The sequence below is a fragment of the Asterias rubens genome, chromosome 6, assembly GCF_902459465.1.
Source record: "Asterias rubens chromosome 6, eAstRub1.3, whole genome shotgun sequence".
NCBI lineage: Eukaryota > Metazoa > Echinodermata > Asteroidea > Forcipulatida > Asteriidae > Asterias > Asterias rubens.
Window position 1 is genome coordinate 15,433,805 of NC_047067.1, and position 60,876 is coordinate 15,494,680.

Consider the following 60,876-nt stretch of genomic DNA (forward strand, 5'->3'; position numbering starts at 1 on the left):
TGAATTATTTGAAGGGAACCTGTTTTGCAGCCATTTTCTGATGAAGTAAACTCAATGCAACCAAACCTAGGCTGGTTTGTTCGTGCTCCATGGTTTGTTCAAGGAGATTTTCAAACTTGTCAAGACGGATAAATATCAAACTTAGACAACAAACAAGAATTATTATATGGATTTAGAAAGTGCACATTGTAAAACACAACAATGTGCTACGGTAATATATTAATTGATGCTCAAGGTAAACTTTGCAAAAACTCAAAACAATTATAAGAAACTAGACACAGTATGCTTGTGTGAAGAGCAGTGTCTGTAGTTCTATTTTGAACATTTCCAGAGAAACAATATTTCGGGTTGAATCGGTTTAGTTTATTCCAGAGAAAAGATCCATGTGTGAGAAGGCCCAGCCACCATAATGTACTGGATGGTGAGGAGCCAGAATGAAGCAAGTAGTTGCCCTTCATTTATCTTGAGCAAGTCCTGGATGTAATAACCCTAAGACATGTTCCTATAATAATTCACCGCATAAGGAAAATCTAAAGGTCTAGTGGATAACAAGTGCTGTATGTTTGGGTTTGGGAATTGATAGAAAACTCTAAATCTAATCAAATCGAATGCAGTCAAATCGCCTGCCATAAAAAATATCATGAAGAAAGCTGATACAGTTTGTATTTCAACTTCTTGTTTGGACAGGAAGTGGGGTCAAATTAGGTCATCGCTTTGCATAAAAATATTGCATGGATCAAACATTTACAAGTGATGCAAAGATTTAAATTATAACAGCTTTGGTTCTCAAGATGTGAATTTTTGAAATGATAAACTCCTAGTGCAAATTTACCACTAATAACTTCATCATGACTATTTGCTACTTGCTCATCTATCTTTTAGGCATTCAGATTTACGTTTGTGCAACTTTTAAATGATTTTCAAATTGTGTGTTTTGTGTAGCAGAATTATTTTTTGGGGGGCACCAGGAGGGTCATCATTGACAGACACTGCTCACTAGAAATATTCAACATTATTAAAAATGTAAATTTCACTGGAACAAACAAATGATGTCTTCAGCCTCCTGTGAACACCTAAAAAGTCTTTACCATGCTTTCCAGTAGCCTCAAGTATTTTCTTGGGAAAAATTAGTGTAGAAATGTTGATAATCTGATACAAATCCAAAAATGTCAGATGATGGATCCGGCCAAAGCCCTGTCAGCCAAAATTACATGGAAGACCATGAAGTTTAAATACAGCCCTTCCGATCAGCTTTACATGTCTTGTAACTCTCTCTCTGTCTTTCTCTCGACAGAAATATAAAAAGTACGGAGTGCAAGAGGCGTGATCATACTAATGGATTCACGTCACATTGTAGGGTCCGTCACGTTACATCACCACCTCTGCGACACCATCGACACACCACCAGGGAACATGCTTCAAAATTACAACCAGGGAAAAAGTGTTTGATTTCTTGAGTTCAAGACGACAGGAGAAGCAAGATGGCAAGTAAAGTCAAGAGAGTGGCGTCGTTCCACGTGGCGCGGATATGTGAGGTGAGAATTGATGGACCTGATTTATGTTAATTACAAAATGTCACCGAGTGGCATCTTGCTTTTGATTGGCTGAACCCTTATCACAACATTAACTTTGTTCTGCATATTTTCAGACAATATGTCACAGCAAGATTGCATACCATAATAAGCTACGAATAATTTATTTTTTAATCGTGATAAAATGGCTGAATGATGCTGTAAACCAAGATGGAATGCTAAAAACAGTTATTTCTGGACAATGGACACTATTGGTAATTGTCAAAGACCAGTCTTCTCACTTGGTGTATCTCAATGCATAAAAATAACAAACCTGTGAAAATTTGAGCTTGATTGGACGTTGGAGTTGCGAGATAACTATGGAAGAAAAAAACACCCTCGTCACACGAAGTTTTGTGCTTTCAGATGCTTGATTTCGAGACCTCAAATTCTAAATTTGGTGTCTCGAAATCAAATTCGTGGATAATTACCTCTTTCTTGAAAACTACGTCACTTCAGAGGGAGCCATTTCTCACAATGTTTTATACTATCAACCTCTCCCCATTACTCGTTAGCAAATGAGGTTTTATGCCAATAATCATTTTGAGTAATTACGAATAGTGTCCACTGCCTTTAATGTAAATATACAGAAACAATGTGATTATGGGTAATTGTTACAAATGCTGTAACATATCATTTTTACAGGGTTTTTTTTCTACAAATTTTCTCAGACGGTCATTAAAACAGCTACTTCATCATGCACTGTGCATTGTCATTTCCCTCTTTTTTCCTAAAGCAGAGTCATAGGCTATGGTCTTTATTTATCACAGTACATCTTGGTTCTTAATGCCCGCAACTAATGGTCATAAAAATGAATATTTTATGTCAGCCAGCATCAGTAAGCACGGTGGTGAACTTTTTTTGAGTGATTGCTGAAGTGCAGAGCATGAAGTAAGTGCGGAATGTGTCAAAAAGGTACTTTAATTTTTGGCAAACTGCACATGAGGTTCATACTTGAAGAGGTGTTTTTGCCGCGGTGAATTTTGCAAGATGTGGCAGATCACTGTTGGTTCAGCCTGGCTGGCCATTAAGGATACAAAGCAGTGCATAAGATTGATGCATGTGTATATGATCGATTGAAATTGAAGAAGGTTTGCTGTAGCACTGAGTAACAGCATCCCATCATAGGAGTTCTGAAACCCCTATGTCTTAACAACCATATGATCTGAAGGAAAACAACTGTGATGTGCTAGGGTTAAGATTAGGAAAATACTCTAGGGGGTGTAAGAACATAGGGGTGTTGAAACATAGGGGTGTCGAAACATAGGGGTGTCGAAACATAGGGGTGTCGAAACATGGGGATGTTGGAACATAGAGATGTCAGAACTATTTGGAACATAGAGATGTCTGAACTAGTTGAAACATTTATAGGGATGTTGAAACATAGGGGTGTTGGAACATAGGGATGTAGGAACTAGTCGGAACATAATGGTGTCAGAACATAGGGGTGTTGAAACATAGGGATGTTGGAACATAGGGATGTTGAAACATAGGGATGTTGAAACATAGGGATGTTGGAACATATGGATGTGGGAACTAGTCGGAACATAATGGTGTCAGAACATAGGGGTGTCGAAACATAGGGGTGTCGAAACATGGGGATGTTGGAACATAGAGATGTCGGAACTATTTGGAACATAGAGATGTCTGAACTAGTTGAAACATTTATAGGGATGTTGAAACATAGGGGTGTTGAAACATAGGGGTGTCGAAACATAAGGATGTCGAAACATGGGGATGTTGGAACATAGAGATGTGGGAACTAGTCGGAACATAATGGTGTCAGAACATCATGGCGAGCATATCATCATGGCGAGCAATATACTCGTCTTCAGAAGAAAAAAAGCATTGAGGTGTAATAACTAGGGTAGTTTGAGAGAACAACTACATCCACTATGACCTTTTGGACCACTGATTGGCAGACTGTCTGGATGGGTGTTTTGCTGCCAGTAGAAGGTTGAAAAGTTCAAAACCAACTGGGAATGATTCTGAGTTACCTGTTGACATGGAGGCTTGATCAAAACGTGAGTGCCCTGAGCATGACGTCAAGATGGGTTTCATCACAATTTACCTATTTTAGTTAATCAGTTCTCCAGTATGTCACATGAGGACTTTACTAAAGGGTGTCACCATGTCTTTCTAAATCAACCATGGAGTTAGTTTTTGTAGACGTGTGGGCGTTTTAACTTTGCCTCCCGGTCTAGCAGGGTCTTGTCTGCGTACATGAAGTCCCTGTTGGATAACTATGCTAAGGTTAAACATTTTTGGTATTTACACTTTTTTAAATGACCTTATGAAATGTTGCAGTGTATATGAGTCATACAACATGAGGTATTTATCTAATTCAAAACTTTGACAAATTAAAAGTATTTTTACATTAAAGGCACTGCCGTCGATTTCACAAAACTCTTCCTAACTTAAGACTAATCTTAGGACATAGGACGAGTCCCAACCCTGCACTGTAGCATGCAGACCTTAAGATTAATCCTACTCGTCCTAACTCGAGATAAGACGAGTCCTAACTCTTTGTGAAATCGACGGCTGGACACCTTTGGTAATTGTCAAAGACCAGTATTCTCACTTGGTGTATCCCAGCAATATGCATACAATTAACAAATCTGTGACATTTTTGACTCAATTGGTCATCAAAGTTGCAAGAGAATAATAGAAGAAAAACCACCCTTGATGCACAAACTTGTATGCTTTCAGTTGCATAATACAAGGCTTCAGGCCTGAAGTCTAATAAATATTTTAGTGAGAAATTACAAATCTCAAAAACAACATACTGTTACTTCAGAGGGAGCCGTTTTTCTATTTCTCATAATAACCAGCTCTCCATTGCTTATTACTGCTAGCTGCTTGTTTATGCTAACACCTATTCTGAGTAATTTCATTACCAATAGTGTCTAGTGCCTTTAAACAGAGCCCAGAGGTGGGGACGGTTAGCAAAACATGATCATCAGAATCTTGCAGGACAAATGTTAACTGTTTTTTACACTATACCTATCGCTGTTTTTTGTTTAAAACTACTAACAGCGGTGACTGCTAATGCAATAATCTACCAGCCACTGTGTGTAGTTTCCAAGTGGGTAGTATCGAAAATCACATTATGACCAATTGAAAAAGGGAATCTCTGTAGAAACTGTGGGGGTTGGTGGTGGGGGGGGGGCATGGCATTCACATGCTGCTCATTTTCATTTAAGATTTCAAACAAGGTATTTATCGATTTGAGGTCAATATTTGAGCTTCAAATAATTGATTGCCACTATGCGGTCTGGCGGGTTGCGCAGGGCATGGGGCATACTTTGCTTCATGGTCAGATCTTGTTGGTACAATTTAACTGCCCATTGGTCTTTGCAGCCAGTTGATTTACACATGTTTTTTTCCAGGGCAACATCCCCCTTTTGGTTAGATCCGAAGTCCACATGACAAAATACTACACTTGACTTTTGTTTGAGCAGTCCTCATGTTAACTAGTTTTCTTGTGCTCAGGAAAACTAATCATGTCCAGTGCTGTCTTTTGTTATTGTTCCATGCCATTAGCTGGAGTGTAATCCACTCTTAATGAAGCTCGTCACTCTTTAAATATTAGTCCATGTCTGCGTATTACACAAGGATGTTGGGTTAACTTGGCAAATAAAGTCACGGTGTGTCAGGGCTGAAAGTTAAAACCTATTGAGAGATGTAGTAATCCACCTCAAATCCTCCTTGAGTATCTTCCTTTAATCCAGCTTGATCTGCACACTGGATCAGTGGCACAATTTATTTAGATTCTTGTTTTTATTAGGGTTTATGGGTTATGCCTCATTTCACAATTTTTGTCAATTAAAAAATGTGTGTTTACTGTCCTACAAGAAGTGTGTTATGATAGCAACCCATGTAAACATTCTGGATTTGGACATTGAAAACATTGTAGGATCAAACTCAGCAACCTGTTTAAAGGCACTGGACACCTTTGGTAATTGTCAAAGACAAGTATTCTCACTTGGTGTTTCCCCACATGACATCAAATAAAAAAATTGTGTAAATTTGAACTCAATTGGTCATCGAAGTTGCAAGAGATTAATGAAAGAAAAACAGCCTTGTTGCACAAAAATTTGTATTTTTTTCCAGGTGTCTAATAAAAGGCATCAGGCATAAAATCTTTTATTATTTGGGTGAGAAATAACCTCTTTCTAAAAAAAACTATGATACTTCAGAGGTAGCCGTTTACGACAATGTTTTATTCAACAGCCCTCCAATTGCTTGTTACCAAGTAAGGTTTTACACTGACAATTATTTTGAGTAACTACCACTAGTATCCAGTGCCTTTAACCAGTACCATTAACAGGTACCATTTTCTCTGTATATGCTTGCATGCTCCAGGGCATTTTATAAACATGGTGTTATTATGATTATGATTATTATTTCATCGGTAATAAGTCTTGTCTCTGTTTGATGTCATAGAATGAGACCGGAGCACAGCCAAATATTGCCCCTGAATAATTAAGTTTTGTTAAAGGAATAGTAATCCATATCTGGCATATTATATCCCCAATTTAAATTGTCTTATATATTCCTATAGAAAGCTTTGTGTGTATATGCACGTAAACTCTTCACTTGTATGGATTTACGTAAACTCTTCACTTGTATAGATTTATGGGAAAAATGCCCTTTGAATCGGAGCTGCAAATCTAAGTAACTCAAAAGCAGCTCAATGATGGAAGAGCATCGACTGACTTAAATGGAATGTTTACCATTCTAAGAAACTTTGTGTTTGGAAGGTTTTGATGTGGCCTCACTGGCTTGTGTGAGACAGATCAGACCATCAACACATTTCAGTTATTTTCAGCACATCCACACAATGTCATCTATATTTTTGTGCGCAGTTTGTGTTGGGTAAAATGGTATTTGAAGAATCGTGTAATTGGATAGGCCTAAGAAACAACAATTATCCTCATGACTTGGGAAACTGTCTAATTACTGTAATGTTTAGGGAAAGTGCATGAGAAACAAAATATGTGTGACCTTCAGATTAGAAAATAGAAAAAATAAGCTTTCCAATCGACTGCAAATCTGTTTTAACAATTTACCTGCTTATGTGTGTTATGTTGTCATTTAGGCATTGAGCGAGTACACTCAGTGCTATATTTAGGGTAAAAATGTCAGGTCATTTACATTTGCAAAACCAGGGATATGCTATCCTCTCATAACACTGAAAAAACGTCAACATGGCAAATGGTATCTTATTAGTGTAGTAGGTTAATGACCTGTCATAAAGTTGGCTGGACTGTATTTATAACAGAAATCCCATCACACCATACAGATTATACCAAACTAATCTAAATTTTATGAGAATAATTTCATTATTGGTGTTTGTGTGTTAACTCCGGCTTATAATCGCATTAGCTGTAAATTGACACCTCTTAATTAAATGAACATGTGTATAAATTGATTCTCCTATTTGTGGTTTATCCCTGTTTGTAAATGTCATTCAACACTTTTCATTCAACATTCACTGTGAGATTAATGCGTAACCAAATGTTCTTTGTTTCTCTCACACAAAGTTGAAGAAATCAATATTTTGCTTCAACAAAATTGATGTTAATTTGAATAAGGGAATCAATGTGTGGTGAAGAGGTTTTCAACTAGTGGTTTAATCCCAACAAGGCCTGGTTCTTAATAATTTACTAAGACGAAGTGAAGGCTCTTCAGGATTGGTGTCGCAGGATCACATTTCTTGGAACATACTACCAGCAGGCTGCCCAACTCTGAAGTTTGTTTAGCCTCAACAGTTGTTTCTTTGGTAGAGCAGAAAGATGAGCAACTTCCTATTTTTAGAAGATATCCCCCCTCTTCTGCCTCTAGCTACTGGGCAATCTCGGTGCTCTAGTTGGTAAGACACCTCTCAAGAATTGCGAAGCTTGTGGCTTTGAATGCCACCTATTATAAATGCCTGTAATTTATTTCCAAAGAACTCGGGTTAGTACTGAGTATACTACACATTGGTGTAGGGTTAAACCAAAATTCAAATATTCTTTATCTATTTAATATCCCTTTTTTTCTAACATAAATTTGTGTCAACATTTCGTTTAAAATGAAAATGCTGATGCCTCTAACAAGGATGGGTTGTTGTGACATCCAGAGATTTTTCTGATTGTCTACTTTAATAGGGTCGGATGAGGTAGGCCTATTAGGGTTGATGATGTCCGACAATCTCTAATGATCCGAAGAGGATATTATTTATTGTGAGTTGATGGCTGAGTGGTCTTGATTGTCAAACTCAGGTTCTGATGGCTGAGTCATCACAGTGATGGTTTGAATCTTGATCAATGTGTCCCCAAGCAAGACTATGAAATAATGGTTTGTCATTACCTGGGAGCAGGCCCATAACCAGGGTTTTTTCTTTTTTTCTTGGGGGGGGGTGAATGTGGATTTTTTCTAAGGGGGTGGGGGCAGATTGTATTTTTAAATTTGTTGTGGGTTTCGTTTGGGGCCTGATTTTTTTCATTTAAAAACAAATGTGGGCGGTTTTTGGGGACTTTTTGGTTGAGAAGGGCGGACTTTTTTTTTTTCCGAGGGTGGGTGGGGGGGGGGGTAGTTTTTGGTTTGTTTGTATTTTGGGATGACTTTTCCTCAGTTAAGTTTCTTTTTAAGTGAAACATACCAGAGACAAAGACAGATACCGGAAGTCTACTTTGCAATGAAAGTCCACATTTATCAGACCAAGACTGTGACTTCAACACTCAGGACTAATTTTCTTCATTAATGTTTTGAGGGAAAACAATTAATTTATTGCCCTGGATGATCATTATATAGCAGGTGTTATATATATCTCACTCTGATAGTTTTGATTACCCTGACTTTATCAATTAATTTGGTACTGCGACAAAAGATAGGTTAAAGTCACTTGGAAATATAATTTTTATTTTGTCAAACATAAGAGTATATGTTTAGTAACAATAAAACAATTTATTTAAGAAGAAGTTGTTTTCTTGCATTTTTCCGGCAATGCCAAACAAGTGTATTGCTGCTGGATGCAGCAAAACAACTAAAAATCAGGTCAGGCTGCATGGCTGGTCAGACTCACAAGAGCAATAGTGCCTAGAGGTCCGGTCCGATGCCTTTTTTAGCACTTTGCAGCATTTTCTCTTCAAATATCCTGCCTCGATTGACGTCACGAACAGCGCCCTCTCAGGTCAGGGCCTACTCTTAAATTTGTAAATAAGATAAGAACTAAATTTGTTGAACCTTAGTTAACTGTTTATTCACATTCCACTCATCAAAACACATATCGTCGTGTGCCCGGCAAAAGGGCGTAAGGCCTTACGCCCTTTTGCCGGGAACATAAAGTAGTTCGTCCCAGTAACAAAAGGACGTAAGCAACAAAATGGCTCCTGACATGAAAAATATGTCATTTTTGTTTGTTCTTTTGCTAGAATTACCCTGAAGACATGTTTCCCCATTCCCCATGCAGAAATTAACCTTTCTAGAATGACTTTTGCATGGCAACAAATTTACCAAACTTTCCCGCTCATAATTCTTGAAACACAAATTTTAACATAAATTGCTTACGTCCTTCTGCCGGGAACTTTCCCTTACGTCCTTTTGCCGGGCACACGACGATATATTAGTGACAAAAGTTTATTTTGACAAAATACCACTTCCAGGTGACTTTATAAAGGACATCTCTCATGTGGCTGTCTGAGATAAGTAGAATTTCAACAATTCAAGACCACAATTGTTGCGACTCTCAAGTGGTCAAAAGCCTGTGACTGGTCTTTTAACTTGAATTCTAGCAGTGCTCTGAATATTCATGTACCCATCATGTACCCAAAATGAGGGCACTATCCCTGGGGACATAGCTCACTGGATCTTTCTATGAGCTATGAGACATAGCTCTCTGGATCTTTCTATCCCACTTTATCAAACTAAATACAATACCAAGAAAGACTTATGAATTCTTTGCCTAGGCGGGGGGTCAGTTATACTGGAACTCTTGATCAACACTTTTTTGTGAATGAAACTTTAATTTGTGACTAATTTCTTGTTCACTCGGGACAGCATGTTTTAAGAAGTCTGGATGCATCTTAACAAACTTCCTCTTTTAGGGAGGTAGGGGACGGTAGATGAGGCCATATGAATGTCAAGAACCCGCTGGGAAAATAGGCACTGCTGTTTAGGCTCCGGTCCAATCAGGCGAAAGGATAAATGTTGAGTCATAAAAAACAAAGAAAGCTTCATAATACAAATGGATCAACAGTAAGGAGGAATATTCAGTTGGTTGCTGAGACTCGGAGTGAAATACTAGCATCTTTTTGATGAGCTTTTAATGTTTGATTGTTTTATGTAGTTCAATAACGTTGATTGTTTGTAGGGCTTTAATGGAGCGTGTCTTCTGGCCTTCACCAGTCTTTGGTCAATATTTACCCTAGATCGGTGGCCAGGGCCTGCCTTGGGGCCAGACTGAGTAGGCCTTACTTCGGTCTGTAGTAAGTGTTTGCCGTGGTGATACACACATCTGCCAGATGGCTCTGATATGAATCTGTGCGCTGATCATTGAAGAGAAACTGTAGATCCTCTGGTACTGGATGGATTGACAGTGTGTACATAGCAAGTGAGACCTGCTACGGATATACGTCTGTGCTGATACTGCACGCAAGTGCAATATTGTTTAGTACACTCTTTGCGTGCCATGGGTTTTGAGCAAGCTTGCTGAGTGACTGTTGGAAAGTGTGTGGGTTTGTGTGATGCTTGAATCATGATGCAGAGTGTAGATGGAGAGTTGTTAACACAGGGCAAGCAGGAGCCAGTACATACTATCAGTAATGCCGTGCATCAGGATGAAGTGTACACAGCGTCGACCAGAAAAATGCAACAGGTGGAATTTATGGTAGGGAGTTTTTTTGTTATAAGCCTTTTTAATTAATTTGTGCTATTTCGGGGGGAGTGGATCATGGAATGAGGGCAGTCTGGTATTATTTAATACAGTGCAGCTCATAAATAGTCGTAAAGATGTCAAATGAACTATTGTGAGAACAAGTTTAAACTTGCATTAGGCCTATGTTTTTTGTTATTAAAGTAAAATAAAAAATAATACAGAAGAGAAATCGATATGAAATACTCAAAATGAAATTGGGTTGAGAACATTTCTCATGTTTCTGTTGGACCTAAATAAACTAGGACTTATTTTACTAGTATTTCCCTTGGGCCTTAAGTCATGGCAAACAACCATCTGGCGTAGAATAGAATTAATTAAAATATGACAGCAGTGTACAAAATTAGTCCATGGGATGTTTTTAGATATCAATCTCAAAAGGTATGGATTACTTATATTACTAGCCATAGCATCCTCAAAAACATTTCAGTCATTTGGAGAATTTGTGTTTTGTTCTCCATGTTTTTGTTCTTTTGTGATGTTGCATTTCAGAAAAGATTGCTGTCATCCAAATGACTAGAACAAAATTATCATTCAATCAAGACAAATTGTAATCCCAAAAAATCTTTTCAATCGCACAAATAAATCTAATGTCAAATATTTCTGACTTTTTAAGTAAGTGAACTCACTGCTACCCTACTTAACCAAGAGCCCAATGATGAGTGCTATATAAGAAACCACTATGTTTTGTATTATTTATCTCTTTTAATGTGTAATATTATCGGAAACTAGTTTCCCAGTCAGACATATTTTAACCTCGGAAAAACTGCATTAATTGTTTCGTGGTAGTTATTAAAAAAAAGTTTTCAAAACTGATTCATGAAAACTACAAAAATAGCATGTAAGAGTATTCTCAGAGCTTAACTGCAAAAGTAGAAATCATGGTGAAATAATTAATTTGTGGTAACACTTTATGTGTATCTTGATTCTTTTTGCTAGGTAGATTATGTTCTTTTGAGAATTCGCTTTATATTCTACTACCATGGAGTAGATGAGGATTGACCTATATGTGAACCGTAAAATAGAGGGGTGGGATTTGACTGAGCTTGTTTTTAATCAGTAGCCAACACAATAAAAAGAAGAAGAAAAAATAAGGTAAACAATTCTGTTCGTTTTTCCTACTAAAGTCCTATCATGATAATGTAGAGGCCAATTGGGTCATTATCTTATTTTTTAAACGCACTGTACACTATTACTAAAAATAGTTGTTAGCATAACAGCTTGTATCGAACAATGAAGAGATGTGGATGGTATAAAACAGTGAGAACTGGCTCCATCTTTGAAATAATGTGTGTTTTTAGGCATTTGAAAGCACACACATTTTTGCAACAAGGGGTGGTTTTTTCTTTCATTTAATTTTCTTTTAACTTTGATGACCAGTTAAGCCCAAATTTTAACAGGTTCGTTATTTTAATGCATTTGTTGAGATACACCTAGTAAGAATACTGGTCTTTGACACTTACCAAGGGTGTCCAAGGCCTTTAAACACTGGCTGGGCACATAGTATTATATTTTCTGAGAAGTCACCATGATGAAGTGAAGAGTCATCCCCTGTTCAAATAGAGCTGAACGGGGAAATTAGCAATTACAACACTAAATTAATAATAGTTCAAGGAAACACTTGATGAAAAAGGATAATATAAAACATAACTTGAGGGGAATCCACAAGTCGCTTGTACCTCAAAACATTTACTGGACCAGAATCAAAATGAGAAAAAAACATCTTACAAATATAACTACAAACTGTTTTTATTTGATCAAGCACTGCATAGGAGAATATTTATCTCAATTGGCTTTTAAATGTTTAAATACTCAACAAAATTAAAAGATATTTATTAGAATTACACTAATCATTGGATATTATTTTTTGTTTTAAAGATATTCCACAGTGAAGTGATAAGTTTAGAACTTGAGGTCTCGAAATCAACCATCTAAACGCACACAACTTCGTGTGACAAGGGTGTTTTCTTCTTTCATTATTATCTCGCAACTTTGATGACCGATTGAGCTAAAATTTTCTCAGGTTTGTTATTTTATGCATATGTTGAGATACACCACTTGTGAAGGCTAGTCTTTGACAATTACCAATAGTGTCCACTGCCTTTAATAAGAAAAATACAAATCAAAATTGTATTTTCCTCGATAAGAGACTATTAGAGACTACAGATAAACAAGATACATACATGTTAGGTAATAAATTGATAACATTTGGACTTTGTATTTAAAAACAAGACCAAAGGGTAAGCATAGCCTATGGTTTTGAAAGTTGACTTCAGTAGCCACAGAACTCAAACAAATTGATCAAGTGATGATCCACAGATTGCATTGAGGCCTTGGAATGGTGAAAGCAGCCTGTTAAAAAAAATTAATATGTGTCTTCTACAAAATATGGCATTAATTTAAATTTCAATCCTGTTTTTGGACAAAATGATTACATCAGACAAAGCTGTTAGACTTTCCACATGGACTATGAACTGCAGAGTGCAGACATCATGGATTAACCTTATATATGACAACAACTTTAAGATAACAGTTTGGTTAAAGGTTAGTTACATAGCGGTACTCGACTTGGATGCTATCAACTTGGATGCTGTTGTAAAAAGAATTCCAGTAGGCGACAGCTTACAGATGGTTGTGAATTCTGCTGTTCGTCATTCTAATTAGGTCGGATTTATGACGATATGGGTGAGCTGTGATGTCAAACTTTAATTAATTACTGCAGCGCTGTGGTTCCGCAGGATTATTACACACATTTTGAATTTGCATCTTTGCAAGCGCATCTATCAATCACCATGTGCATATAGTGGTGCCAGTTGAAGTTGGGCGAGTGCTTCAATTTCTGTGTCATTGGATTGTCATTGTCTCTATGGAAGTATATGTTTACCGACAAACAATTCCCGTTCACAGAAGACTGTGTTCTTGGTGTTGATAAGGAATCGACAAGCTGACAAGACTGCCTATATCAACCCATTGGTGTTTTTTAAAGTGAGGCTTGCATTTAGATTCTGGTGGAACTGCTTTTACCATTATCTCTGACAGAGAAAGAGTCCTTTCACTTCAGGTGTTTGCATTCGTGAAATCCTGGATCGCTGAACATTGAGTCAACATTGTAGCTGTACTGAAACAAAGCCTTTTAAGAAGTTGTGTCCAGTGGTTACAAATTGCCAAAAAAAATAAGACAAGAAGAAGTGAATCCATTTCATTGAGGTGATTTGAATAGGTTGAGCATCGGATAATTTGGAAGTAAAACCATGACTACTAAAATTGCTTGGTGGAACTTTTGAAGCTCTTCCAGTCTACGTAGATTTCTGGAATACCTTATCTTACTTACCCTGCTTAGGGGACATAGAAGGAATGTGAAAGAAAAGCTTGTGTAAGGACAAACCTTATAACGGATGGTAACCATCTAACATTGTCAAGTGTCTGGACTATTGATGATCATGGATCTGCATGTTTCATATTCCATCTAGTGGTTGCTTATCATGAGCACCAGAAACTCTGTCCAGTTTGTGGTAAGGAATAAACAAAGGCTTGTAGGTCCTATACTCCTCAATAAATTTGTAATATCTCAGTACAAATTTTCAACTCTTTTTTTCAAAATTGATTCAAGACTTGATAGCAGTTGTAGCAAATGCTGCATTTTGGCAATTTAATTTAGTAAATTTGATTTAAAAAATCTTTAAAGACTCTCTCTCTCACTCAATTCATGCACATGTATTTCCACTTCACTGCTTATGTTTCACTTAGTTACCTGTTCATGTTTGTTGTGTTGTCATTTAGCCTTCAAGAAAGACTCTGCTAGGGTCAAAACGTCAGGCCATTAACTATTTTTGCATAAATTTATACGGTATACTTTATTTTACTTTATTATGCATTTCTTTATTATGCATTTCTAAGGTCAGCACCACGCACATAGAATAGCCTTATTATACACGTACATACACCAAAGTAAAACATATTTTGTGATGTTAATTTTTAATTTTGAGTGACCGCAAGCTTCTGTGGTTAATGTCAAAGCTGTATTTTATTGTGTATATGATGGTAATAACCTTCAATTGCTGTTATGACTGCTTAGACTCTGGCCCAAGGTCTTACTGTACATGGAGTTGTGTGTCATTGAATAATAGAAATTAGTTTTTAAAAATATTTTGATGATCTGTTTCCAAAATAGCCACAATGGTTGCTTTGACACCCACCAGTTCTATTCAGAGCTGGCCAAAACTCTGGGTGTGATATTTCCCAGAACTGCAAACCCTTTTTTTTTTTTTTTAAATTGTCAAATCATTTATTACCAAGGCTCACTGAATGTAGAAAATAATACAAGCACCAAACATCCTATTTATGATTAAATATGCAAATAAAATTTGCATATCTGAAAATTGTTCAGAGTTCAACTTTCATCAAATCTTTGCTAAGAACATATTTTTCAGTAGCATGTTTTAGATTCGGAAATTATAGGCATTCAGTCAATACATATCCACATGTTAGAAATAAAAGTGAGCTCATTCAAAAAGTGTTTTCTCAAAAACCCAATATTGCCCCATCATGTAAAGATCCAAGTGTTCCTCAAAATTAAAAGGCACTGGACACCTTTGGTATGTCAAAGACCAGTATTCTCGCTTGATGTATCCCAGCATTTGCATCAAACAGTGCTGGCATCAAAATAACAAACCTGTGAAAATTTGGACTCAATGTGTATTCAAAGTTGCAAGAGGATAATGAAAGAAAAAAACACCCTTGTCGCACAAATTTGAGTGCATTCAGATGCACAATAACAAGCTTCAGGCCTGAAGTCTTTAAATATTTGAGTGAAAAATGTATGCCATATTTAAATGTCCATCCTCTTTTGGTCAAACCAGCCCCTTCCATCCAACCCCCCCCCCCCCATTGCCACCTTATTTCATTGTTAACTATTGCTTTTCCTGTATTGACTTCAGCCTCTCTGTTTCATGTATTTCCATTTAGCTGCATCTGTTGAACACTTACACACCTGTTTGTGTGTGTTGGGTTGTCAATTAGCATCCAAAAAAGACTCTGATATAGGATCCAAACATCAGGCCTTTAATTCTTTTGTGGTTGAAATTTTGAAAACTTGTTACACCTTCCCTTTAACTATTGATTTAGGAAAAGTGTGACTCATTGACTGTCACCGCCCTGCCGCCCTGGCTGCTCTGGTGCTACATACTACCATAGAGCTAGGAACGCTCCCCGCCCCCCCCCCCCCCAGCCAGACCGGGGACTAGGTGTGAATTAAAGTCTATGTTTAAAGAGTATATACTCAAATAGGAAATCGGTAAAGTTGAAACAATGACATACAATTAGTCAAATAGTTATCCTTTTAGTATTATTATTACAGCACACTACCACTGCCTGTAGTTCTGGCTCCAAAGTTGCATTTGAGTTTATTTCTTCAAAAACTCACTCATTTCATCGTAAGAAGTAATTCCATAAAACAAAAACTGATCATACAAAAATGGAAATTTTTGTAGACATATCATCGTTTTCATAATTCTTCAAAAAAAAAAATAATATATTTCGCGAATCAGTGATTTTACACATTTCTGATGTTATATATGTTTATATATGTTTGTAATTGACATAAAAGTTTCAAGTGATAAAAGGTTACAGTTTTGTATAACTCATAGCACAAGGCAGTTTTACCAAATTTTGCCTTTTCACGGAACAGCCACATTTTGATTCGCCTTTTTTTTACATCCAAGTACGTAATACTTACAGATGATGACAAACAATGAATACTCTGAGTATACGTGTTAGATACGTCCTAGATAATTATAAGTTTTTACGTACAGGAACCCTTGTTTACGCATTGGTTTGTACGCGACAGCTGCACACAGACCTGGGTTGCACAGTTTTCATAAAGAGACACTTGTGTTTAACTGTTAATTACTCAATAACTTAAATTGCTATGTCTATTTTAAAAACAAATTTGCATGATTTAGGATCTCCACTTTCATGTTTGGTAAAATATCAACTATAAAAGGGCAAACAGTGTCCATAACAATGATTTAAAAAATAGTTTTAACTTTAAACCCTGTTTTCTCCAAACATAAAGGTTTGTATGCAGAGGCTAAATTGCCTCTTCAAGAAAACGGTCAAAATAGTTATGTAGACGCAGGATGAGGATGAGTTTTTTTCTTACATAAATCCTCTAAGGAAAACTACGGTAACTCAAGTGGTAATCCCTGGAGCAAATTTGTATATCAAATAGTCTTGGCTTACAGAGGAATTATGTCACACTGAAACAGAATTGTCAGTTTGTGGTTGGTTTGATCTAGCTTTCCTTGGAAAATATTTGGGCAATATGACGATCACAAGTATTTTGTTATACTAATTGCAATGGGTGAATGGCCTGATGTTTTGACCCTAGCAGAGTTGTTCTCGTTCAAGAAAGACTACTATTTTGTGCAGAATGACGATCACATATACTTGTTTTTTTGCCGGAGAATTTTCTATGGACACTAATTGCAATGAGTTAATGGCCTGAATGACTCTGCTTCTAGGATAAACATGTCAGGCCAGTACCTCTTTTTTGTATTTATAAAATAGGTCCTTTTAGTTGGTTAACCAAGCAGTTTGCAACAGCTTATTCCATTTTCTCACTAGTTGCAAAGAATTATAACAATATTCTTTTTAATTTGGATTATTCCCTTTTTTTTGGGTGCAATTTCTAATAAGTGCAAAATGTTTGTGTTTAGATAACTGCTGCTTTCTTTAAAACGTATTTTTGCATTTGCATATATAGTATAGATTAAATTATGGTAATGTTATTTCTAGTATTTTATTATTAGACCTTCAAAATGTATTCAATTTCAGAGTAATTAATTTCATGCATCGGTGCCTGTTAGCAATATGTAATTATTCTAACAGCTCTCGTTGTTCAGTGTTACAATTTAGAAATACTAGGGGCTCAATAGATTGTCCGAAACAAGACCACAAGTCCAGTGACCCGTGGTCTGTATCAGCTGTGTAAGAAATCAAGAGATTATCTGATTTATGGGATTTGAAATCTAATCACTCACAGAAATGCGCTAGATTCTTGGTCTTGGAGAGACTGTTTTTTTTGTGTGTTTTTTTTTCATTTTATTTTCAGGTGGTAGTTTAAAATGAGGATTGTGGGTTTAATCATAGTTTGTGACTTAATATACTTATAAAAACGTGCACATCCATTAGTTTTTGAAAGTGTTTCTTCAATAGTTAACTTCTTTATCAATTGAAGCCAAATAAATATTTAAAGTGCTGGATTTGAAGTTGAGGTTTTTGGTGACAGTGAGGTTTAACAGGAAGACAAATCTAAGGCCAGTTTCTGTTGAATTTACGCTTGTATAAAATTAATCTACTGCCGGGGTGATAGTTGTTTTGACAAAATGATAATAATAGTACATCCTTTGAAAGGCACACTTTCCTGTAAACCTATCAAAGGTGCCGTTCTAGTAGAAGTTAAGTACAAACATCATCATATTTGTTTGGAAAGCAAGCATGAACAAGGACCACAGCCCTACCCACAGACTGCATGTTGCAAAAAACAGTAATCAGCATTCAATGATTTGCCCAAGGGAAATTTTGGAAATGCACCAACCATGCTCTTTGCGCCAACTGATCAATAACTCTTGATCACAACAGACTGCTGAATGAATTTGCTATGTACATTAACCGCATAACATCATTCAGTTGTATATCTACTGCAAAGTTACATGGACTTCTATATCTAGAACGACAAATCTACTTTTTTTTTCGAGTGTTGGTGTAAGCGAGATATGATAAAAAAGTAGATTTCTGATTCTATTACTAATACACTCATGCATAAGTATGTGGTTTCATGTCATCACAATCACATCCGTCATAGCTGGTTTGTTGTTGGCTTTATTCCATTTGCCTGGGTCTTAATAGGGGACGATCCAAAGGGTACAGTCTGCCAACAGCTGGAATAGAACTCTACTGAACCTCACAGCCTATAGGTTAATATGATCAAGGCGCTTTACCTCATTATTATCTCTGTTCAATAGGTTCACTTACCCTGGGAAGTCCCAATAATCCCTTAGGTATACGATCAGTGTATTGACCCCTTGCATGCACGTCACACGCGGTGACTGTGGCACGCCCACCATTTTGGTGATGTAAATGCCGTTTCGCCTAAAATACGCACTTCACTGAAAAACGCACAGTGACAAACGCGCATCTAAGATTATTCTAAAGATGACGTTTGGGCCCAATTTCATGGCTCTGCTAACCGCCGAATTCTGAGCTTACGATCACGATTCCGATCACTGAATTTCTGCGCTAGCCTTGTAACCTAGAGTGTCTAGTAACGTGGAGTACGCATGCGCAAAAGCCAAAATTTGCCGCTAACCTGTAAACTATGCTTGCCGTTTGCACTTAATTCCCTGCTTCCGTAAATGCCGATTCTGTGCTTACAGTAAGCAGAGCCTTGAAATTGGGCCCAGATCAATTGGGTCAATATGTACATTTTTTTAATTTTCAATTCTTACCTTCATATGTCATACTACTATTTTTAGTCACACGGCAAGTGTAAACTATCTTTTTAAACCCTCTTTCATATAGGCTACCCAGAGGTCAGAAATGCTTTTATAAACTTTGTTTTAGTACATTCTAACTGATTTGATCTCTGCCTATAATGGCAGTTACAGATTAAATGGTTTCTGACTGCCTTTCCAAAAAAAGGTACCGATAAATTAGGGAGACCGTTAACATTATGGCTATGTAGCTCAGTTGGTTTGGCGCCTGCACATTAAGCCCCCCCCCCCTCAATTTCCTTTGGAGTTTTAAAGGTTTTAAAAAGTGTATACCCGGTAGCTCTTTCATTGTTGTGTAGAACATGTACTGAATAGATTGTATTATTTTGTTATTAATAAATTGCAGTACAATACTTGTGGTACTTTGTGACTTATTGATTAAATGGTTCTTCCAGGAACTTTTTTTCAATTACCTAAAAAAAGTGTCAATGGCTTAACCTTGATATCCAGTCTGGCCACCATCACTTTTTGCACATTTACTACAATTCGTTTAGTTGGTAAGCAGTTTTCAACAGCTTTTGTTTTAAATATCTTAAAGCTACTACTATGCCTGTTTTTTCAATCTTTAAACTCTTCTTATCTGATTATCATATTTCTTGCAAATTGTTTTGTTTCACTCAGGACCCTGTCATCCTGATTGGTGATAAGTTACCTCCGAAGCCCAAGGTAGACCATGATGAGATTGAGAAATTACTAGGGGAGGTTCCCCAAAGGCAGCAGTTTGTGCAGCAGCTGTATGGCCAAGTTGAGTTTGATGCAGAGGCTACCAGCCGGTATAATCGACGATTCAGTGAAAATGACTTCCATAGTAAGTTGCCTTCCATTTTCATGTATATAAAGGGAAGGTACACCTTTGGTAATCACTCTTCAAATTTATGGCAATACAAACTTACCTGGTTAGATGTACAGTACAGCTTTCAAAAGTATCAATCATTTTGGTTTGATTACTTCAAAGTAATGAAGGATTTGAAATAATAGTACACGGTAACCAAAAGATTAAAATCTTTTGGTTACCGTGTACCTCTATTCTGTTCCATTCTGATTAAAGGAACAAACAGCTGCTACTTTCTTGTTGTAAAAGAGAGAAGAAGAAAAAAAAAAACTTGTTTTGTCCGCCATACCACTCTTGCAAAGAACCAGTCAACAATATGTTTGATGTTGATGATTTCGTTGGGCAACAGGGAAACTGTTATGACCCAAACCAGAGTGAAAGTCAATCTATGTCACTCTTTTTTTAGTGAAATTTGAACAAACTTCACTCTAAATGGAGTAGTAGCCGACTGTTGGTTTTTGACCATGTTGGTCAGCATGTTTTGCATGCTGGCGATGGAGAGGGAAAGAGGGAAAGTGACACCACTCGGACAAGAGAGTGAAATGTTCACTCTGTTACATTAAGAGAGAATCAACTGGTACAGAATATGAAAACTGCCTTTTGAATCTTGATGATGTGAATCATTGATACTTGTTGTTTTGTAACCGTATCTGTTTATTTGCTTCCCAGCTTTTAATGTAACCTGAGTTGAAATGTAGCTTATGAATGTGGGGTTCTTTTCATACACTAAAGTAAGTGGGACTTCCATTAGTTTTAATGGAGATTGATACATGTACCATCAAATTGTACTTGATCTATGTTTCATGGTAACTTTCCAATGTTTTGCCTCAAGAACCAATGATGTAGCAGGTTTTGAAACAATACTACTACTACACTAATAATCATTTACATAGCATTTTCTTACACAGAAAAGCTACCACAATGCTGTACAACAATAATATTAAAGCAGTCAACAAATGAAACATAATAAAAAGGATGAGAATCAAATACAATAAACGTAATAAGTTTGGAAAAGGTGATTCTTAATTATAAAACAAGAAATTTGCTCATAATGCTTAACCATTATAAATGATATCAACAAATTGGAATTTGGGTTTTTGCAGCTGTTTGCTTCTCCTGCCTCCACCAACAGAAAAAGAAGAAGAAGGTTCTTGCTGAATTAATTTAACTGTCTTTGGTCATGACAGACCAAAAACAAAGTGTCTTTAATAGGTTAATCGGCTTTGTCTGAATAACTTGACAATTATCAGTTATCAACTGGGCTTTATTTGTTGATAAGAACAACTCAATCCATTTCTTTGAATTTAGTAATGTGTAGACTAAACTTATCTTTGTCAATATTTATTTTGATTCACAGCAGCTTTACATTCAGGTTTGATAAATGTCTCCTAAACCTAAACCAAGGACAACATGAAAATAATATTTCTGTCATGCAGCCTGTCAGTTTGAGTTATTAATTTTCAAAACTCAATGGTTCTTAGTAAAAGCCACTAACAAGTTGCTTGTATTTTTCATCAAACTTCTTGAATACAGTCCAATAAACCTGGTATTTGAAACTTGAAATTTGAAACTTGAAACTGTGGCCATAAGCCGCAATATTTGTGTATACAGGAATCATACATCTTTACCCCTTTGAATGTCAGCCAGAAATGCCATCAAAAGTTTCTGAATAAATATTGTTTTAACCCTGGATGAAAAACATGAAATAATGCCATGAGTAAACATTTTATGTTTACTCACTCTAAAACCAGTTAGAATTGCCAGCATATGTTTCCTCTAGAAGTTTCTTTCCCTAACTGCCATCAAAATAGGTCATCTTTCATATGCGTTGTGTAGTCACGTCTGATCTCACACAGACTTCGTGGAAAGTCAATTAACAGTATGTAAAAACCAAGTGTATAAATTTGTCTTATGTGTGCCACAAAGACTGGTGTAATTCTATATAACCCCCTAGTGCATTCTCCTATTGTGGCGATGTTACTCACTGCTAGGAGCACTGTCATTCAAGACCATACTCAGCGTCGTCTGTCTAATGGCCCATTTAGCACAGCAGTTATATTTTCTTGATCAACACCCTGCAGAAGACCAATCTTCCTCCTATGTTGACCATTTGTGGTCCCAACATTTCTATCTGGGCAAATGGAATTGCAGTTCTCTGATGTAAACTGAATGTCTATTTGCCTGAAGGGAATATTAATGGCAAGAAAACAATGAGGCCTACATGAATGATGACATTTCTATCACTCAGTGATAAGAGTTTTGTCCCTGATGCATATTGGAGGCCATTATCATTGAGTTTGCTTACCAGTATCAGGTAACTAGACAATTCAAAATGCTTTTAAATGTGATATGGCCAGCCCGAATCCCTTTTAGAATATGCCTGAAAAAAAAAAAAAAAAAAAAAAACGTTGTTATTTACTTGATTATTGTTTTGGACTTTGAACAGAGCAACTTTTTGTGATTATAACAAGTCGTTAAGAGCCCTCCAGCATCAGCGAGTGTGAAATATAAAAAGATAAGTCTGGTGTTATCCATTTAGTTTCCTTGGTTCCTTGACTGATGATGACACACTTTCATCACTGCCAAGGCTAATAGGACTCATTTTGTCAATTATCTAGCCATAAATCAATCTTATTCATAATCGTTTTAGTAGATGCATAAACTGCCCGGCTAAACTTTATTGTGTAAATGATTTCAGGTCACAGGACGTCTCCCTCCAAAGGTCATCGAACCCATTACAGTAACTCCCTCTACTGCGAACCCCATCTGGATACAGGGTCACCATGGCGACGAGCAATCACCATCCATGGAGTCCCCAAAAATTCTAAGAGGTACGGGTCAGGCAGACACGCCAAGGAAAATGGCGGGAAAAATGGAAGCGCCACCGTCTTAAAAAAGTGTCGGACTGCTGAGGGAACTCTGATTGAGGAAAACAGGGTTGTGGATTCTAAAACGCCGTCCAGTGAAGCAATAAGTAGAACTAGTGAGAAGGAAAAGTTGGATGCAGGGAATACATCGGAGGACAACAACAAGGATGGAGATGACGATGATGGAAGTGGTAAGGAGAGTATGCTGGAATTGAGAATTAAGGAGGATGATGAGACAAGCCAACATGAGGAACTTGAGACAGATGAGCAAAAAGCCGAGAAAATCAAGGTGAGTCGAGAAGAAAGTCAGACTAGGACTATGTGGTGATTACTACAATAGCTCGTGTTGAGTTCAGTTTATGTTTAGCCTGAATGTGAGACTTTTCATACCCTAAGATACCCAAAAGTCAATCACATGCTGTGGTCAATATGAGCACTTTCATCAAGGGAGAATTAGCCATACTGTAGGCAAACTTGCTTCTCATTTATTGCAAAAAGGCCTCACAAGCAATTCACATTCTTTTTGAATATATATATGTGTTACTCATGCATTTCTACGATAAATTTTACCTAGGTAATATTAAAGGCTTGTGTCTTACAGGTAGCATTCACGACAATTATGGCATCTGGTTGGCTATCGCACAAAAGTCATGGCGCCCTCTGTTGCCCTCAGTCACATTTAAGAAATGACACAGTTAACTCATTGTTTCTCATTGCCAAACATTTCAGCAGTACGTTTCTGTGTGTACTTGTTTCCTGACGTGTTAAGCCTACATCCACACTCAAGACATAATAAATTACCTCCCTAAGACAATTTGTTGTCTTAGTGAGTGTTTGTCATTCCTCCCCATTTAGTTTCACACTTTCCAATGTCAAACAAAATCTCTGGAGAACTCATAAATATTAAACATATTAATTGCAAATAAGCATCAACAGCTTTTCATCCGAGTTAAATATTTACCTTTGCATAGGTTCTCAGATGACAAATTCTCTCAATAACTTTAAATATGTAGGCCAAGGAACAAGCAAAGAAAGCGCAAACAATTCCTTATAGCTCAGTGATACGATAACAATACAATCAGAATACTTTAAAGGCACTGGACACCTGTCGTAATTGTCAAAGACCAGTATTCTCACATCCTTACATGCATTAAAAAGAAAAGAATCTGTGAAAATTTAATTGTTCATTGAAGTTGCAAGAGAATAATGAAATAAAATACAACCTTTTCCCCCAAATTTGTGGGCTTTCAGATGCCCAATAAAAGGCTTCAGGCCTGAAGTCTTTTTATGGGTGCGTTCGATAAGCTTCCCAGGGTCGACCCCACGGTGCTCACTCGGGTTAGCCCCTGTCAAGAGCTAATCGAACGATCACACTCGCCCTCTCGTGGTGACAGCATGCACCTCAGGTCACCCCCAAGTGACCCACTCCACGAGCAAGGCACTGGGGGCTGACCCGGGTGAGCCCCGTCAAAGCTATTCAAACGTACCGGGGCAGACTGGGGTCGAACCAGGGAAGCTAAACTAAAGCACCCAATATTTCAGGGATAAATTACCTCTTTTTCAAAACCTACATTACTTCAGAGGGAGCCATTTCTCACAATGTGTTCATATGATCAACAGCTCTCCATTCCTCATTACCAATTAAGTTTGTCTGCTAACAATTATTTTGAGTAATTACGAATAGTGCCCAGTGCCTTTAATGCTTTTGAATCAAGAACATCCATCAAGTGTGGCTTTAATTGGAATGGCTTCTACATTTAAAGGAACACGTTGCCTTGGATCGGTCGAGTTGGTCTTTGAAAAGCGTTTGTATTATTTGTTATAAAATGAATATGATTAGAAAGATATTTTAAAAGTAGAATAAAATGATCCACACAAGTATCACTCGAAATTGCGTGGTTTTCCTTTTACCTCGTGGACAAACACGATTTGTCATTTATGGGAGTCACATTTTTGACTCCCATAAATGGCCGACCGTGTTTGTTTGCAAAGTAAAAGGAAAACCACGCAATTTCGAGGCAAATGTGTGTGGATCATTGTATTCTACTTTTAAAACACTCTTCTAACCATATGCATTTTATAACAAAACGGTTACAAACACTTTTGAAAGACCAACTCGACCGATCCAAGGCAACATGTTCCTTTAATGAAATTTAATCTTGTCTGCTTGTCTAATGACAATATTCTCGTGGGAGATACAAAATGTGCATTGATTTGACACTTCGGTTCTTGAACCTTTGATATTGCCAAAGGCAGAACGGGGACTGTAAGAAGAAGATTATCCGACCACTTACACATATCTTATAAAATATCTTCAAGTCGAAGATTTGCATTTCTGGGAAATACTGTGTCTACTTCACTCTACTTACCGGTAGAGTCAAATTACTAATTTGCATATTCCCTATGCCGCCAGGCAATATTGCTAAGACTTTACACACAATAGCGCCCTCCACCGTCCTACCTTCAATGCCCCATGACATGCTTGCCACGAAGTCGTCCTCTTTTCTCTTAGCCACAGTTGGGTGAGGACGTAAATAATTCTGTGTCCAACAGTTTACCGTTTTTAAAATGAAATAAAAACACCTTACCTTTGCTGAGATTTGAGATAAAGACTGAGATTGAAGATAGTAGAGTTGTTGTTTAGTTGAAGTGTTTTAGATAAAGATCGTTATAACTGAGTAGTTCAAGGAAATGGAAATTGGTGAGGGCTCCGGCTGTCGGAACTGGGGGTACGTCCATTCCCCCGGGACAGTCGGAGCCCTCGGAGGGCTGCGCCGGTGACACTCCGTCGCTGGGCTCGCCCTTCAACCGGCCCCCGCAGCCTCAGTCGGCTGCGTCGGCTGGGGGACCCACTGACCAAGGAGGGAGCCTTCCCGCTCCCCCTCTTCGATCAGCATACGTGGGTCCACCCAATCTAAGGTCAAGCGCCCCGGCAAGTCCAAGAAAACTAGTGCCGGGGCGGCGACCAAGAGAGGTAGGGCTAAAGGTAACTCCGTTCCGGAGCGCACCGCGCCCTCTCAAGCCTCGGGGTCACTGCAGCCGGAGGGATTCCCCCCTCCACACGGCTCAGTGAACCCGGCCCTCGTCGACCACGTGGGTTCCCCCCACGACGGTCAATGATGGGCCTTTGCGAGGCCACCCTACCCGATCGCACCCGCCCACGCCATAGGGGGTGGTGCGCTTGCGATGGGTAGAAGGATTGGTGGCGTGGAGTCGGGTAGCTGGGAGTCCCCTGGCACACCCCGCTCACAGGGCCCGCCCTCCTCTTCGGGTTTTACCCGTTACTCGGGCGTCCCGGTCGCCCAGATTTCCTCCGAGAGGGCCTCAGATTCGACCCGGGACCGATATTTGCACAAGAGACAGAATACCAAGAGAGACCGTCACGCCCGTCATTCACTGTCAAGCGATCTGACAAGTCTATGTCTGGCTCCCAGAAAGGCAAGCCATTCAGCCGGCCCCCGTAGCCTCAGTCGGCCGCGCCGGCTGGCGGACCTCCCAAGGAGGGGAGACTTCCGTTCCACTTCTCTGGTCAGCAGTGTGCGTGGGTCTACCCATGGAGAAAGATTAATTCCTAATTATTCCTCCATGGTCTACCCAATCGAAGGTTAAACGCCCAAGCAAGACAAAGAAAGCTGGTGCTGGGGCGGTAACTAGAAGAAGTAGGGCTAAGGGTGGCTCCAATCCGGAGCGCACCGTGCACTCTCTCGACCCGGCCTCGGGGTTGCTGCAGCCGGAGGGCATCCCCCTCTCCACACGGCTCGGCTTACCCGGCCCCCGCTGACCACGTGGGTTCCCCCATGAGGGTTGTTGACGGGCTTTTGCAGGGCCGCCTTACCCGATTAACACCCGCCCACGCCATGGGCTGTGGGGCGCTTGCAATGTAATGGGTTGAAGGATTGTTTACATGGAACAGGGAAGCTGGGAGTCCCCCGGCAAACCCCGCTCACTGGGCCCTCCCTCGTCTTCGGGTTTACCCGTTGTTCGGGCGCCTCGTTCACCCAGGTGAAATAATTATTAAAGCCATTTGAGTCCAAATTGTCACAGATTTTATGGATATGTTGGGATATACCAAGTGAGTTACTAGTCTTTGACAATTACCAAAGTTGTCCAGTCCCATTAAGTCAAGTAACATTTGAACACTATTTTCTTTTCAGAGATTATCGCCTGTGTTTACCCATGATGCAAGTTATCGACATAGAAAAAGGTTGGTTCATCTCATATTTGCAGATTCAACAATATACCGATATTTGACGTACTTGAGCACATTGTCGCAGAATGATTGTTATAACACGTTGAAATCTAGATTATTTCATTTCATGAGGCAAAGCTGAGAAAAATGAAATAAGCCAGATTTAGCTGAGAGAAGTAACTGTCAAATATTTCCCACAAAAACACGTTTACCAAATATGTCTTTACTTTTTACCAAATCTGCTAACTTGGACATTTCTATACCGAACACCATGGTTTGGTGTTTTTTCAACAAAAACTTGTGTCTAGTTTTTCTAGATGTTTTTCGCAGAGCAGGAGAAACTTGCCACATTGATAACAAAGTTGCAATTTTTAAAATATTGTGAATTGAGCATGTCCCCACACAAAAATATTGCTTAGGCGATCCTACTCTATCATCCTGCACCGTCAAATCTTTTAAATTGTCACCCCAAAAGTGTGCATGAAAAAGCAATGTGAAAGGGAGTTGTATGGGCTGTTTGTTTCACAATATGGCAAGGAATCTCAAAACAAACAAAAAAATACTCCACCTGCATTTTTCTTAGACTCATTGACAGCCCTTAAATTAACTGTCTACAGGACAGCATTGATTTTGGTTTTACCTGTATACACCGATGTGCGTTAGCAGCTGTATACTGAGTACTTTTCCAATCTCTGTGAACAAAATCACAGGCGCATTAGTCGGGTGGCATTTGAACCCAAGACCACAAGCATTGAGTTAAAGGTTTGATTCTGTTTCTTGGGTCATCCTGAAGGTCTTCCAGCCGCCGGCATAAACCTCCAAGAATTCATAGTCTCCAACTCAACACTGAAAACCATGATGGTGAAGGTTTTCCCGACAACGGCCCCGGCTCACCCCAGCATCTAACGGAGATCACCGATCTAGAGGAGGCATCCAGGCTGGACCAGCATGCCCTACAGCGCATTGCAAGTGAGTGTATACGTGTTAAGATCTCAAAACCAAGTATAGAGTTTTCATTGGTTGATGATGACTATGATGATGAGGGTGGCGTTGACCAATCAAATATCAAGGGGAGCTTCCCTAAGGAAAAATGCGGGCCTCGCTTGAGCTTTCAGTTGGGTGAGGGTGTGACAAATCCCGATGAGAGAAAAGGTTCTGAAGGTCGTTTGAAGTTGCCAGGAAAAGAGAAAGATGTCCAGACTGGGGAGGCGCACCAGAAAAATTGGTTACGGCACCACATGGATGGTAAAGATGAAAAACATCTCCTGTGCTTGCCTTTTGGGAATGCAATAGTAGTCCTAATATAGACATGCCATGACATCCTGCTTGCTTCCATACAGTTCACTGTAATCAAAATGAGGTTGAAGGGAAATGTAGCCTGGTCCCTTTTTAAGAAGTTAGTATTAGTATTGTCAGTATGCAAAGTAGATACAGGGTACTAACGACAAGTGACAGATTTTATGTATCATGTGACATGCTCTTTAACCAATCTAAATGTAGAACCTTTGTGCTTAAGGGGTGTTTAAATACATTTGTTAGCAACACCCTTTAGTCTCAGTCAGAGGTTTTTCATCTGTTGTTGATTGGTACAGTGCCCTATTCATCTTGAACACAGACGCCCTTCATTTATGTTTTCCTGGGGCCGTGCCTGCATTTTATATCATATCTTTCCCTGGGTTTGAGTACAACCCCTTAAACAATCCTAATCACAATCACTGTGTTTATTGCTTGCAGTGTGAACTTATAACTAGTGTGTTAACAACATTTACATAAGTCTACATGATTTCAATTATCTTTCTTTGATTTGTTTGATTATTATTGTCTATTTCTTGTTTCATTTCTATTTGTACCTGGGGTGTATTTTTGGTGCTGGGAGGGGGGGGGGACATGTAAAACACTTTAACTTTGCCTTCAGTCCACAGTATATAGTCTATTAACAAACTAATGTGGTTTAAACAAAGTTGAGTTTGTTTGTGGTAAGTGGTATTCTTTCCCCCTTTTCTACGTTGCTATTCTTTGGGTGTAGTAAAAATCAATTTGAAAAGGTATGTCTTTATTGAATTCAAAATGATGAACGTCACCAAAATATGTTTAGGAAAGGGTGAGGTAAAGTGTATTAGGTGTTGGAGATGAATCAAATTAGCAATGATAACATCTCCATTGTTTGTTTTTAAGTTTTGAAAAGTTTTGTTTAAACTTCTGATTGTGGCTTCAAGTCTACTTGATTAATTCCTGTTGTTGGCATCTAACTGGTCCCCAGTAAGTCAACCATCTCTCTGTATATTGTAGTTGCTGCATTGTCATATCTGGAGGCATCCAGATGCTGTCTCATTTCACAGACTTAAAAAGAATTTTTTTTTCGTAAGCTATCCCCTTACAAATAGGTTGTTCTGAAGTACCAGTATTTCAAATCCCTTTTAATTGTTGTCAAGATTATGTTAATTTAAAACTGCGAAGGAATTAACGTAGTCTTTCACTCCAGTTGCTGTCAAATCAAGGACAAATGATTTAAATACCAAATTCAAATCTAAACCCAACTTTGCAGTCTTTTATGGCTAGTGTAGATGGTTGCTGAAAATGCAAAGCATACATGCTGCCCCAGCTTGCTTTAAACAATAAACCACCTTGTGTCACTAATTTGCTAACAAGTTTAAAATCTGCTAACAATTTGCCAAATTGAAAAATGGCTCATGCATTTACTTTCAGCCAAGAGAAGGTAGCTCAGCTGATTTTGTCAAGGTTTTATTTGTGAACATCAAGGCATTCTTTAAATCTGACTTAAAGATAACAACAACAGCTTTAAGATCATGTCACACGCGGCAATTTACAGGCAACCAGTTCCAGGCAATCTCCAAAAAGAGAAACCATTCACATTTGAATGTTCACATATTATTCTTGGAGATCATAAGACATGGTCTGAAAAATGGAATTTTTTACACTTCAGCGAGGGTTTTGTACTATAACACTGCCAATTCCTGGCTTGAGGTGAGACTATATTATATGATAATCCTCCACTATGGAACATGCACACAGCAGGGTTATTAGTAATGTAGTCTCCTATTTAAGACAGGAATTGGCAATTATAGTACAAAACGTTTCACTGTGGTTTCACTGTAGCATGCACTGCTGCTGGTTGCCTCCCATGTTGCCTGTAAAAGTTGCCTCGTGTGACAAGGCCCTCAGATTGCATGCAATCATGCCTAATTTGTTTTGCCATAATGCCATCATCAGCATCTTCATATCCTTGCATGTTCTCCTTCATTTCATTGCTCATGTAGAAGAGGCTGACTTTCATCATATACTAGGAAGTCCCATGGTCGGCAAGAAACATCCTCAACTGGAGAGCAAAAGTAGTCTGTCAGGTGAGATAGAATCCCTGATCATTTGCTCACTACTAATTTCTAAACGGAAGGTAAAAAATTGGTTGAGCGTAGTCAATATTCTGCACTCTCTCGAAATCGCTGTTCTGTTGTTGCCATCAACTTCAGAACCGTGAAAGCAGTTGTTCTTCTTCTTTTAAAGGGTCTGTATACGTTTGGTAATGACTCTGAAAATAAATGGCAATCAAAATTTACTAGGTAAGAACATGAAGACAAATTATATAGAGAAGTAGGCTAGACTTTGATAGTATAACGCATTTTGAGAAACTTTTCACTTTGAAGTACTGCGGTTATGAAAAAGGTATCACTTTTTATGCCCAAAACTTTGAATATGAGAAGTGTTATTGAGAGTAACTTTTCTCAGATTGTGTGTTCCAATTGAAGATTATTCCTCCTGTATGCATCGGGAAAATGATCCAGATTTTTGTACATTATCAAAAACTCGCTACCACCTTTTGAAATGTAATTCTAACAGATTAGTTTTATGGTAGGCCTATATTTGCAGCTATATAGGATGGAAACAAACAGTGGGTTGTAATTACCAATCGAATACAATCCCTTATAATACTAAAAACAAGACAGAACTGTAACGTATATATCTGTTGCACAATGTATCCTGTGGAAACTGGAGCAGAGGGATGGATGCTTGTCAACTCAAACCTGTGTTATATCTTCCTGTATATTAGTCCAACCCTGTACACATGCACCACTTCAAGATGTGAGAGAGTAAAGTGTGCCTTGGATCAAAATGTTGAGTGTAAAGGAGCAAAAAAGAAGACTACGTCAACAAATATTTAAGATCTCAAATCAAATGATGATCCAAAACTTGTCACGGTTTTACAATTTAAGATGCTATTATAGCAATTAAAGGCAGGGTGTACTTTTGGTAGTTACTCCACAAGTTAATGACATACATGAAAGCTTACAGCCTAAAGAGCACTGGAGAGCTGTTGTAAAACGTTGTTACAAACGACCCCTGTGAAGTAATGTTGTTTTAGAGAAAGTGGTAATTTTTCACTCGAGAATTTGAATCCGAGAAAGCCTTTAGGCACAAAGCTTTTTCTATAATGTGAAGCGCTTTAGGTCGCCCTCCATGTTTGAAAACCGCTTTATAAAAACGGGTGATTATTATTATTATTATTTTTTTGTGCATCTGAAAGCACACAATTATTATGCAACAAGAGAGTGTTTTTTTGGAAATATTTTCTTTAAACTTTGATGATCAATTAAGAAAATTTGTCACAGATTTGTTACTTTGTTTAAGGGCACTGGTCTTTGACAATTACCACAAGTATACCCTGACGTTGTATGATGAAGAAGTAGGTTACCTCAGATAAGTCACTGAGTGGACACTCAGTTTGACCTTATCATTCTGAAATAGACAATGCCCTGGGCACTGCCCTGGGTATGCCCTCTGCACCATTGCCACCAGCACAGTTCTTGTAATTGTCAGGTCAATTGCTCTCTAATATAATCAACTGTCATCAGTTTATCTGAAAAAACAAATCATATTTTCTTTTAAAAAGGTGACCTGCTTTTCACTGCCCACCCCCCCCCCCCAAACTAAAAAGGGGAGGGGGTAATTAGCAACAACAACCAAAACAAATTAAACATCATGTTACATGATAGACTTTTAACTTGCAAATGTTTTGTGTGATGCAAAACCCAATTGTGCAGAGCAAATCTGTGTGCTTCTACTTTGAATTTGGTACCTGTGGTACAGGGTGTGGATGTATAATTTCTTGCATGTGCATGTTTGCTTTTAATATTCTTGCTATGTTCGTCATCTGCATGCAACAACTTCATTAAGGCATTCCTTTGAGGACATCGGCACCAGCTTTGTTGAAGATAATGGCAGTCAGTTTGGCTCAGTGTTGTCCCTGCCTTTCACCTCTGCGGACCCCGGTTAAAGCGCATTGCACAGGAGCCTTGCATGTGGATTGGGGTTTCAGTCCTTACCCAACTGCATTGGTTTCTGGACAAAGGTTTTTCTCCAATGTCCAAAACTGAAGTTTTTCAATATCTTATTTACAAAAAAATGTGTATGACATTTCCATTATGATGCTTTAGTGGCTGTATATTGTTCAGATTCAGATTTAGATGGCTAGCTCTCCCCACCCCAAAACAAAGTCGATAACATTATACATACTAAAATTTGAGATCTAAGGCATATGTCATATATTCCTTGGGATGTCATTAAGAGGTGTCAAAGACCATCATTCTCAAAGACCTTGTGAAATATTGATCCTGCTGTTTGGAAACTTCCTCTGAGCAATTAATCTTGTATGTAAATAATACATAACCTCGCTTCACGTGTCATAGATGAATTTTTCTGGGTTGATTATTGCTACACATTTGAATACCAGTGACATGGTAATACATCAACTGAGCTGTAAATATTCAACTCAATTTTGTTCTGACCTCAAAGTTTAACTCCTGAGGTATTGACCGCTGCTAGTTCAAATAGAGACCCTTTTCCCAGAAAGTTATACTTCACCTTGTTAAATAAGTGCAAGAATTCTATATTGAGAATTTCAAGTTGTAAACGGTTAGATTAAGAGCTCACACCGCAGTAGTGAAGTCCCCTCGTTCCACTAAGCTATAGTCCTGGCCTATTTCAAACCTTCCGCCAAGGTAGTAGTTAATAAGGGCGACAGTTTTTCCAGAACTGAGAAGTCTCCTGAATTCAGGAAATCTGCTATGCAGTAGTAGAATATAAAGCAAGACTATAGTTCTCAAAAAAAAAAAATCACAAATCTGCCTGGCAAGTAGTGAATACTTGCAAGGTAGACATGTCGTTACCACAAACCAAATAATAATTTTTTAAAATGCTCTTGCTCAGCATGTATTGCAAATAATAGAATGTCCCACTCTATTCTCGAACTGCTCGAAAAAAAAAAAACCTGCCAGATTGAGTTTATCACAGAGGACCCAAGCTGATAAATAGATCTTCCAATTAATGCCAAATCTTAATGCAATCACTTTGTACAGCAGTATCTCAGAATCAGTTCAACTCCATGTAGCTAATGATCCTAGGGGACCAGCTGTGTCTTGGGGCAGGGAGTTCCTTGTCTCACATTGCCCACTCACCAAAGACGTAGCTGATAAAAGAGCTACAAAGTTTGTATCCAAGAAGATTCAATCCGCAAAATATGTTTTTGTCATTTTGCTCTGCGGCAAATTGGCTGGAATCTGTTACACACATCTGTCTGTGTGTTGTTATGGATGCTGGTTTGGTTAGAGATTAAGGTGGTTGATTTGTTGGATTCTCTTCTATTGATGTATGGTATATGCCTACCAACAATGATTGGTTATTGTTGCTGGGTGTGTAGCTTGTATTGCTATGTCAATTGAGCTTTTACAAATTGAGGGCAATATCAAGAAGAAAATTATTTATGATAATTAAGTCCTACTACTGGAATGAGAAAGAGCTGAGAATAACATAGGCATTTATTATATGGGCCAGTTATATGCAGAATGAAGGCATTCTGGTGGTTTAGGGGAAGCATTTATTATATGGGCCAGTTATATGCAGAATGAAGGCATTCTGGTGGTGTAGGGGAAGCATTTATTATATGGGCCAGTTATATGCAGAATGAAGGCATTCTGGTGGTTTAGGGGAAGCATTTGAAATGAAGTGGCCTGTTAAACACAAAACACAAAACTTACTAAAGAATTTGTTTATTTTGATGTTCATAAACAACTCTAGAAGGAGATAATAAGAGTCATACAAATAACTCAAATTTAAATTGCACCTCTATACATACAAATGATAAAAAAGCATAATTTTAAAATGCACAGAATGGGATGAAAAGATAAGACTGGTCACAATGGCAGTGCCCGGACCACAGTATGGGAATACTTCTGTCCCGCCAATTCCAACAGAGAACTAAAAGTTACTTATTTATCCCTGCTGGCATCGGTGATGTTTTGATCTTTCCAAGAGACAGACACCTCTAACCCTATAGTAGATCTATGTAATGAGTCTAAAATAAGTGACAAAGCAGCCCTAGAAGACAAGCAAACATAAGACACATTAGAACAAAACCTGCAAAAACACTAAACACAAGCTCTTTAATTATAAAAACAGCTGATAGCTTGAAAATATTTACAAATACTTGGATGCCTTTTACTTCCAATTCACGTTGAAAACAATCATGAATTTGTTCATTTGTTTCCTGGCTGCATTTCTGAAATCGATAGTACATCAATTGTGGACTGATTTGGAGGAGCAAGAGAGAGACAGTGAAAATGATATCACATTCAATTCCAACATGTTGAGCAAATCACACTTTACGATATCGCTGTCAGGCCATAACTGTAATTGAAACATTTCACAATTTGGTTTTATTGGAGCGTGTGACTAATTCTGCTGACTCCACCTTATTAATGATAGTTGAGCTTGGAACATCAATGACCTGGTGTTACAAACACAAGTCATTATATAGCTTGTAGATCAAGTTCTGGGTTATGACATGAATCCTTACTCACTGTGAATAAAGAAGTATGTGATTTAATTTACCGGTAGAAGTTTCTTCTTCATTAGTTTTTGAGGGAAAATGAAAGTAAAATCAGAGCAATGTTTTTTTTGGTTGTTTTTTTTGGAGGGGGGGGGATTGTATTACTCATTTCTCAGAAACTACAGCACCTCAGCAAGTAATAATTTCAAGGAAGCTTTCTACTAGCATTATCTTTAAACTGTGTAAGTTTAATGTAAATATGTGGACCCTTATGTTTTGTGTCGTAATATCAAATCCACTTTCACATTCAAGAAGAGAAATATTTGATCATTCTCTTCAAATGTGTTGATTATTCTAAGCAGACAAGTTCAGCCACTCTGCCCATCTCTGATCTACCAATGCTATGCATAGATTAAATTTAACATTCAGCTCCACAATGAATAAACATATATACGTGTCTAGAGTTATAACCCCAAGAGACCAAGGCTTCGGCATTCCACTGAGGTGGGAAGCTGTTGGAATACTGAACAGGTTGTATTAACCCGACCCATTCCATCCCGGTGGAAACATTCGAGCTTAAACCTCAACAAACTAAAGTGATATTAGTCTCAAGTTGTTTCTCTCAGATGCACACAATAATTGTCTAACTTTTACAATTTTGACATGTCCCACATACATTCACTATAACTATATTTCACTGAACCATCTCGTTTTGAGTTTCATTAAATCAATGTTTAATAAATTGTCAAAGACCACTATTTTCACTTTGTGTATCCCAACATGTGCATACAATAACAAACCTCACCTGTGAAAATTTGGACTCAATTGGTCATCAAAATTGCAAGAGAATAATGCAAGAAAAAACACACTTGTTGCACAAATTTAAGTGCTTTTAAATGCCTAATGAAAGGCTTTAGGTCTGAAGTCTTTTAATACTTGAGTTAGAAATTACCCCTTTTTCAAAAACTGTGTAACTTCAGAGGGAGTCGTTACTCTTAATGTTTTATATACTATCAACAGCTCTCCATTGCTCGTTACCAAGACAATTTGATGCTAACAATTATTTTGAGTAATAACCTCAATCTCTCAAATCAGTTGATATAGTCCTTAAAGTCCTGGAAAGAATTATAAAAGGTTTTACATCAGGCAAAATGACATTTCTATTGATAAGTTGTATTTGGACCTATATTTGCATGTACTCATCACACTTTAACAATCAAATTATCAATAAAGCTCACTGCAATACTTTCTTGCTGCTTGCTGACTGCTTGCATAACAGCACTGCACTATTGCATGCCTGCCCGACTCTCACACAGCCAACCATCAACCTATACTGTTTTCCACCCTATACTGATAGGAGAACATGATTTAACTGATTTTGATTCAGTACCCATCTCCAGACCCAAACCCAAGAGAAAAGTTAACTTTCTTTTTGAAAGTAGCAGTGGCCACAGCTCATCGGATGGTGAAGGTTAATTATTTGCTCTCTATACATTTCTCTTGCTTCTTACACTCTGCGAACGACTTCTTATTGCATCCATTTTTGAAATCACTGGAAATCTGTTGTTTGATACTTTGATAAAATTTAGTTAGATATTTATCATGATGAAGCAGTGAGAGGATTGACTTTCTGTGCCATTTTCAAATACAAAACAGCCTAAGGATTAGAGCTTCACTATTGCTACATACAACTTGCATTTCAAATGCAAATGCAAATAACACACCATTTTGCATACTTTGGTAGTTGTTAGAACTGATGTTGCTAGAAATTCTGCACTTTATATTTTGTTTTTAACTTCATAGTTTATTGTGGAAGCTTAACAATTTTACACTTTTGAATTTAATTGCAGTTAGAAGTAGGTAATTATGCTTGAACATATAATTTAAATCTTTTTTAGTACGACACACAATGGAAACATTTTTTTTGTACACAGTGAATGTGCTGGCGCCAGAAAGTAAGTACAAACTTTTGACAGTTTTTGTTGTGAATTGTTATGTTATGACTGTTTTATTGTTAACTTATGGATTTGGACTGCGGTTATAAGGACTGCGTAATTAATCCTAGTTATTGGGTTGTTTGATTGAAAGGTCATCGCTATGACGACGTGGGTATCAGTCGACGGAAATCTAAGATCTTAAAGACACCGTCACCATCCTCGAGGACGTTAAGTTACCCCAGTGCACGCAGCCATAAGCCTCATGAGGTAGTATACCAGCTATATTGATTCATCGTCATGTGTAGGGAATAAATAAAATATATCAGCAAATTACCTTGAAATTTGAGCCATCAAACGAATCAGAAGGAATTCAACTTGATGATCACTTTAATAGATGTTAATTTTGTATGGGATGAAAACCATTATTAATTTGGTTATACCCTTACACCCATGTGTGTAAGCGCTGTTTATTCAATACTTTCCAGAATAAACTTAACTATTAAACCGTTGCTGTACCCGCTGCTAAAATATAAGATTCAAACTGCCTCTACCTACTGGGCAATCTTGGTGGTCTGTTTGGTTAGACATCTACTCTAGAATGTCAAAGGTCGGGGTTCGCATCCCACCCCAGTAAAACGCTGTGTTTGGTTCAAAGAACTTGAAAAGTACTGAGTATACAGTGCTTACACACATCGGTTAAAATACAACAGTATTCTTATTTACTGTTCTTAATCACCCATTGGTGCTCTACAAGCTGAGCTAACTGTAAATGTTAGAATCTTTCAATACTTTTAGTTAATAGCTTTAAACCACAGTAGTAAACAATTGGTCTCAGAATTCATCACTATAATAACCTATCTTTCTGTAAGTTAGTATATACTCAGCGCCTTGAGTACCTTGTTTGGTAGATACGTGCGCTATATAAGACTTTGATATTATTATTATTATTATTATTATTATTATTATTATTATTATTATTATTATTATTATTATTATATGACAATAAACTCAAAAGGATATTCTTGCCTTGTCTATCATATTTCCTAAATAAAAATAAAAACATTTTTTTTTGTTCCTCAGCTTTTTGTGCAGCTAGATGAGCTCCAGCGCAGTGAGCAATATGCAGGGATTGGAGCCAGTAGTATCCATTGGAAAGAGAAAGCTCGTTGGATAAAGTTTGAAGAGGACCGAGAGGAAGGTTCGGACCGATGGGGCAAACCTCATGTTGCATCTCTGACATTCAACTGTCTTCCACAGCTACGCAAAGGGATAGAGCATGGTAAATACTATTGGATAAATGCATTTCATTTATTCTGGTTGTGTAACCAAGGACTCTCAGAAAAGTGAATAGAAGTTAATCAATGATTCGAACAGATCCCAAAGAGAAACCTCAAGAGGTAAATTACTCAATAATCTTCTTTTTCTTTTTATTTTTCAGGACTTGTGTTATTGGATATTCCTGAGACCCAGTTACCAGCAATCTTCAATGCCATGGTAGAGGGAATGCTTAATGTGGAGTTAATTCAACCAGAACAACATGGAATGGTTTTACGTATGCTGCACCAGTCATCCAGGAAGTATGATCATAATAATAAAATCAGCAGATTATAACTGCAGGTTTTTTATGTTTCAAATGGGCACTACAAATTGAAAACTATTTAGAAGTAGTTGGCTTTAGAACACTAAGGGCCAGACGGTTTCACAAGTTGTTTTAAAGACACTTTCAGGGATGATTTGGACGTATGACCTGACCAAACAATGCGGTTGGAAACCAGTTATTGGTTACTAAGGCAATTTGATCACCCTAAAGCAGTAAAACAACATATCAAATAATAAAACTGGTCTCAAATGACATCAAATGGTTCTTTAATTGTAGCCATTTTGTATGTGTGTGTATTTTTGTGGGGGTTTTTTCATGAGAAAATTGAGCAAAAAAACAACAACAACTTAAGCAAGTCAGTATGTTGATGTTTAAATCCAAATTTAGAAGGATTTTAACAATTGTCTCAAGTTTCTGAACTTTCTTGAGTCGTTCAGAAAACATAAACACACAGTTTGGATTATATCCATCAAGGAAGTATACCTTAAAACAAATTAAAACTGGCAAAGCTTTTACCTAAGACCACTGAATCAGAAACCTTCAATTCTCTACACTTAAGCCTTGAACTCCTAAAGCTACCAGTGTAGAAACAAATGCCAAACTTGACTGGCCAAGAGCTGCCAACTCTCCACTGATTCTGCAGAAAGTTCCCTGGAATCAACCAATCTTTCCATGTTCTGACTATCAAATCTGAAAATCTCCATGGTTATGGAAACCTTTTCCCCATTACGTTGAATGTAATTCAGTTTTATTTTGCAGCTCTGCTTACCCGATTGTTACGATTACTTGATGTTGCATCATTTTCCTCTCTCGTGATTTCTAAATCTCTGTTTCTTCTATACAACCCTCCCTACAAACTTAATTCCAGGAATGTGACTGAACAAATAGGTCTTTTCCAGGCGTCTGTTCGGCGTCTGTCCATGTATGCCACCTCTGAGCCTCGTAAGACTTCTCTAAGCATCTCACCAACAAGTAATGCAACTCTCTTACCACCTTTTGTTGACAGCCATACCAATGGGGTAAGGAGAATTATAGTACAATCCCATAGTAAGGCCAGGTCCGAATTGGCTTCTTTGGCTACAGCCACGGCTAGATTGCGCACGTCTACCTATTCTTCAACATATGGCAGAAGTTGCTGTTTCAGACATGGCCTTAGTCAATAGAAAATCAAAAGGGTATTGTTTCAGACATTGCCTTAGTCAATAGAAAATCAAAAGGGTATTAAATGAAACATTCTTTGCTTTTGAAATTGTTTTTTGTTGCAGTCACACAATGCACAAAATTGAGTACAAACCATGTAAAATAATTATGAGTGGTTTTGATTATAAATAAATGGATACGGGGGTCCCTTTGAAAGTTATCAGGCATGAAAAATGAAAAGCAAACAAACAAATGGATAGATCCACTGATTATTACCAAGCATGTTCTGACTTCCCTTAAAGAGTTGTTGTCAGTTCTAACCTATCCATTACCTAATGGGATTATTTGTAAGTGCTTTTTCCAGTTTGTTATTTCCATATTGATTAGGTAATAGGATTGAGTTATACAGTATTAATAAGTCTGGCCTTGGTTCACTAGGGAGTTATTGCATTCAAAGATATCATTCATACATTTAAAATATTAATTAATTCAATTTACTCTTCACAGGAATGACACTTTATGCAAAATGCACTGGTCATTGACTCTTATTCATGTTAATCTACTCCCGTATAGCATTGTTGTAAGTTGATTGGTTTGAGTTGAATTTGAATTTAAAGACACTGGACACTATTGGTAATTGTCAAAGACCAGTCTTCTCACTTGGTGTATCTCAACATATGCATAAAATAACAAACCTGTGAAAATGTGCACTAAATTGGTCGTCGAAGTTGCGAGATAATAATGAAAGGAAAAAAAACACCCTTGTCACACGAAGTTGTGTGCGTTTTGATGGTTGATTTTGAGACCTCAAATTCTAATTCTGAGGTCTCGAAATCAAGTTCATGGAAAATTACTTCTTTCTCGAAAACTATGTCACTTCAGAGGGAGCTGTTTATCACAATGTTTTATACTATTAACAGCTCCCCATTACTCGTTACCAAGTAAGGTTTTATGCTAATAATTATTTTGAGTAATTACCGATAGTGTCCACTGCCTTTAAGAAGAAAAAGCAAATTTGCCCAAATACTGAAGTTAGCATAGTGCATCCATTCATACATAAAAAGAATATAGTTTGTTTTTACCCTTACATCGATGTATATGCACTGTATACTCGGTACTTTCCCGAGACAAATCACTCAAGTGGGATTCAAACCCGTAACCTTTGCATTGCTAAAACATAGGTCGTACCGTTGGACCAATGAATGTTCGAATCCTAGTACATGTGTTACCAGTATGAATAGTGCCCCCTTTAAAATTAGACTGCATTCGAGTACAACAAAAGCCAAGTCCTCTTTCACAATTATTTCGACTTAAAATCAACCGAGGGTCACACATATATCTGTTCATAATGTTTTTTTCCAAGTTGGAGGAGTTGATGTATTGGACTTGAATTGTTGACTTGTTGTTTTGACTCTCCAGGTAGATGAGGTGAGGATATCCATGCTAGAAAACAACAACAACAGCAATGTAGACCTACCGTTGAGTAGACGTCAAACTATGCACGGTGATGGTATCATGCGCAAGATCCCTGCAGGTGCCGAGGCTGCTATCGTTATGGTAGCCACTGAGGAATCCTTTGAGGAGTGTGTCATGACCCTTGTCAGACTGGAAGAAGCCACTGTGTTTGAGAACTTTCTTGAAGTGCCTGTTCCACTGAGGTTCATCTTCTTTATGGTTGGACCTAGCTTTGGGGATACAGACTACCATGAAGTGGGGCGGGCAATGGCGACTCTGTTCTCAGATGAGGTAGGCAATGGTTGCATTCTGGGAGGGGTAAAGGATATGGTAAATCTGGGGATTAGGTTAGCTCAGTGATTTCTTTCCTTGCCTTTCACCTCTGTGGAGACCCCGGTTCAAATCCCACCTCGGACCGGAGCCTTGCATGTGGATTTGGTTCTCAGTCCCTACCTGATTGTGTGGGGTTTTCCCCCATTTAGGGCATGTACTCCCACATCTAAAACTTCTTGTTTCCTATTCATTCTGTTATTGCCGCTATTTGTGCTGTTGAATGTGTAATGAAACAATAAATAAATGCACAATAAAACTAAAGGACAGTTTGAGCTGTCATCCCGGCGCTTTAAAGAGAAACTAATATTTTTATTATTCCAAATATCTGCAGGTGTTCCGTGATATTGCCTATACTGGTCTAGATAAGCACGACATGCTGAAGGGAATCAGTGAGTTTCTGAATGACACCATGGTGCTACCTCCAGGAGACTGGGACCGAGAGTTACTTCTACCCATCACTCGCATCCAGAAGAAGGAACAGGCAAAGGTCATGAGGAGACGCAAAACACTTAAACCAACCAAAGAAGACACAGATGGTGAGCCATAAACTACAAGTTAGATCATTTTTAATCTAAGAAGTAAACTATAAATACTTAATATTAAACTTGCAGATACAACAATGCATATAAGATCTCTTATGAGGAAGTGTTGGCTCTGAAAAGAGCGGTGTGGTCTCGGCGTTTCGAACAGTATACTCTGCTCGTCTTCAGGACAAACCTGATATCTGATGTAATTTCTTTAAAAAAATTTTAAATAAGAGATAACCTTAAGTTGGAAGGCCACATGAAGGTGAGGGCTACACGTAACTGATTTGGGCTGTCGACCCAGATCAACTGCAACCAGGGGCAATTTGCCACCTACTCCTGGGGCTGAAACAGGGTTACCCCCTTCACAGTCCGTAAGGATGTGGGCATGGGTATCATCCGCTAGGAGCCACCTACTCCTAGGGCTGAAACAGGGTTACCCCCTTCACAGTCCGTAAGGATGTGGGCATGGGTATCATCCGCTAGGAGCCTGGGTAGAGCAGAATGCACTACCTTCCCACCTTTTTCAAAGCTTTGTTAAGTTCTTTGATCAAGGGCACAAGCGTAATGAGTTGGACTGCTTGGCTACGATACGCAAATACAAAACTGATTCTGGTTGAAGAATGGATTTGTTCAGCTTTTATTTAAATTTGCATTTTTGTAATTTTAGGTCAACTTTTTTCTATACTTACTCTCATTTACTTTACTTGAAATAGGTCAAATTGTCAGAGGGTAATATTTGGGAATTTAAGTTGAATACTTGAACAGATAATGAAAAAAGCTTTGCTTTGAAACTGTGTCTGAAAATACAGGTAATAAAGAACATGTTTTTGTTCTTCTCTTTGTAGCCGTCATTGCATTCACCAAAAAGATCCGCCTAGAATTGAGCCTTGATCCTCTAAAGAGAACAGGTCGTCTTTTTGGAGGTCTAGTGAACGATGTCAAACGAAGATACCCACATTACTGGAGTGATATCACAGACGCCCTCAACTTTCAGTGCCTTGCTGCGTTTGTGTTCATTTACTTTGCATGTTTGTCACCTGCAATTACATTTGGGGGCCTTTTGAGTGAGTATAGGTGTTTTTCTTGCTACAGAACATTGATGAAAAATACTGCTCACAAAAACTACTTTATAACTTTATATATGTTACATTTCTACTTATTAAACTATATTTGTGTTAAATCACTTCTGCTTTGAGATTGTAGGTTTTTTGTCATTCCAAGCTAAATCGCCCAAATCAAAGATCGCCCAAATCAAAAGATCACCCAAATCAAAAGATCCAGAAACAAAATCTTTTGAACTTTGAGATCATGTCGGTTGATTTATTCCTGTTCTAAAGAACATTGGCTAGTGATCTGTTTTGATTTGATGTTAACTTTATTTTTGCAAACAAAAAACACATGCAGAAAAACCGGAGTCAGGGATGAGGAATTTCAGACTTGGTGTCAAAAATAGCTGTTTTTGCAATACAAATAAATCCTGCTTTGTGATCTACGTCTCTAGTGGTGAGGACACTGTCCTTGGAATTTTTAGAATAATAATTACCTTAAGGTGGAAATGCTACCATTTCAATATACCTCCTCAAATTTAGATAATAGTTTCAGACTTTTTTCGTTAGGAATTGACTCTCATCCTTGCTGATTATTACTGAAATTTGTTGATGATGCATTATTTTTGCCAAACCTGCTATTTTCAGGTGAGAAGACTAAGAAGTGGATGGGAGTGAGTGAGATGATTGTTTCTACATCTGTCTGTGGAATGCTCTTCTCATTATTCTCTGGCCAGCCCCTAGTCATCATAGGAGGAACGGGTCCATTTCTAGTCTTTGAAGAGCAAATGTTTGTGGTTAGTATGTGTGCTCTCTGACTTCTCCGAGAACAGATTCAAACATCGCTCTCAGTCGCTTTTTATTCACTCCTCGTAGGAATTTACCATTTCTGTTGTCTGATATAAGTATCATCTTATTAAGTCATCTAAATTCTATCAAAGTACAATCCGCAGTGTTTTAAATGCGCGAGGGTGCTCTTAATAACATTAGTATCACTTGCGGGGCATATGCGATTATCATTTGCACTTCTATGCGCAATCAAGTTTTTAATGCTTCTGAGGCGGGTTAAAAAGGCTCCTTTAGTTGTCTTTATTTTAAAAATATACTGCGCACAGACGTGACACTGCCAGAGCGCCAATCATAAATTTGTGCAGACAATGACACGCATACCCGACATTGATACAATTTTTTTGGAGAGCAGTCAAAAAATTGCGTATTGCTACCCTGATAGGGTATACAAACAGCCCCTAACAGAACAAGGACTTTATATTTTGATTTCACTAAATGTGACCACCAATGTTGATATAGTATTCAAATGTTGGTTGCAAGCATGATGTATGTTAATTATAATGCACTGGATTTGAAACGATTGATTTGTCCGAGAACCAATGATGTACTTTTGCTATTTTTCCTCATCTAGTTCTGTGAGACAATAGGAATAGAGTTACTACCGTTTAGAGCATGGGTCGGCTTCTGGATCTTCATAATATCCATCGTCGTGGTGGCCTTTGAGGGCAGTATACTGGTGCGCTATTTCACACGCTTCACTGAGGAGATTTTTTCTACACTCATATCACTGATTTTCTTATATGAGACCTACCTGGGCTTGTATCATGTGAGTAGACTTTCATTTGAAACAAATTACTAAACGTTCTTTTTAAGTGGATAGGAATTCAACATGTGGCCACAATTGATGTAGGTTTGAATCTCGTCCATATTCATAATGTGTTTCTTGAGTACCATGATTGCTTCTCTTCACCCAGTATTAGACATTGATATACTGGGAGATATGGTGGCTTCAGAATTACCCTAAATGATCAACCATACTTTTCACCATGTATTTCTTGCAAACCATAATTGCTTCTCTGCACCCAGTATTATAAATTGCTTTAATTGATGACTTAAAAGTAATAAAAGGATGTTTTCAAAACTTAAACCAATACAAATATTTGATCAGTGTGTAAAAAATGGTAAATCTTAAACAAAATTGGGGACATTTGAAGAATTTGTTTTCTCTTCCAGACAGTCTGTGCCAATCCTTTGCTTCCAGAGTATTGCTTCGGAGATAATCTTCACCACGATGTGAACCCAGTAACAAACCATATGTCCAACTATACTGGGGATGCGGACCTTAATGGGAACTACACCGTCAATGTGACTGCTCCGTTAGCATACCATGTACCCTCCTCAACGCCTTATCCAACAAACAGCTACCACCATTCAACAACCATATCACATGCACCAGGCTCGCACAAAGATCCTAACTGTTTGGAGTCCGCTGTTTCGGAATCATTTCACGGGGATACGTGTTCACCTGGGCATTGGACGCCTCGGCCAAACACAGCGTTATTATCTATTATCCTTACATGCGGCACTTTCTTCATTGCGTACTTTTTACGGATCCTTCGGAATAGTAGCTTCCTTGGGAGAACTGTGAGTAGAAATTTCTTTTTATAGTATTTTCTATAGGGACAGTTTTTCATCAATAATCTGAGACGAATTTGATCAGGCTAGTTCATTGTTGCGTTTTTTCACTTCAACCGTTGTGTAAATGGTAATATTCCCATGGGCCTATTCATAATCCACCTGGCCACAATCTGACATGATTTCCAGAGAAAAGACAACATATTGAATTACATAACAATACTGGTTCGTAACTGGAGCAACCTTGGCTTATTCTTACAGAGCTTTTTACTGAGTCTAAGTCAGTGTGAAATTTAATATCTCAGAGATTTGTACGGCTAGTGTTTGTGTCACGTACAAAATCAGAGCTATGAAATTTTTAACCTGACAACCTGATGGAAACTTTTTATTCGAAAGACTAGCTTAAATTTCCATCTATTAAATCGTTGCAGATAGCATTCGTGGTGTAGTTGGTATGACACTGCTCTAGAATGCAAAGGTCGTGGTTTTGAATCCCACCCAAGTAATATGCTTGTGATTTGTTCACAGGCCTCTCGAAAGTACTGAGTATTATACACATAATGAATGTTTATGAGTGCAATGGTGCGAATATGTTCATGAGTTGAAAGATGGAATGTTCTATTCAACGAGGCGGAGCCGAGTTGAATGGAACATTCCAGCTTTCAACGAATGAACATATTCGCACCATTGCACGAATGAAAAACATTCATTATTTGTTTTATATAACATCCAAGTAGAACTTTGTCATTTTGATTGAAAGAAACAACTTTCAAAACAAACAATTTCAACTGTAGAAGCCGAATGCTAGTAATTTTACTATGCCTTCTTGCAGTAACAGCTGCTGCGTTACCAAAGACACGCGCACGCAGTGATGTTTTTACTCAGCTTTTTCGTTCCATCCGAAAAGTACCATTGCACGCTGGCAGCGTGCCAGCGTGCAATGGTACTTTTCGGATGGAACGAAAAAGCACGGCGAGTGACTCAGCGTGCAATGGTACTTTTATTTGCTATCACGTGACGGACAATCCTCCAATCAAATGGCAAGGATCTGCTTGGGTGTTATATAAACAATGCTAACACACATCTGTGTATAATGGGTAAAAACCAAACTTAATATTCAATAGCCATAGTTTTGCTTTTAATATACTTATATCTTGTCTTACAGTCCCGCCGCGCCATGGGCAACTTTGGCATAGCTATTGCAATAATCTTGATGGTGACTTTGGATTACCTAATAAAGGATACATACACACAGGTAAATTCTCTTTCCTTTATTCTTTTAAACATTCCTTCTGAATATAGTTTGGTCACTGGATAATACTAGGGATTTGGTTCACAATTCATGACCATTTTCTCTTAGAGAATTTTTGCCACTGCAGCCAAACTTTTGTTTACATCATTGTTTCGGATACTCTTTACAATTTAGAATACTCTTTACAATTTAACCGGTGACATTTTACTAGGATCTTAAATCATGCAAATGGTGTAAAAAATACTGATTTGCCAAAACGTATGATTTTTTTAAGAAGTGCCTCTTTGTGAAAGCACTGACAAATTAATCAATTTGCTATGCTTCTGTACACTAGTACAAAGTTTGAATCTGTAAGAATCTGTAACATTTGTTAATATGTAAAGTAAAATGTTGTTTTATTTTTTCTTCTGAACTCCCTTATATTTAGTGTTATGTGAAAATTGTTGTGGTTGACCCTCAAATCTATCAGTTCTTTGAAAAGTAATTTTCTTACCCACATGTTTTTTAGTAGGGGCCACTTCCCTCCTTACAAAATCGGTCGTGTTTTGTCAAATGAGGGCAGTGTTTCATGATAACACAAGATAAAGTTAATACCACAACATTAAAAACTAAGGGCAAAAATGCAAGGGTGCACCTAAGATTGTGTCTTCTTTTTTTCCTTTCTTTTTTCCTTTTTTTTGTTTGGGGGGGGGGTCTCAATAAATATATTGGGTGTGGTCCAGGGTACAACCTGAAGGCCCCCTGGTGGTCCAGGTGTAATGCCCCAGTGGTGGACCCTCTGGGCTTTAGGCATTTTGGGGGTTGACACAAATTCAGCCAGTCCTGATATCAACTGTCCACCCTCAAAAAATGTTTGTCCAAACGTTTTCCTATAATTATGTGCATGGATGTGTGACTATAGTTTGTGTGCCCTTTGAAAGTTTTATATAAAATCCTTATAATGTCAATTGTTTAGGTACCTGTGGCAACTGAACAGCTTACTCGTGCCTTCTTTACCTCATATCTAGAAAATTGTAATTCTTTAACTTTTGTCTTACCTACAATCAAACAAATCATTTACAGCTGGTTCATAATGTTGCAGCTCGTCTTGTAACATTCTTTTGTATTTTATCTTTTGGCAGAAATTGAGCATCACGCATGGTTTCACCCCAACAGATCCCTGTAAGAGAGGTTGGATTATTAACCCATTGGGTCTCAACCACCCACTCCCAGTGGGTGCCGTCTTTGGTGCAATTGTACCCGCTTTTTTACTCTCAATTCTTTTGTACATGGAAATACTCTTGACTGGGTAGGTAATATTTCTATTTTTTATGATTTGTATGACAGATAACAAATATTTGCATAACTTTTATAAATCATATATACTTGATAACAATCATGTTGTCTCAGTGCTTTCCTGCCTTTCACCTCTGTCGACCCTGGTTCAAATCCCAACTCAGTCCGGAGCCTTGCTTGTTGACGAGGTTTTCAGTCCCTAACCGATTGCGTGGATTTTTCTTATTTTGTGTTTTCCTCAAAGATGAAAAACTGCCAAAATAGCCTCAAGATTAATTCAGTTGGGTATAACTTTTATGGAAATGAAGTGCGAAGTGCATCATTAAAATTAGAAATCAAGAAATAACAAGCTGTGTTAGAAAGGTGGATGTCGTCCTGGATAAATAATTCACAATTCGACCACTGATAAATTGTCAACTCAACTCAAAGGCTGCTCAGACAAAAGTGATCAAGCCAGCACAGACCGGCTATCAAGGAATGCAAGGCATCGTCCAAGGGGTCAATTGGACGAAAGGCGAGGCAATAAACCAAATGCCCGGGCCAGACCGGTGACAGATTGAGCACACAGGTCCCGCGACAAGCCCGCCTGACTGTCTAGCAGTAATGAAATATTTGAAGCACAAAGTTTTGGCCTCAAATTGATTAGGGAAACTTGAACATTTTGGTTCTCTATTTGAATGAAAGGCACTGGACACCTTTGGTAATTGTCAAAGACGTGTATTCTTACTTGGTGTATCCCAACATAGGCACAACATAACAAACCTGTGAAAGTTTGAATAAATTGTATGGGCATCAAAGTTGCAAGAGAATAACAAACAAAAAAAGGCAACTTGTGTGTTTTCAGATGCCTAATAAAAGGCTTCAGGTCTTTTATTATTTTATTGAGAAGTTACTTCTTTCTCAAAAACTATTTTACTTCAGAACGAAGTTTGAGTGAGAATAACTTCTTTCTCAAAAACTATGTCACTTCAGAAAAAGTCGTTTCAGCTATCCATTACTAGTTATTTTGAGTAATTACCAATAGTGTCCAGTGCCCTTAAACAAAAAAGTTATTTTCTACCTTACACAAAATACATTTTTTTTTTTACATCCATTAATCTATTACAATATCTTACTTTACTTTCTTCACCTAGGCAATATGTAAGCAAGAAGGAGCACAAGCTGCGTAAAGGGACCGGATTCCATTTAGACTTGTTTCTGATGGGTGCGCTATCTCTACTAGCTGGTCTCTTTGGTCTACCATGGATGTGTGCTGGCACAGTCCGTACTGTATCTCATCTTGGTAGTTTGAGTGTGCTGACTAGGACTGAAGCCCCTGGTGTCAAACCTAGACTAGATCACATCAAGGATCAACGCATGACAAATTTTACTGTCAGCTTACTTATAGGTAAATTTGTGTTTTCTTTTACCACTTACTGTGCTCACCTGAGTGAGTATTTTTATTTTTATTTTTTTTTGCTCCCTTACTTTTCATTGTTATCAAGGCACATCCCCAGTTTATCTACAGGAACTAGTTCACAAATACATTCCTTCGAGAAATCTACTTTCTAAAATCCCTTCCAACCCTGTCACAAAATCTTACAGATCTTGGTCACTCCAAGTATACTGCAGCTGAACTGTAGAAGGGCATACCAGAGTCTGTTAAGGAAGCAGTCACGGTTGGGCAATCCAAAAATCGCCCTAAAAGCCCTTCAGTTCACCATAAGTTGTTCTTCCAGTGTGTATTTATTTTCCTGTTGTTTTCCTTTTTTCCCCTATTCAGCGCATAGGGACATAGCAATGATATGCACTTTACATATGCAGTTTTATTATTATTACCACCACAATTTCAGAATTTTTTCTGTGCTCACCCAAGTGAGTAATTTTTGAGACATTTTCTGGGGGAGCAAATCATTGTCACAATTACAATTAATCTTCATTAACTTTTTGCAAGTCTATTGGGGCAGAAAGTTTTTATAAGGCCTACAAATGCAAGCGTTTTTTGTGTATATGTTTTCTTTTCTTCTCCCCTTCCTTTTGGGTCGAAAGTTTTGTTTAATATAATAACTAATCCAAATTTATGCTTTGCCAACATGTAAACTAAAAGTAGTTATTTCATCAGACCTTTTGTTGTGTTCCTGAAATGAGACCCACAGCTTTACATCCCATCTGAAGCTCTCAGCAATATGCCTAAAGTGTCTTGCTTAAGGACACAAGTGTCAAGAGCGGGAGCTGAACCCTGGGCCCAATTTCATAGAGCTGCTTAAGCAAAACATTTTGCTTAAGCAAAAAATTCATTGCTTAGTAAAATCAGATTACCTGCCAAGACTCCACTCAATTGTTATGCTAAGTAAACAACAGCCAAATACTAGTCATAAGCAATGTATATGGCATGAAATTTTGGCCAGTAACATGTGTAAAATAAGCGAGCTATTTTCGTGCTTAAGCAATTTTTTTGCTTAAGCAGCTCTATGAAATTGGCCCCAGAGCTTGAGTCTTGGCCATGACACCCCTACCAACTATAAGCTAACCTACTCTTTGTCGACCCCTATCACTTTCTTTGGGTTCTAACAAAGTATTTTGCCCTTTTCTTCTTCTAGGTTTGACTCACTTCATAGCTCCTCTCTTGAGAGAAGTTCCTATTGCCGTCCTTTATGGTGTCTTCCTCTACCTTGGTCTCAGCTCCTTGAGTGGTATCCAAATTATTGAGAGAATTAAGATCGTCTTCATGCCAGGAAAACACCACCCGGACAAAAAATATGTCCGTATGGTCAGTCACATTTTGCAAAAGTCAGATTTTTATGTTACAAACTGATGCGATCCTGCAAAATGAGTGATTTTGTGACCCAAGTAATTTTTTTTAATGCATTTGAAAAGATATAGAAAGGTTTGCAGTAACACCATGTAATGACTATCTCTAATGAGTTGGGGGTGGTTCTGAAAAGAACCGTTGGTTTCAACTCGACGTTTCGATCAGTATGCTCTGATCATCTTCTGGAGAAAGCAAGCATACTGATCGAAAACGTCAAGTTGAAACCAACGGTTCTTTTCAGAACCACCCCCAACTCATTAGAGATCATCATTACATGGTGTTACCGCAAATTTTTCTATATTGTATTTCCACCATGCAAAGTTTCAAATCCTACATTTGAAAAGAGAATATTGTTAAATATATGTTGATACAAATTTGAAGTTGTGAAAGTAGAAACACCAAGAGATGAGAGAGAGGGAAACTGTGAAAAAGTTGCTTAAAGTGACAAAATGACTCATTCAGCTTTATCGCTTAACATATACAATATTTAAAAATGTGCAATGTACTTTTGTAACGCCAACAGAAGCAGTTCTAAATTTTACATCTTACCATCTTTACAAAGGAAAAGTCCTACGCTATTTCTTGTTATTTTTAAAAGTGTAACCCTATAGTAGTGCATTTAGACAGTCACACAATTCAATATTCTAGTGTAGTATACTTTCAAACAAGTCACACACAAGGGGGATCAGGTTGGTTCAGTGGTTTCTTTCATTGCCTTTTACCTGTGTGGAGACCCTGGTTCCAATCTCACCTCGGACCGGAGCCTTGCATGTGGATTGGGTTATTAGTTCCTACCTGATTTGGGGGTTTTCCTCCCACATTTAAAGCTGAACACTTCTTCTTGTTAACTATGCATCCTGTTATTGGTGCTAATTGTGCTGTTGGTTGTGAAATAAAAATAACTGAAAAGATGGAATTTTTGTTGCATCAGGGATAGAGAATATTAATTTTGGTTTTACCGATATACACCGATGCTTGTTAGCACTGTATATATTCAGTACTTAACCCGAGCTCTGGATTTGATATCTACCAGTGATTTTGTTCACAGAGCTCGGGAAAGTACTGGGTATACAGTGCTAACACACATCAGTGTATGGGTAAAACCAAAATCGATAAAATAAACTAAAAAAGATACTAACATTGATCTTTACTTTTATTGAAGGTCAAAGCCTGGAAGATGCACATCTTCACCTTAATCCAGATCGTCTCTCTTGTTGTCTTGTGGGCGATTAAGACATCTATTATTGCAATGGCATTCCCCTTTGGCCTCATCCTTCTTGTTATCATGAGACGGAAACTTCTTGGTTTGTTCTACACTTGGCCGGAACTAGAAGCGGTAAGTATCTCCCAGAGATTGGTATGTAGTCTCTAAACCCATCTTCCCATTGAACTCTTTTCTTTTTTTTAAAAGCACAGCAACTTTTATGTAGAATGACAAAATTAAATCCAATGGGAACACATTGTAAACTAAATAACCTTCCTGTCATTCTACCGTGAAAGACTTCCGCACAGCCCTGATAGAAAAAAAGTCCTATGGGAACAGGGCTTAAGTCTCAATTTGCTCTGATTGCAAGATCCAAATGTTGGCGGCTCTGCAATATAGTACAAAAGAAGGGCTTAAAAGACAACTTTCTCCTTTCAATTGAAGTTTTTTTTTACCCTCTTGTAATCAAAACCCTATCCTCATAAATATGAAAACGCTAGTTAACAAACAATAAATGATGGTTTTGATGGAAAAAGTCCTAATTTGTTATCAAGTTTCTAAAGCCATGTTTCCCATTGGATTTTTTTTAAAGCACTGGAACTTTTGTATAGAATGACAAAATTAAATCCAATAGGGATGCATTGGAAACTTACCTTCCTGCCATTTTACTGGGAAAGACTTCCGTGCAGCCACGATAAGAAAAAGTCCAATGGGAACACGGCTTATAAGTCTCAATTTGTTTCTGATCACAAGATGCAAATGTTGGCAGGTCTGCAATATAGTGCAGAAGAAGGGCTTAAAAAACAATTTTCTCCTTTCAATTGAAATGTTTTTCTTCTTGGAGTTACCCTCTTGTATTCACAGCCCTTTCCTCAGAAATATAATAGCACTAGTTATCAAATGATAAATGATGGTTTTGATGGAAAAGCATCCATTCTAGCTTGGAATAAACAAAACTTAGGCGCCCTTATTCGTTCAGTTTCATCATACCTCGACGATAACTGAGCTAATGTATTAACCTTAGCGTGCCTGATTATTAATGAAGTATATGACTGGTATCATACATAGGCATGGATCAGTTCCCTCTGATTGAGCTTTAAAGACACTCGACATTACTGGTAATTGCTCAAAACAATTGTTAGCATAAAAACTTACTTGGTAACAAGCAATGGAGAGCTGTTTATAGTATAAAACATTGTGAAAAACGGCTCCCTCTGAGTAACGTAGTTTTTGAGAACGAGACAAAATCTCAAGCAAATTTCAAAAGACTTCAGCCTGAAGATTTTTAGTAGGCACCTGAAAGCAAGTGCAATAAGGGCAACAATTATTCTTTCATTATTCTTTTGCAACTTCGATGACCAATTGAGTCAACATGTTTACAGATTTTGTTATTTTGTACATTATTTGGAATACACCAAGTGAGAATACTGATCTTTGACAATTATCAAAGGTGTCTAGGGGTCGATTTCACAAAGAGATTAGGAGGAGATATTAAAAACGTAAGGCTAGTCCTTAGTTAGGACGAGTAACTCGCCCTAACCCGAGATAAGACTAGTCCTAACTCGTCGTGAAAACCACCACAGTCCCTCTAAAAGAACTTTAAAAAGTGTCCTGATCAGCCCGTTTCATCTTATCTATTATTCTTATTTCCTCCTCAGCTGGATAGTGAAGAAGAAGAACATGAAGGATATGATGTGTCAGACGAGCCATAAAGAACTCGTAAACTTTTGCAATACTTGGAGCCAAGAGAGACAACTATCAGCTACTTTCAAACTACACAAAAAATGTCATCTTGTCTAATATGAGAAGCTGATTCCCCGGCTGTCCATTATATTTCACCTTGCTTGAGTGTAGAAAAAAGGAGCCGTCTATCTGATGATGACAGTGGTCGATATAGCCGCTCTATTCTCCTAAAGAGCTGTTAACTTTTGAAATATTTGGAGCCAAGACAGATGTTTGGCAAACTTGACAACAATTTTTCGGATATCTTTGAAACCTTGGAAGCTTGATTATGGAAGGACAGATGGACAGAAGAGGCTGTTAATCTGAGAGTGCTCAATTCTCATTGAAAAACTGGAGTTTTCAACCTGAGTGTCTTCCTCTGCAGGCTCTTTAAAACAGCTTTTGATGGCTGTAGACAGGGAGCAAATATGACCAAATAGAATCGACCAAACTGTAATGAGTATTATCAAGACCAGAGATTGTTTCTATTGATTGGAGTAGTTTAAGAAAAATAGAAATAACTTGGTTCCAATTCGACATCTTCTACTAAAGCAACTAAAGACAGCTAAAATATTATCATTGGATCCCACATTTAGAGGCATTTTTTAAGAAAGAGTACAACGCATATTTTTACATCATAAGATCAGTGTATCTTCACATTTGTTGGTCAGTGTTGTCAGTAACTGAAGTTTTAACATAATAAGATTTCAAACAACCATCTTACGGAGTATCATAGTAGTAGATGTGAAATGAAATTAACTGCTTGAAATTCAAAACTTTATCTTCTTACAAATAATCAGTACAACAGCATTTGTATCTGTTAGCAGCCACATTGCTTATTCCATCTGATGGAGGTAAACACCCAAATGCAAGATTTACATCAAATAAGTAAGGTTTTCCATTGATTTTGTTATAGTCACAATTATGAGACACTGGGGGAGTCTGTGAAACTCACAGAGTCAAATAATTTTGAATATTTTAGACACTTAAGCCTGCATAAACATTGGTTATTATCAAATACCAGTATCCGCACTTGATGTGATCCAACACATGAAATAACGAACCTCTAAAAGTAACAAGAAAATAGTGAACAACTTTTCAAAAAATGGGATTTTAACTCAAAAGATAACGAGTAAATTAACAAGTAAATAACAAGTAACTCAATTCTCAACAACAAAAGTGATTTGCCCGTGTATTTTTTTCCACAGAACTTTGGAAAGTACTGAGTACACAGTGCTTGATACACAATGGTGTATGGGTAAAAACAAATTACACAATCATTATTGGTCACCATGACTGAAAATAGGGAGAAGTCCAATATATTTGCATTGTTTGGTTCAATGGGGAGTAAGTTGCAATATTATAACAACTGACCTTTGACATGAATACAAATCTTTCCATCTGTATTTCCTATTAGCATTTGCTGCAGTCTTTTTATACTGATATAGTCTGTATGTATTATCATGATATGTTGTTGATAGATCAATCTCTGTAAATGATATGTATGAAAGAAGAAAAATATATATGCAATTTTAACACAAATTTAGTAAAGATGGGCACAATTAAATTGCCCCTTTTATTTTTGTAGATTATTCACTGGTCGTTATCTATAGTGAAGTAAATAACAAGTTTATGATGTTATTATAACCAATGTCTTATACATGTCATTAATTTAACAAAATAATAAGGACACTAAACCTGATATGCCAAAAGCTTGATCTTAAGTAATGCTGTGTGATGTCATATGTTAAACATTTCACTTTCTTGTGAAGTAATTAATCATTTCATTGACCAATCCATGTTACATATACATGCATTGGGTTTTATTTGCATGTTTATATTTAAATAAAACACTTAACAGATGCTTTTTGTTTGCTACATCAACTGTCCAGAGTTCAAAAAGTTTTGGAACAATTCTTTTTTTGTACGACCCAAAACACAAACTTGTTGATATCCTCGTTTTAAAAATGAGTGTCACACAAGGCCAAACCTTATTAACAAGCGCAGGAGTATTTCTTACTCACTTCAGTTTCATCTCAGGAGAAATCATTCAAGTCTGACAGGATGTGGAAAAATATTGAGCATTAAACATTGATAAAAATGTGACTTAACATTTTATGATTACCTTCAAGGTTGACTTATTATTTTTTGCTCAATAGGTAGAGCGCCGGCACATTTATGCGGAGGTTGTTGGTTAAAATCCCGCTCTGGTAATTTTGTATTTGTTCAACCCCAAGTTATTATATATTTCTGCAAACTTAAAAGATTGACATGAATATCGAGTTTAAAATAAATAGGAAAACAAGTTGAATGATCATTAAAACGAGCACAATTTTATCACTGCCTAGTTAATAAATTTATTTCAAAAATAATGTTGCATGTTTTTATTTACACGTATATAAGAAGGACTGCATCTAGAAGTTGAAATTTTAGGAAAATAAATTTATTAAAATATTATGTGTTAAGAGTATGAATATAAAGATGAGGCAGGATTGTCCACAGCCCACCACCAGAACCACATCAAGTATTCCCACATTAATTGTAAGACGTATAACTTTGTATTAATTCCACCATCAATTTAGCTGCATTGGGTTTAAGAAATTAGAACTCATGGCGTTTTTGAATTATATAATTAAACATTTGAATGACTGAGTGGTAATTTTTAGCTACCTTCAAATTACCTTTTAAATTGTTTCTTTTTTAGCAGACTTTTTCTGTTATCAATATAATTTTTGTGGATGCTCTGTTCAACGAAAGAACAATTTTCTTTGCGAGTAGTTGTGTTTTGATTTATTCATAGGTTGCTTTTTAATACATGCTTTTGCAGACACCTTTGCAGAAAGAGTTCAAAATGAAGTGTTTAGTTTCAACATTTTGCCTCGAGGATTACACAATTGAGTTTGATTACGAAAAGGGTTTATTAACAAATAAATGGGCATTTGTCTTCACAAAGAACTTTTAACTCGCAGAGAAACTCATTTTGATTTGACTGGCAAATGAAAATAATGACTGTGTATCTTTAAAGAAGCTTTTGTTAAACCTGGTGTTTTTATTATTTTGAAGTAGATAAGGATTCATTATATTTATATGTAAGGATTCTGATAAATATGCAATAAAATTGAATGGGAATATTTTGTAATGATTGTTAAATGACAATTGTAAGTATTTTAAATAAATTGGGGCTGATTTTAGGCACACCCTTAATTCTCACAAAAAAAACCCATATCCATCTACAAATTGGTAGCCATAATTAAGGTTTATTGTATGAACAGTTCATATCTATTGTCTAAATCAACAGCTAGGTAGCTTACCCTTACAAAAAAACTCTATAGAATTCTATAAAAAAAAACTATAGAAATTCTATACAAATTTCTATAGAAAAGGGTATAGAACCCTTGTAAATAATTTCTATAAAATTTCTATACAGAATATATACAATATCTATACACATATCTATACAAAATCTATACAACTTCTATACAATTTCTAAAGAAATTCTATACAACCTATAGAGTTTCTTTAGAAAATTGGGCCACTTTTCTATACAATTTCTATAGACATCTATAGCAACCTCTATAGAATGTTTAATAGAAATGTATATAGATATGTATAGAGTTCTATAGGGCAGTGTATAGAGTTCTATAGGGCAGTGTATAGAGTTCTATAGGGCAGTGTATAGAGTTCTATTGGGCAGTGTATAGAGTTCTATAGGGCAGTGTATAGAGTTCTAAAACGCATCTAACGTTTATTTTAGTCAATTCGCTCAGTTAGCAGCTTGGGTTTTCAAAAATCAGTACAAAATCTATTAAAGAAGACTTTCTCTTTAGAGAAATTCGGCGCTTTGTAGAAATCTATAGGACATTTTCTTTACTGCAATATAGCACTACAGAGAATTCTATAGAAAATTTTCTTTACTGCAATAGCACTACAGAGAATTCTACAGAACATTTTCTTTACTGCAATATCACTACAGAGAATTTTATAGAGAATTTTCTCTATAGAGATTTTGCCTTCACATTTCTAAAGACATCTATAGAAAATAATTATTCTATAGATTTGTGTTTGCCTTTCTATAGATTTTCAGGATTTCTATAGAGCTCTATAGAGCTCTATAGACCCTTCTATAGAGTTCTATAGAACTTTTTTGTAAGGGTACTACCTAACAATATAATGGTTACAAAGTAAAATGCCAGGCGTGAAACAATTAAATTGTAGCAATGACAGTTAACTGTAATTTGACCGATGGCCGAAGTGCAAATATATGTTGTAGCAATTGAAATATACATTTTGAAAGTAAGACTAAGAAGTAAATTGCCATCTGCCCTGTACTTGCTCCTCAGCTTGCACCTAGTGTGGATAGTGTGAGAGGGTCTGAGGAATGTGAAGGATTTTCAGTATTAATGTGTTATTCATTGGAAGCTAAAGACAGGTGTGATAACATTAAGCCTCTAATAGCCTCATGGGATTTTGTTTTGCTATAAATTCTTTGCTGGTAGGTCAGATGTAACTTCCATTTTCTCTATACATTAGATATGCCTGCGGGATGATGCTGCCAACTTGCAAAGTAATAATAGAAGGTCATGTTTGGATATTTTGAAGGAAAAGATGACTGTGGGACAGCTTATGTGTGAGCTTATGGAGTGCCTGTGTTCTTATTAAAACATATTGGAAAAATGGACCCACAAGGGAGTTATTTAGAAAAGGAAAAAATAAAACAACATTTTTATAGCAGGACCCCAGAAACTGGATCCTTTTAAGAAGGGTTTCATTGGAAGTAAGAGTAGATTCTAATAGGAGTTTTGATGACACAAGTAGGAATGCTCTTAATATTCGCTTCACTTCGGACACACTGGATGCAAGATGGATGCCGTTGTTTGAGGTCCTCAACAACGTTTGTCGAACTTACATTTTGTGACTTGTGAATGACCCGATGGCTGTGAAAGAAGTAAGGTTGAGAATACGTATGTTAACAGGGAGTCAAATTAGTTGATAAAAGTTGGTAAGGCCTATCACCTCAGGTTTATTGAGTGTGAAGGTGAGGTTGCATAGTGGTGACATGGGTCATCACGGTTGAGGTGCTATGGTCTAAGTTCAGGTTTGTATGGTTAAATGTTTAGGTAGAGGTTTTGTTGGATTGGGATTAATTGGGTTGCTTAGGGTACATTCATAATTATATGTTCAGTGGAGATTGGTGCCTCATTGGCGATGCATTTTGGGTAGATTTGGTGGTGACAGCATAAGTGAGCATGGTTTTATTGGTGTGACTGCGATGAGAATTTTCAGACTATAATCTGAACTCAGACTATTTTTCATTGTGCTGTGGACACTGTTCCTAAAAGCCCTTTAAATTCCAAACCCTCCCTAGGGGTCTCGAAAAGGTAGAAATGCTATCATTTCAACATACATGTAGGGCCTATGTCCTAAAATTTGGATCCAACATTTACTTTCGGATTTGTTTTGCCAGAAATTACTCTCATCCCTGGTTTATATAAGGGTTCGAATGGTTGTGGGTTGTGAAGACTGTTGAGAAAGTCGGTATCCACGTGGGGGCTGAGCGGGCAAGTTGTGTTGATATGAATGAGGTCCAGGTTTGTTGGGGTTTAATTGTTTCAAAGCTGGTAGGTTTCTGTATTTGTGACGGTTTGGCGGACAAGATGATGGATGAGTTTGTAGGGTTTGAAGTTTGAGGTTCACTTGCAGAGAATGGTCAGCAGAGTGTATGTAGTGCTACAATAACTGGTGTTTGTATCAAGGTCGGGACTTGTTGTTTCCTAAGTGTGGAATTATTTGTATGTGTCTGATAGTGCATGCCTTGTATAACTGAGGTCACAGCTTGAAGAGGTACATTGATGAGGTAGATCAGTTAGGTACTGAGTTACTTTTGAGGTTATGCTCAAGTAGAGTAGTTGTAAATGTGTGTTTTAAGTTCAGATCCAGTAGGATGGATGGAAAGGATGGAAAGATATATTTAATGACGTTAAATAATAATAATAATAATGCATTTATAATGCGCCATCTATCTAGTGTACAAGACCCTATTCCGAGGCGCAGAACAAAAAACAATACAACAAAAAAGAAATGTAGAACATAATACAAAATTACAAATGGATGTGTAAAGTGGTATATGCATGAAAGAGTGTCTTATACTTGAGGATTGAATGATATATCCGGTTTATTTACTCATTAACATCAATTAAATGTAATCAAGTGATCCAAAGGCTAAAAGGTTTCAATATAAAGCAGAAGTTGCATCAAATTTGAAACCAGAAGGAGTGGTTGGCTATTTGGGAGTTTGGGTTACTGAGAGGGTTGAAATGAGGTCAGGGTAGTGCTAAGACGGAGGTCTGGATTGAGTGAAGTAGATTGGTTTTTATAAGTTGGAGCAGTGAAAGATCAAGTTTGAGTTTTTTTCCTATTTTTTTTTAGCATGCCCAGATGGAGGTCATATCAGTATATAGCTCTGCTGTTTCATAATGGGATAACACAATTTCTGTGCCACGAATGGAAGAATTAGTCGGATAAAACTACAGATTTGTTGGGAGTGTACTGGAAATGAAAAGAGTGAAATTGTTCAAAGACATAATACAAAACATGTTTGGCTTCTCACAATTATCTTTGCATAGCATGAAATAAGTGTGTGACTGTGTTTTTATGTAATGATATAAAGGATGAGGTTTGAGCAGTCAAATATGTCCTGTATAGAGTGCAAGTATTTTCAATATAATGGTCAGAAGATTTTATAGGATGGGCATAGCTGTAATACAACGAACCTTATATGATTATGTTGAGTCAATATTCAGGATGTTATCGTGCAAGTTAAACTTGTTATCTTTAAAATAATTTTTAAAAGCTTTTTATATCAGGCTATAAAATGTTAATTAGGGGCTGCTGTAAAAGGAGTATTTGAGATTGTATTTGATTTTAATCTAACTGGATGAATGATTTAGAAACATAACTATTTATATAATATATACTTATTATTACTGGAGGACTTTCTCAGAGAAATATTCATGTATAATCTCAGGATGATTCTGAGATTGAAATAAATCAACAATTAATCAAACTGAAAAGTTTTCTCTGTGTATTTTATTTATCAAAAGGCATTTTATAAGTTTGTGTTGGTATTCGCATTAAATATTTATTTTAAGAATCATAGAGTAATTTTTGATCTAAATTCAACAATTCTCAAAAGTCTATCCAAAGGATTATCCGAAGAATGAAATTGGGCCCAGTTCTCGTGTCTGGATTTGATGTTTCCAAAAAGAATCCAACTGTGTCCTTTTTATTTTACTGATAAATGAACAACAACCATAAAGTTATGAAATAGCACGCGACCATCGCATGATCACCAGGTTTATACGTGTGTTCAAAAACATTAAAATGTTATTGTTAATGCCATTAT

At 37.3% G+C, this 60,876-nt stretch overlaps 1 protein-coding gene across 2 annotated transcripts; it reads left to right on the forward strand.

Moving 5' to 3' along the window:
* Window positions 1-1,298: 1,298 nt before the first annotated feature.
* LOC117291156 (anion exchange protein 2-like) lies at window positions 1,299-56,597 on the forward strand. 2 transcript variants are annotated; one of them, XM_033772707.1, is made up of 22 exons: window positions 1,299-1,535; window positions 19,662-19,848; window positions 22,571-23,028; window positions 26,894-26,943; window positions 27,722-27,897; window positions 30,207-30,290; window positions 36,857-36,972; window positions 37,786-37,984; window positions 38,144-38,282; window positions 39,174-39,324; window positions 40,865-41,191; window positions 41,565-41,769; window positions 42,606-42,824; window positions 43,455-43,603; window positions 44,227-44,421; window positions 44,829-45,239; window positions 46,396-46,485; window positions 47,604-47,770; window positions 48,891-49,144; window positions 50,337-50,506; window positions 51,711-51,884; window positions 53,411-56,597. In XM_033772707.1, exons 1-22 carry the CDS (start codon window positions 1,482-1,484, stop codon window positions 53,462-53,464), a joined length of 4,029 nt encoding a protein of 1,342 aa, XP_033628598.1. In that variant the 5' UTR covers window positions 1,299-1,481; the 3' UTR covers window positions 53,465-56,597. The 2 variants fall into 2 exon arrangements, with proteins under 2 accessions (XP_033628598.1, XP_033628600.1); XM_033772709.1 differs by lacking the exon at window positions 30,207-30,290.
* Window positions 56,598-60,876: the final 4,279 nt, after the last annotated feature.

Excerpts from the sequence above, each read along its gene's own strand:
- LOC117291156 (XM_033772707.1), top strand. The coding sequence starts at position 1,482 with ATGGCAAGTAAAGTCAAGAGAGTGGCGTCGTTCCACGTGGCGCGGATA. Across the intron at positions 38,283-39,173 it reads CTGCACCAGTCATCCAGGAA|GAATGTGACTGAACAAATAG; the intron begins GTATGATCATAA and ends ACTTAATTCCAG. Across the intron at positions 45,240-46,395 it reads GTAGCTTCCTTGGGAGAACT|TCCCGCCGCGCCATGGGCAA; the intron begins GTGAGTAGAAAT and ends CTTGTCTTACAG.